General features: G+C 38.6%; 1 protein-coding gene across 1 annotated transcript; it reads left to right on the forward strand.

The window, feature by feature from the left end:
* Window positions 1-3,523: 3,523 nt before the first annotated feature.
* vipr1b (vasoactive intestinal peptide receptor 1b) lies at window positions 3,524-58,682 on the forward strand. The gene is made up of 13 exons (XM_023266283.3): window positions 3,524-3,856; window positions 11,856-11,946; window positions 16,720-16,830; window positions 35,314-35,414; window positions 37,787-37,884; window positions 41,569-41,701; window positions 49,469-49,622; window positions 49,766-49,826; window positions 49,908-49,980; window positions 52,264-52,355; window positions 52,986-53,115; window positions 53,598-53,639; window positions 55,264-58,682. The coding sequence occupies exons 1-13, from the start codon at window positions 3,803-3,805 to the stop codon at window positions 55,453-55,455; spliced, it is 1,332 nt and encodes a 443-aa protein (XP_023122051.1). The 5' UTR covers window positions 3,524-3,802; the 3' UTR covers window positions 55,456-58,682.
* The last annotated feature ends 13,407 nt before the right edge of the window (window positions 58,683-72,089 follow it).

Raw genomic sequence — 72,089 nt, forward strand, 5'->3', positions numbered from 1 at the left:
GTGTCCGTGGGAGGGAAACGGCTGGCAGGGTGGCTGTCTCAGAGACTGAAGAGGATGCAGCACTTTGAGGTCCAGTCAGCTGTGAGCGGAGGTCGATCCGAAGTGACACAGACGGCAGGAGCGTGGGACTGCAGCTCAAGCAGACGGAGGAGATGGACGTCTAATGTTGCAGCCGGGATTCATGATGAGTTCGTTTGTGTGACAGCAGGGGAGTGGTGCAGGGAGAGGCAGGGGGATTTTAAAGCCGCAAGAGCAATAAAGACAACTTTGTATCACTCACTTTGACCCAAAAAGCTGAAGCGTTGTCGCCACAGTAACCACCTTTCTCCGAGTCAAAAAATGACATTCACGCCTGAGCAAAGGAGTTGATGCAAAGTCTGTTTTCTCCTCACTTCTTTACTGCCATGCTTTAGTGTTTTATTGATGACTGATAAAGGTTGGCATGGCATCTTGTTTCTTAGTACACTTCTCTCATGTTTATGCATTAGCAATTACATAAGGATGCACCCGTGCAATTTGCGTAATGGACTTTTTGTCATGGAAAGGAAGCAGCTGTTCAGTGGATTGCTCTTTCTCTATTTCTTGGCCTTGCATCACATCAGGATGCTTTATTCCCACATTAGGGTAATGAGCTATTGTTAAACTACAACACATGATCTCTGACCTAATTATACTAGAATTGTTGCTTTCAAGACATTTTCAAGACACTCTTGTTCATCTACCATGATGCCTTCATATATGTAGTATAAGGTTGTAAGAGTGACCATAAGATGATATGTATTTCCCAGCTAAGCGTATGATGCCTTCAGGGCTGTGGTTACATGATTATAGCAGGTATATGTCATGTTAAACTAAATTATTGTGAGCGATTCTAAAAGCTCACAATGGCTCTTTTGATGCTTATCATCATTGTGAGAAATTTATTGTTATCTCATGTGGCAGATGTTGGTGAGGTTCATGTTGTCTGTAATTTTTTTCTGGGAAACAGGCGGTTTTTATAACAACCTGGACAACCTGTTCCCATTCCCACAGCGTCAAATACAGATTTTGTTTTTGTCAAAGCTGCAGGGGTCTCACAGATGCACACAAGGTGTCCTTTGGTGTTGCTGCCACCTGCGTCACATGTGACGTTGATACAGATATACACTACCAGTCATAAGCTTGGACACCTTCTCATTTAATGGTTTTTTACATTGTAGATTCACACTGATTCTTCAGAATTGTGAATGAACACCTATGGAATTATGTCGTAAACAAAAAAGTGGGAAATCAGTCAAAACGTGTTTTGTATTTAAGATTCTTCAAAACAGCCACCCTATGATTTGATTGCTTCTTTGCACACTCTTGGTATTCTCTCGATGCAGTTCATGAGGTAGTCACCTGAAATGGTTTTCCAAATGTCTTGAAGGAGTTCACAGAAATACTGAGTGCTTGTTGGCCCTTTTGCCTTTAGTCTGCGATTCATCTCATCCCAAACCGTCTGGATTGGGTTTAGGTCAGGTGACTGTGGAGGCCAGGTCATCTGACGCAGCACTCCATCACTCTCCTTCTTGGTCAAATAGCCCTTACACAGCCTGGAGGTGTGTTTGGGGTCACTGTCTTGTTGAACAATAAATATTGGTCCAACTAAATGCAAACCGGATGGGATGGCATGTCACTGCAGGATGCTGTGGTAGCCGTGCTGGTTCAGTGTGCCTTCAATTTGGAATAAATCCCCAACAGTGTCACCAGAAAAGCACCCTCACACCATCACACCTCTTTCTCCATGCTTCACGGTGGGAACCATGCATGTAGAGACCATCCATTCAGTCAAGACATGGTGGTTGGAGCCAAAGATCTCAAATTTGGACTCATTAGACCAAAGCACAGATTTCCACTGGTCTAATGTCCATTCCTTGTGTTTCTTGGCCCAAATAAATCTCTTCTGCTTGTTGCTTTTCCTTTGTAGTGGTTTCTTAGCAGCTATTTGACCATGAAGGCCTGATTGGTTCAGTCTCCTCTGAACAGATGATGTAGAGATGTGTCTGCTACTAAAACTCTGTGGCATTTATCTGGGCTCTAATCTGAGCTGCTGTTAACTTGTGATTTCTGAGGCTGGTGCCTCGGATGAACTTTTCCTCAGCAGCAGAGGTGACTCTTGGTCTTCTTCTCCTCATGTGAACCAGTTTCGTTGTAGCACTTGATGGTTTTTGTGATTGTACTTGGGGATACATTCAAAGCTTTTCCAATTTTCTGGACTGACTGACTTTCAATTGTTAAAGTAATGATGGACTGTTGTTTCTCTTTACTTAGCTGATTGGTTCTTGCCATAGTATGGATTCTAACAGTTGTCAAATAGGGCTGTCAACTGTGTACCAACCTGACTTCTGCACAACACAACTGATGGTCCCAACCCCATTAAGAAGGCAAGAAATTCCACTAAAGTTAACGTTATTAAAGTTATTTCACAATTGTTTGTTTGTCCAGCTTCAACAGACAGTGTTTTCTTCCTGAAGCAGCAGCTCATTGGTTTTCAGAGCAACACAGCCCATTTCTAACAGCCTTAACACCAGTGGTTATACAGTCACGGTGAAATGAACCGTCTTTGCAGTATTTTGAGCAACAACAAAAAAACAAATACCCTAAACAACACACTTTGGGGACATGTGAGACTTAAAAGAGGAACAATATGGGACCCTTAAAGTTTAAAGTGCAATATGGTGTTCATGCCAGTAGTGGTGCTACTGAGTAATACGAGCCCATTTTGTTGTTGCTGTGCATGTATATGAAAATACACATTAATTCAATTCGATTTATTTATTAATTATTTAATTAATTAATTATCACTGTTTCAATTGACATTTGGTGGCAATCATAGAGAAGGTATACATCAACCAAAGCAGTGAAGAAGAAAAGTGAAAAGGAGCAAACATATCTACAATATGCACAATTAAGAGTATTCACAAAATCAGTATGGTGGATGTTTTTTGACCAAACAAAAGTGTTACACACGTTGCTTCTAACCTGTATTTAAGGGGAACTTAACTTCACTGCACCTTTAAAGCTTGCACATGTTTATTCCTGATTCTAGACTCCGACCCTCTTTAATACATTTTATTTCTGGCGGCATAAAGAAAGATTTATGTTACGTGGTACTAAATAAAAGGAAACATGGTCTTTTTTTTACTTCTATGTTTTTTGCAGCGTTTTAATTATTAGAGTGTGCGCACAGTAATATATTTACAGTAGATTCTCCTTAAAAGGAATGCTCCATTTAAATTCAACATAACACGAAATACAGCAACTCCATAAACAATATGAAAAATCCAATAAGTTGGACTTACAGGTTTATTCCATGTGTCAGATCAGATCTATAACCTTCATGGATGTTTGTTCCACAAACAGAATCACCACCTGACTCTGGTGTTGCTAACCTCATTAAAGAGGATTGGAAGGGGGTTGCACAAGAATTAATTAGGGGTCTTCTGCTTCCCACCGCCCTCCTCTGACAGCCTGGTTAACAAACAGCCTCCTGGGACAGGCGGTGTGGAGTTGTGAATGGACGAAGGGGCGGGTTCAGTCCGACAGACGTAGTTCTCCATGCGGAGGAGCGAGCAGAGCAGAGCGCAGACGGATGGAGCGGCTGCTGCGCTTCACTTCACACATCTGAACACACTTTAAGCAAAGAGCCTCGTTTTCTTCACAAGTGACACCTTAAGAGATTGTCAAGGGATTTTTATTATTATTTATTGATTTTTTTTTTTTTTTTTTTTTTCCAAGATCAGGGAGTCGTGAATAGGAAAAGTCCAAGACTGAGGACAGGATGGATTCTTCACATCTGCTGTGTCTGCTGCTGCTGTACAGGTACCTGCCAGAAGTAAGTTTCTTTTTTAAAATCATTTTTTAAGAGTAAAATTATATCATGGTTTGAACTTTAATAATCAGTTTACAAAAAGTAAATACATAAGATGTCACCTCAGCTTCAGCCACATTAGATCTGATCATCTCACTTATTGTATTTGCAGAAGCACGTAAACTTGGGAAAAAAGGCAAAATTGAATGTAAATGCTCTGTTTAAAACCTTTCAAACCGTTCAAACATGTTCTCTATTCATCTCCTCCCCACACATCTGGTGTTTAAACACATTTTCACCCATGAGAAGGTGAATGTCTTTTAATCCCACCCAGTGATTTACACACAAATTCAAATGGAGTTATATAAAAACTCAAATTAATTCAACTAGACTGCTCAAGTCGAGGTCACATCAGCAGCAGTTGCGATTCAATGTGACTCTCAGTTAACACTCTCTTCCAAAACAGATTCTTGTAAATGAAATGTGGCTGCTTTTAGCTCCAGTCGCTTCTCTGTTCCAGTTTGATTTGTTGTACTATGTGATTAAAAAGCCTGTATAGACATTCAATTATCGGACTACTGGCTCTCCATTGTGCTTATTTTATAATTACTGGTGATAAGTCTGATGCAAATTAACATCTGGTAAACACATGTCTATACGTCTGGTACAGCGCTCACAGTGTTGGGAAGTGTTCTCTCCCTGTCGATAAGCACAGTAATTTACCAGGACTTTGCTCTCACTGTACTTCAGTAAATACTTGTTCTCTCTGCAGGTTTATGTAATTGGCTGGAAAACCTTTGAGCATTGCCACATGGTAATATGTCACCTTTCAGTGGCACTGTGTGCTGCTGCAGGGAGCTGTAGGACTGTGGTTTGTGCACTGTGGGTGATAAATGTGCAGACGTTCCTGCACCTTTTTTTAAATGACACACAAGCCTATAGATGTTTCTTGAAGTTAATGAAACAGCAGCAGTTTACCTTAAATGCACCTACTAGTGAGATAAGAACATCTGTGTGGTTTTGTGTTTGCACAAAGCCCAAGACTCATGTGCACATATCTCTTATTTTTAGAATTATTTGTTTGTCACATATCACTGTGAGTTTATACTTTGAGAATAAAGACGCTTTTTGTCACAGTTTTAGAAAATCAACAAGAAGCCTGGATCTAAGAAGCTTAAGATTTCTGATTATGGTAATGGCTGCATGTTGGTGGATTTGAGTCATGCAGCACTTTGCAATGTTTTCTTTAAATGCCTCCTTGAGAAGTTCTTTCCAGGCACAATAGGCTGAGAACATCTGAGTGACTGTGTGAAAATTTCCTTCTCCTCACCGCTGACAACTCTCAGATGCGTGGCCCACCCTGACACTTTAGATCAACCAGATACGTCATGTGTTGACATACTTTAGTGGCTCTTATACGGTTTGCTGGTGTGTCTTTTCCCAGGTCCTCGGTGGCTTCTTCACAATAACACAGCCTGACATGTTTCATCAATACATCCAGTGAGAAAACGTGGCGTTGAGGGGAGAGCAGAAAATCCCATAAGTGGATAAAGAGTGCATGTCAGTGGCCGGATGTCACCGTTATTGATTTGACGCGATGTAGATGGAGGCGGAAAGAGCAGCCAGGGTTAGCGATAATGACTTTTCCTCGCCATCACCTACTAAAGTAGCTGATGGGAAGCAAGAGGAAATTTTTGAACAGATAATCATAGTGCTGTGAAATAGCGTGGTGTGTGGGAATGCAGCTTGCCCTCATTTTACTTCTTTAAACAGATTCTCTTCAAGTGCTTGTGGACAATTTTCTGCTGAGGTTCAAGTCTGAAAATCGGACAAATTTGCAGGATAAATATACATTGTTGTATGACAGTATGGAAGTTTAGAGAACCAGCTGAATGCAACAGGTCATAACGGATTAATGTCACCAAAATCAACACATATCAGGCTATTTGTCCACTTTAAACAGTCTAAAAGCAACTGATATGTGATGTTTGGGCTAAAGGGAAAGTGTTCATTGTTGAAAATGAGGTGGTGTGTCCACAGGTGCATTCATATTCTGCAGCATTTCTCCTGTTGCTCCAGTCTTTTTCTATTTTCTTCACGCTGCCCACTTGCTTGCTAAGCAGCAACTAAGCCATCAAGCACTTGACATAAAGGGTATAAATACAAACTGTATGCACATAGAAAGGAGAGACAGATGAGACAGTAAAGATGGACTTCAATCAGAAACATAATAACGTGTTAAATGCATCTCACCACCACACAGTAAGTGGTAATCAGTGTGCACACTAAGCCTTTTGTTTTTATCTGTTCAGTTTTGCAGTTTAGAGGGAGATAAATATCTTCAATTATATATCTGCTGTCTATCCTTTAGATGTAACTATAGGAAAGGTGTTACACATCTGTCAGTTGTTTGTTCTACACATTGAAATGCATGTCCATGTATTTCCCCACTGGACTATACAGCCTTGTGTTTTTCCCAGGGGTTAGAGGAGAAGATCAATATGACTTTCATGTCTCTGTATTAAAAATGAAGCCAAATGACTGACTCACAGTAGGTTAACAATGGCCGGAAGCAGAGGAAAGAGGTAGCTGGTCTGAGTCCAAAGTTAAAAAGTAAATACCTGCACCTCCAGCTCATGATGGATCACGTCGTATCCAGTTTGTTTCATTTGTGCACGACAAGAAATCTAAAAAGTGTGCATGCTCTTTATAACTATTAAATAGCTTCAGGCTATAAATACTAAATTAGGTTGCACCATTAACACCTAAACATTTTTAAGACCAGCTATGTAAAGTAAAGCCACTGCAGCTGCACAGGCTTTAGCATAACTTACAAGCAATCCAGTTAAAGGAGGTATTTTAATTCTCTGTGTCGCCATATACCGGTACTGGCAGTAACTGTCATACTGTCATACTGACAATAAAGCAAATTAATAATATACACATAAGATAAATAATCCTGGACCAGTAACTATCTGGCTGACACTCCAACAGAGGAACAACATACAATTATGGACAGATCTCCTCCAGATAATGATATTTTGAGTACAATTCCATTGCTAAAAAAGAGCTAAAACATGCAGTAGTCAAAATTATAGACAAACTTATGTTATTTTCCCCCAATTTTTCTATACACATCATGATAATATTATAATACATTGTAAATTTTTTAGGTCACAATAATCATGTTGCAAAACCCTGATATTGTGACAGTCCTCATTGTCCTCAATACACATGTAAGTATTATTTTGTTATTTATAAATCCATACATGAAGACATGTGTGTGCTTTGCAGGATGACTATCCAATTAGACAACTTATTTATCAAAACCCTTTATGCTATTTTTTGAAAAATATTACTTACTGACATTTTTAACAAGTATCAGGTCAGTTGTGTAAGATATATGCCATATAATCCTCATTTATAATCCTCATTTTGAAGCTGAGCTGACACCAGTTCTGCTGGCTGGTTCAGGCAGCCACTGGGTGCAAATATTTAGCACCAACTACTGTGTCAGCTCGTTTGTTAGCTTTAATTTAAATTTCATTATTAATTCTTCATTTAAATTGAGGGATGATTTAATTAAATTTGCACATAATTAACACTTATGAAAGCAACTGGAAATTACAGCTTTCAGACATAACCATATGTTAGTGTGCAGTTAAAACAAATCTGTTTATTTCTCAGCTTTATGAAGCTGGTATGCATATTTCTAAACACTAGCCAGAGCCACATCAGTTTTTTTTCCCAGCCTTCATTCTTTATACCCAGCTGAGCTTCAGCCTCTGACTGTAGTTTCTAATTTAATATTCAGACTTGAGGATTGTACTGATTTTTTTCATATTTTTTGCTAAACACAAGTAAGCACATTTCCCAAAATGTCAAAGTATTTCTTTATGACATTTTAGGAAATATTCTTATTCAGAGTATCACTTTAACAGATTTGCTCTCAGTTTTTCAGCATCAGAAACTCTCCTGTGTTCATGCCTTTTTGGATCTAAAAGTGTTTAATCTTTAATTCGCTGTGCTCACTGGTTAATAAAGCCCTGAGTGTTGCAGCAGCAGAGGTATGATGTAGCTGCTGCTCTCCAGTGAAGTGTAGGATAGATATAAACACATTAGTCTATTGTCTGGCCACACACAGACACAAGCTTCTCCTTTTATTTTCCTGTCAGCTCTTCCTGCTTTTTGATTTGTTCGTTATCTCGCACTCAAACAAGGCCAAGCCTGCAGCCATTTCAAATGACAACAATCACTAAGAACCTGAAGCAGCACCCTGGCAGCCCTCGTGATGAGCTCTGCGCTAACAAACTATCAGAGCTGACAGGTATTTATGTGATGTTTTGCTCACTGAGACACTGTGTGTATATGTCTGTCCCTAAGGCTTTGCAGAGGTCCACTTATCATCTGCAAAGTTTGGGATTGACATTTTGATTCATTGACCAATACAGCAGTCTTTATGGCTGGGCTGTCCAAACTTTCTAGATACTATAGACACATTTTTAGCATCTCCAGTGGCAGCTGGTTAATGGCGCATTTTGAGCAGGAGCATAAATCACTGTCAGGACTACTCCTCTTGTTTCCTGTATATGTATAAGGAAATTCAGCCTTTCCCCAATATCCCATACTGTGAACTCTGATGACCGTTTTATGGTTGGTCTCTCTCTTTGTGTATTCTGGCTCTAGTCGCTGTATACAGAGTTATATGAACTAATAAACTACCTCCATGCAATGAAGAGGGCTTGATCCCCGCAGCCTACAGTTTAAGGCCATGCACAAATTCCATTGTCATATCTGCTTTCCTCCCCGATGAGGGACTTTGTTTCACTTTTCAACTGTTTATGCAGCATTAATGGTTTTTGGGAAACTTCAGGTTGAAACTGGGTTGCATTTCCCTCAAGCGAAATGAAACAAAACAATGTCCTAGTTTCTTATTTCACAATTAAAGTGAAAATCTGGGTTGTTAACTACGTTTGTTTTTAGCTTGGAGATATCCCACATTATGTGCTATAATTTTCAGATTTCAGTATTCAGATGTTTCACTGAAAGCTTGTCAGGGCTGAATTAAAATACCCATTTAATGTGATGGCTTGATTATGATATACTCAAGTGGCTCAGTAATGAATGAGTCGGCATAATAGCCGGGGCCTGAAACTGAAGCAGGTAGAATGTAATTATTTACGCCAGTGCTCTGTCCTGCTGTGACATGTGAAAATGTCCTCAATGAAAACAGTTTTCAGTCACGGTGTCTGAGCAGAACAAGCTGAAAATAACACATATGTGTAATAAATTAGCAAACAATTGCCAATTTTCACATTTGCATTTATTTGGCACTGTGCTTCTACAAATGTGATGAATGTAAGTGATATTTTTAGCCTCTTTTTAGCTCCAATTTTGGTCCCCACCGGTTAGCTCCTAAATTCTCCACCATATCTTCGCTACTTAGTTTGGTTTCTTTTAATGTACAGAGTTTATTTGGTGCAATTAGCTTTAAACAGAAAATATATAGCTAGACAGATTGGTTTGGTTGGTGCATTTATGAGGGTTGGGTAATATTTCATAATTCATCGTTTATCAACTTTCAGCAGAATCAACACGTTTGTAATAAATCATATTACCAGGAGGCAACCTGGGGCCAATTGTCCTTTTGACCAGTTAGAATAATCCAGCCTCAGATGATATGATTGTGTCGTTTAGTGTAATAAAATCAGTTTTGTGACATATAATGCAGAATAAACGCTCACAATTCAATGCACTGGACTTAACTTTGATTATACTCTCCTCAGGTTGGCATATGTTTGACACTGTGGTATACACTAATAAAATATTCCTAATAGTGTGATTTTCAACACAAACTTCTTTTCAAAAATACCTTCTAACTGTACTTGAATAATGTTACAATAGCTCTACTAGCCATTAGGATTACAGCAGTGATGGTAAATCAGCTCCACACAAGATGTAACTCAGTGATAGACCAGGTTTCACAATATTGCATTCTCTAATTTTTGCGATGATAATATCTTCCCCTAAGAGGGGCTTTTGGAACCAAATCCTCTCTAAAGTGCTCCATTGTTACATTGCCCTCCTATCAGTTCCATGCTAATCAAAAATAAGGTTACCTAAAGGTCTGACCAACATGAGATTTCCTCCTGTGTCCGAGTTTCTCTGCACAGATGAAGTTAGCAGATTAATCTGCTGCCTCCCAGCCAGTTCTGCTGCTATTACTCCAGGATACGTTAGAGTTGCAATCAGCCGCAGGCAAAGACTCCCGTGTACAAAGTTGTGTGGCTTATGATAGTGTCAGGACGACCTCATTCACAGGAGGAGGAGAGAGCGAGTGAGGCAATGAGTTAAGCCCAGAGAAGGCAGAGTAGAGAGGTGGAGGTAAATAACACGGAGGTATTACAAAGATGTACTGTTGGGATCATATTTCCACAAGTTGCACAGCAAAACATGATTGGTTTCCAGTCCAGATACGATGTCACAAAATCCTGCTTGTGCCATAAACTTAGATTTAGGGTGAGCTCAGAGAAACCTTCTCACTTCGTAGGACTGACTTTAAGACACCTTTAAGTGTTCAACTCTGCACCTTCTGCACAGTGAAGCAAACAAACATCCAAGTGAAGCAACAACATGAAGAAATGACAGTTTTGAGAAGCTAAACATTTCTGACATTGGTGATACTTAATGGTAGCACTGAGAAGGAGGAAGAGACTGCTTCTACCTGAATAAATCAAGATTTGTCTGCAGGAATAAAGGGCTCAACCTGTTTTCTGTCTGACTTGATGAAGTTATAACCACAGCGGCTTGGCAAATAGCTTTGAATGATTATATTTATCATTCATTTCACTGTATTTTATGTTAGAATTGGAATCACAAACTCCAACATAAACTTTCATTCTGCTCATTTAAAATCCAATCAAAAACTGCTATACAATTTAGCTTCCTCTTACCCATTTGTAAGCTTATAAACTGCACCACTTGTGACCAGAAATCCAATAATCACACCGATTTGTTGACTGTGTTGTAATTTTGTAACTGACTCCCTCATATTCGATGTTTGCCAGCTGCTAAATATTCCTGCACCAGGTAAGACAAAGTATAGCAGGTCAACTGAATTTTTTGTCCTTACTACTTGATTTAATGATGAACCTCTGACTTTACTGTGCCTCATTATGCTTCTGTGGAGATGCTCATGAGGTGTCCTCTTTCAATAATGACATTTTGCATAGTTTGTCTCATCTGCCGTGAGTTTTGCATCTTTTCGGAAGCTCAATCTCGGACTAAATATTCCCGGTTGATTGATGAGGATCATTTTCACGTCTGACGGCTCCAAGGTGCCGGGAGCTCATTAAAGAGACTACAAAGACATCTACGGGAATCAATTAGAGGACATGAGTCATTCTAATTGTAAATGCATCGTGTGCTTTGTGCCGCGGAGCTTATCTCGCCGTGACCTTTACTGGTTTCAGTCCTGCAGCATGTGCAGGGTGAAGCTCTTCTCTGGGAGTTCATGAATACTCTCGGCCTCACGCTGAATTCCCTTCATCTCCACTGACCTTCTCAAGCTCCCCGCTGCTCGTCTTACACATTTTCATTGACCCACCGGCTCTCCGCCAGCGGCTGTCAGCCCGCATTTTTCAGCCCTTGTTGACACAGATGAACAATTGCAGTAGATTACTCAGTGGCTCCCTTCTCCACTTCCTAATCCATTTGCATGATAGCATCTATTTTCCCCGGCAAGACGGAGCTCTGTTTGGATTTCAGACTTAGAGAACATTTCTGTGTATTAACTGTATTATTAGCCAGGGGTTCTTTCTGATAGGAAAACACAACATGAAAGGCCACATTTGCAAGAAAGCGATAAAGGGAAAATGTTAGCTAAAATATTTATTGCCACATATTTTCTGGCAACTTTCTACTTGGCTCAGCCTCACAGAACATAAATGACTGCGATAACTAATTGCAGTGCTGTAATGGAAGCTTGTTTCTTTCCTAAACGAGCTTTCTGCCTCTTCCACAGGTGTCGTCGGTGCAGATGTGTGATGTGGTGAACGAGATCGAGCTGGAGAAGGAGCGCTGTGAAAATAGCACCTCCGGGAACGTCACTACAGGTGATTCTTAAAACCACGTTTTCATCTGTATTGCTGTTAAGGTGTGCAGGAGCTGTACAGAGGAAATGGGAGGCAGTAAGAACAAATAAATGGTGAGGTAAGGTCATACAGTGTGGGAGTTCTGGATAAAGCAGAAAAGCCGAGTACATATTTGTCAGAAACGTAATAGAATTATCTTGACTTTGCCTCAGCCAACTATTACAATAATATATCAGCCTTTAAAGACTATTTCAGCCACACTTTTGAAAAGAAACCAAAGCAGAGATTTGTATAAATCTGACTATTGTGAGACCATGAAAGATACTGAAGTGAAAACAGGTTAGCCTTCTAAACACAAAGCCAACCATTGCTAGAACTAAAAAAAAAAAAAAAAGTCTTTTGTGTAATGTGACAAGGTTATAATGCCATAGATCATAAAGAAGAAGAAAAATTAGAGTTTCTTTGATTATTTATTTGACAGTAATGTAAAACCACTTGGTCTCAGTATCTACAACATTTTTCCAAGAGTCCACGTGTTGGAAATACTTTAAAACATGGTGACTCTAGACAGATATAGATATTTTACTACTTAGATCTTGTTTCCTATGTGGAAACACAGCCTGCAGTTCAACTGAAAAGTCCCTCAATGTTTGTCATGTGACTGTTGGTTGCAGTTGGTTGAATTTCTTTGCTAATTTATTTTACAGAAAAGCAAAACTCCTTGAAACAACTTGTACAAAACTTTCCTCACAGTTCCCATAAGTGTTACCAATACTAAAAAAAAATCTATACTTACAGCCCAGTTCAGCTGAAAAGTCCTGGAATTTTTTATCACATAACTATTGGTTGCAGCTAACTTACTAATAGTTTCGAAATTGTGCTGGGAAACACATAGTTTTTTGTTTTTTTTATCAAATCTTGCTTGAGAAAATGCTTTACTTTTGTTAGTTTTTTTAATGAATTGTGTAAAATGTAGTGATTTTAATGAAACATGACGATTTTTAGCTTAATTTTTTAGACGAAACCGCAAGTCTCGCATGATTTGTTCAAGGATGGCCAGAAAGTTGAAAGCCTGATGATTCTTTCTGTTTTTACAGTTTCTGACCTTTAAATAAATATCGTGATTTCGGCATTTAAAAAAAATATAACATGCCTTTCAGACCCACTGATGGATTTTGGAGTTCAAAGGGTACCTCTAAAATATTCCTTCTCAGCATCATAACTCAAATAGATCTGAACACACCGACACAATTTACAAGTTTTTAGATTCACTGACACGTCTTGACAATAGCATTGATCCCTGTGTCCATTAACGTCCATACATCCATTAGAAATCCAGTATCAGTGTTGTGTGTAGGGTGACCAGGTGTCCCATTTTCCGTTTCACATGGTGGGGAATACGACGTAAAGCGACACAGTACATGGGAGACCCTCCTCTCAGCTTTGGTAAGGTGTCCCACATTGTCCCACACAAATATGCTCTTTGTCCCACAACTGGTTTATTGAGATCTGGTCACCCTAGTTGTGTGTACATCCACAGCTACATTACTAGCTGGAACTGCTAATACCTTAAATTACACAAAGTTGTGTTCATGCCTTGAACGCTACCTTTTGTGGTTTTAAATGCACCACACAGTGTAAAAGTTCATCATCAGAATTCCAACATTTAAAAAAATACGGACAGAAAACGTTTCACTATTCATCGAGTCGGAAATGATTTCACACTGAACCAACAAATCTCCACCTGACCTCAACCTGAAGTCTTATCAAAATGATTAAAAACACAACTTTGTGGGTGTCCGCTGCCATTAAAGCCAACAAGGTCAGGTCTTTTTTATCTAAAGGTTACAGCATAAACATAATCATGAAAGTCGATTACGTTTCCATGTCTCACTTGTTTGATGTTATTTTTTCCTTCATACTCAGCTGAGTGTTAGGTATGTTCAAAAAACATGGGAAAAGGAGGCCAGAATTCAAGTATTTTTCAGCCACTTTTTTTGTGTGTTTACTGCAAATTATGTTTTTCACGGTTTTTCTAATTTACTGAGCTCATGTTTAATCATGTTCTGAGTAATGATTTTTGGATTTATTGTAATTATTCAGATGATGAGCAGGGGATCAGTCCAGTCTTTGTTGTCATGTTAGACCTCAAATTAGAACTAGAAATGTTTTGTTATTTAGTTTTGAGAGAGAATAAATCAGCCAAATGAAGGCAGCAGAATCAGCAGCTGCAGTGTTGAGAATTGGACTTTGAAATATGTGAGTCGAGAAATGAAACCCTATTATGGTGGCACAGTGGAAAATAAATAAAAAGAGCAGGCTGTGACAGGTATAATGGGGGTTTTTATTCAACACTGCCACTCAAATTTAAGCAAATACACAATGATTAGATTGTTGTCTGACACTGTGATGAGGTGTATATACACAGTCTGGCCTCTATTGAATAAAGGTGTCTCTGTAATATGCTTTTACCCAGCAAAAATGACTAAAACGCTAAGCCCTTCAACATGTGCACCAAAGAAGTTTTTAAACTGTGGCATCCAGTTTGTTCTCTTTCCTGTGACTTTAAGAACACAGTGAGAAACTCATCCATATTAAACTGCGCCCGCATCGTCTCCATTTGCTCCCATTTTAATAAAAAATGATGACACACACTGTACATACTGAATGCTGCATTACGTGAAAATACAAGGACGGCTCGCGTGGAAACAGTTTTTCTTATCTCTGCAATGACCCTCATTTCTCTGCTTCCCTATCTGCTTCCTCAACAGGAAGGTAGTGGAAGTCGCACTCAGAGGTCACGTCCCGAATAAATGAATTAGCAGCTTGTGTGAGAAACCATACGCTCACAGCCTATGGTTGTGCAACATCTTAGATATACAATGAGGATTTTTCAGCTATGCCTTATTTTTTTTTTGGAACAGAACAGACATAAAAATAAGTATGTTTTGACAGTTTCTGTATTCTGGCATGTAACTAACAACAAGCATGTTACAAAATGACTTTTGGACAGACTTAAATATATCCTGAAAAAGACAGGAGCTGTCTGATTTCTGAGCTTTAGAAATCTCAGAATTATTTCCTTGCTTGTGTTTTTGTTTTTGACACCTTCCTAAGCTTCACTCTGGTGTTACAGGTCTGTAGAAGGTGTTGTTGACTGACACTTTCAGGTTGTGACTTTTATTTAAAATACAGAAAAAAGTTCAAAAAAGATTTTGACGAAAGCTCACAGAGAAGCTGGTGCTTTTTGATGCCTCAATTAGACGCTATGTCACATATCAAAAAGTCGGTTTCACTGTTTAGGTGAATGTTAGTGGAGTTAAAGGAAGGAAGATTAAGAATCAAGAGGACCACAAGCTTAACAAAAGCAAGAATAAGATGAAACTGAAGTGTTAAAATGAAGGTTTCAGTAGTAAATAAATGGATGGAAATACATGTCTATAAAAACATATTATACAATATGGTTTTCTTGGGCTACTGTTGTATTTACCATGTTTTAAAGAGAATACACAGACATGTAGCACTCACATGTACCACATTAAACTATTGCTAACACAAAATTATAGTTAAGCAACATGTTTGTGTGACTGAATATTGCACAACTTGAACAATATTGCAAGAATTTAAAATGTATTTTATAACTTAATATGAATACAATAAGAATATTGCACAAATTGGAATATATTTCACGATTTATTTTTATTATCAAAAGAACAAAATTGAAGTTTCTCTCTTTACATGTACACTTAAATAGTAGTAGTAGTTAGTAATAATAATTGGTTTATGTTACTAAATGTCTAGAAGTTAACCAACAAGCTACTGCAAGCACCTGGACACCATTTCCAACGCTCCCTATAGTAAGTTAAGTTTTTATTTCAACTATTCAAGATGTGAAATTCAGATTATGAGAATCACATCCAACGTTCAGATGGAGAATTTAAAGTACAACAATGATATTCAAATAGATTTATTTAGTTAAGTTGAGGTTATCATTCAGAATTAGACAAAAAGAAACAGTTTGCAGAAACCAACCATCTGTTATGTATACACCGCTTAGGGTTGCGGGGGGCTGGAGTCTATCCCAGCTGACTACCTGGACAGGTCACCAGCCTATCACAGGGCCACACATAGAGACAAACAATCACACTCACATTCACACCTACGGACTATTTAGAGTTATCAATCAACCTCAGCATGTTTGGGAGGAAGCCAGAGCTCCTGGAATAAAAAACCCATGTTTGCACAGGGAGAACATGCAAACTCCATGCAGAAAGATCTTGAGATGTTGTGAAGTGAGAGGAGTACCTAAGATGACTAGCTGAGTACATGTACTCAGCTACTTTGTGTAACCATTTTTGCTGAGAGTCATCTGTTTGTCCGAACTGCAGATAATTCAAGAATAAACTTCCTCCACTCTGTCTGCACTCAAATCTCTCATCCAAACACTGCAGTTCTTCTCTCCTTCACTTCCCTCCTTACCCCTGTCCTTTCTTCCCTCAGTGTTACCTTCTTTCTCTCCTTCTTTCCTTCTCCTTAAATAAAATCTCTGAAGGAATTTTAAGTGTTCTAATGCACCTTCCGTTTGCAGCATTTTAATAACTTGCATTCAGTAAGCAGCCTGGGAATAAGTTTCTGATGTAAATCACTGACAGAACGAAGTCGCTGCACACCATTGATTGTGTCAGTAGTGTCCTTTTAAACACATGATATAATTTTGTCGGTGTGGTCTGTGTGTGGTTGTGTGAGTCATAATATAAGTAATGTCCTTTTAATGTTATTGTCTTGTCCTGGCAGGTTGCCAAGGCATGTGGGACATCGTGGCCTGTTGGCCTTCAGCCAGGGTTGGAGAGGTGGTTACAATAACCTGCCCCATGTACTTCAGTTACTTCAGTGACCAACAGAGAGGTAAAACCATCTATATTCATTTGATACTCTGGACCCCAAGCAGTTTCTGGGTGTTTGTTTGCTCTGGGTTGGCTGTATTTTTACTTACTGTGGCCTCATTTTTCACTGCAATATAAAGTCCTGCACCTAAATGGAAACAACACAACCTGATATAAAAGTAGAGAAAACTCAATCATGTTTTCTGTGCAGTGCAGCAACTTTATAATACAATGAATCATAACAAAAAGAAAAAATGGATGTTGAATTTCTTTAAATAATGAATTAAATTTAAAAAATTATTAAAAAATAAAAAAATAGACTCAGTGTTTACAGCATTTTTCCAAGGACCCCAAACTATAAGCAATACTATATACTCTAGATGTTCTACTGCTTACATTTTTCTGTTATTTACATACTTATCTCCTATCTGCTCTGTATAAACACAGTTTGCAGTTCAATCCAGTTAGGCCAAAAACTACCTGAATATTTGTGTTGTGACCGCTTGTCGCAGCTGAGTCAGTTTTACAGAATTTGGTAAAAGCAAACAATTTATTTAAGGCAATTTTTAAAATGAGATGTGTATAATAAAGTGATTTTGATTAAATCTGTAAAATTTAAGCTTAGATTTGGTTAATTTCTGGAATGGAATGGAAACATTACAGATGAGTAGAAATGTTTTTTTTCAGTTTTTGCAGTTTCTCTCTATGACAAATTATGTAAATTTGGCAATTTAAAAAAAGAAAAAATGTTTTTTATACCCACTGGAAGGTTTTAGAGTTTACGGCGTTAATGTACATACACAATGCAGAGAAATGAATATTTTCTTTGTAACATGTTTGATTATTTGAGCATACAAAGCTGTTTTGTTCCCATAAAAATATAAAAAATTAAGATTTTCCACTTGAGAACAGCAGAATGTAGAATCATTTAAAGGTATGGTCAGTAAGTCTAATCCAATACAGATTTTCATTCACAGTCCTGGTTCTGTAAAGTGGCTCGGATTAATTCACACAACACTGTCAGAGTGAGGTTGTTCACAGTGAATATCAACAGTCTTTCTTCAGAAATCACAGACCTCACCTTTAAAGGAATAATTTATTTTACCCAGCGCCTGTTTTAGTGCAAACAGGTCTACAGGTGCCCTAACAAGACATTTATGTAATTTTGCTATGAATTAACACATTTACATATTCATTGACTGATTCATGTTTTTCTAGCTGTGAGTGTTTTGACATTTTAAGGTCGTTTGCATACGAGGAATGTTGAAATAACGACTATCCTGCCTTTTAGTAATAAAGATCCATGATATTGGTTGACAGTTGCAGAGGAAGCTGCACCACTCTGACAGTCATCATTTTTTCATCTCTTCTTGGCCGTTGGCTCTATTGTTGAAGAACACCTGGCCGTGTTTTGTTCATTTTATTCTACCCTCATGGTCTTGACCCAATGCAGCACTACCAATTTTTTCTTGATCATTAATGTATTTGGATACAGTGAAGCCTTTGGGTGGACACTGGAAATGAAACAACTTGCATGCATGCAAATGGACATTTAAAATATTGATTGAATACCTGACCACTGGCAGCTCCATAAACGTTTAATAGGGTGGCCAAATAGAGTCACCAAAAATGTTGGGGCGGCACACAAAAAACAAAAATGTGAATGACAGAATTTCAAGAGTTCTATTATGCTGCTGTAGTATAGATACCAGTTGAAAAATATTTCAATATGAGACTTAGGAGACCACATGGTTTCTTATTTTACAGTTAATGGAGCTGATTATCTGATGTGCATAGACTAATAGAGGTTACTTAAGTTAATGCAGTTAGTTGTTGCAGTTATTTGGAGGACCACTGCTCAAAATAGTCCAGGAGAAAAGACGCTGCAGAGTGTTTGATTTATTTATGATTCCCTAAACACTGGAAACTCTTTCCCTGTGTGATGATAATTTATTTGACTTCAGGTACCTGTTGCCATATTTTGATAGCTTGTACAACAGTCAGGTCCTGTTCTATAACACATCCACTGACACAATCATTTTATTGCTGCTAAAATCTCCCTATATACTAAAACTTGATATGACAGAAAAGTATTATGACTTTCGTAAATGGATCAGACTTTTATAGAAAAATAATATTCAGCTTAGATGAGTTTGAGGTTTATTTGTGTAGCAAATGATTAAAATGTAGCTGATAAACTGTGCGCACACTGTTTTTTACCACTAAATCATGACCAATCCTGTCTCTATCTCAGGTTAAGTTATGATTGTAATTATTGGAGTTACCACAGTGTTGTGAGGTGTTGTGCATAAAGGTGTGCAGGTCTTCTTTGGAGGCACTCATAAGGATTCTGTTGCTGTTTGAGGCTGCAGATATCTAATAAACTGAGAGGAAAAACTCCTACAAACAGCTGGAGGCAACTAAACTTCGGCTGTTAACGTTTTAAAGTCTATGTGCACCTCTATCATTTTAAAGGCATGCAAACTTTGCCTTTAGTGCCTTCTGTAAACAGTAGATTGCTACACATCGCCGTTTTAGTCATCAAATGCTGCTTTCACTTGAACTCAGACATCACAGTTGTATTCACTGAAACTTGGATGTCGGCATTTCAGTGAATGACCTATCAGACCTAGGATGGCCACATGGCTCACTAATGAGACATCAGTTGTTGCTGTGGTTTCCCCTATATCCACCTTAGAAGTGTCTCTGCACCCACAGGGAGCTAAAAAGGCAAGAAACTCAAAGGAATGTGGATTTCATCTTTTTATAAGCCTCATAATGAGCATCAGTTCATCACTGTTAGTTATAGCACTAGTCTGTAAGATTTCAGAACTTTTACTTTTATGCAATGATCCCGTCAAAGGCTGAGAAGAATGGGCTGCTGTACTTTGCAGACAAAGCCCTGGAAAAACAGAAAAACAACATTGCTGACCCTGTGAATTAGTGCTGTGCATTAAAAAAAACAGATGACATGTCTCTAATAGATTTCACGGTACCTGAAACTTGGGATAAAAGTTCATCCAGGTTACTGTAAACACTATGTAGTGTTTACAGGAGCCAAATAAAAGAGCAGATTTAAAGTCTCCATGTAAACTCAGTCACAGATTACACTCTGGGTTTAAGAAAACAAGGAGGAATCCAGCTCATCCTTTAACCTTTATGTTGGAAGAAGCACAGACACAAAGAGAGGATTCACGGGCTGCAGATAAGAAAAAGAAACATTGTCTTAGTTCTCAACAACTTTCCTCTCAGCCCAGCTCTCTTTATGCAGTAAATATTACTTCATTGACCTGTCTTAGATCATTATTGATCTTATTGATGGTTGTTGTCAAAAACTAGATTTATTTATTTATTTTACATACACTACCAGTCAAAAGTTTGGACACACCTTCGCATTCAATGGTTTTTATTTCATTATTTCATGAATGGAGAAAAGTGTATTAATCTACAATGTAGAAAATAATGCAAAAAAACTAACAAAAAAGCATTGAATGAGACATTGAATTTTGACTGGCAGTGTAGATTTTTTATTTTATTTTTTGCAATTTTGTCTTGCTTGTCTGATTGTGAGTACTTTCTGGCATTTCTTCCTTTTCTTTTAAAACCTTCATGTGTCTTTGTTTGCTGCTCTCATGACATCAGCTCCTCCACTGCTTGAAAATTTGTCCGAGACCTTCAGATTTGCTCTTAATACTTGCACTGACACAGCTTCACATTCCTGGCTAAACAGGAGCTTATTTCCTGACTCTGTGAGTGTTCGATGAAAAAAAAACACGACAAAATGACTTTAAGATCGTCACCACTGCTCTGTTTAAATGGTGAGTCAGGTACATCTCTCTCTCTGTAGGTTGAAACTCAGGACATGACGACTGCTTTTCAACACATTTGTGACGAAAAGTTACCGTCTTTATTACTTATTTTACAAAAAATAAAAATGTAATGCATTTTTCAAAGTTAGCAATACTGAACAAAGTGGTGGCTCTAGATGCTATAGACATTTTGCTACTTAGATTCCAGGCTCGTCACTTGTCTGTTCAATGCAAACACAGCCTGCAGTTCAGCCAAGTTCAGCCAAAAAGTCCCTGAACTATTGTCATGCAACTGCGTGTCACAGCCGACTCACTGATGACTGACGAGTGCAGAATTTTTCATTCGTTACAGAATGAGGTTGATCTAAATGTGCTGTTTTATGGCAATTTTTTCAATGAGACATGTCCAATAAAGTGGTTTTCATTTAAAAAGGCTTAGATTTGAGTAAGGTCTGCACAGTGACTCGGTGGTCAGCACTGTCGCCTTGCAGCTAGAAGATCTCCGGTTTGCGTCCAGGCCTGGGTCTGGGATCTTTCTGCATGGAGTTTGCGTGTTCTTCCTATGCATGTGTGGGTTTTTCTTAGGGTGAAGGCAGGGGACACCCTGGACAGGTTGCCAGTCTATCACAGGGCTACAGACAAACATACACACTCACATTCACACCTACAGACAATTTAGAGTTACTAATTAACCTGAGCAGGTTTTTGGACTGTGGAGGAAGCCAGAGTACCCAGAGAAAACACACACATGCACAGGAAGAACACGCAAACTCCATGCAGAAAGATCGCAGGAAGGCCGGGACGTGAACCATAGATCTTATAGCTGTAAGGCAAAAGTGCTGACCACCAAGCCACTGATTTTCTTTGTATTTACAATTTCTGCCTCGGATAAATGGTGCAATTATTTAGACTTTTCAAAAAGATAACATGCTTTTCAAACCATGGAGTGGGTTTTGGGGTTCTCAGACTTCCCAGCTGTGCCAGTGGCACAGGATTTTTATTTTTTTACAAGACCTGAGTAGACCAAATTATTTATTCATGATGACTTTTTAAATGAGTCTTCAAACACATTGCAAATATCAATCTCTCCAACAGCAGAGCACATGTACTCACTCCCTTCTCTTCTTTCAGTGCTCTGCAACAAAAAAATACCAAACCAATCAAAAATTGTGCTCATTCTCAAAGTCGATCACTTTCTTTTTTAGACTGTCATCCTTCCTCTGAATGCACGGTTAGTTTTTTTTATCTGGAGCATCGGAAACTTGTCTTGAATGCCTTCTAAGTTTTTCTGTCATAAGCGTCACTGGAGCCCTCTGATGTTGCCAAAGATACAAGATTTTAAACGGGTATAATGATAAACCGTCACTGTAATCAGATTTATTAAAAAAAACAAAAAGTTCTTCGCTTCTCAGCTCAGCCATAAAGCCATTCACGACTAAGCTGCAACCGTCACAGGACAAAAATTCAGGGACTAATCAGCTAAACGGCTGGCTGTGTTTATACGGAGCAGAGAGGAGACAAGTATGGAAACAAATTAAAAAGATAAGTCGTAAAACATCTGTAGTACGTAGAGTCACCATTCTTCCCCAATATTGGTAATACCTGTGGGTACTTGAAAAAATGTTGTACATGTTGAGCCCGGGTTTTTAGCCCAAGTAATTTCTGGGAGATGAGGTACAGCACCCATGTGAAGGTGTCATCTGACAGAGTTTTAGTGAGGTTTAAAACAAAAAAGTGAGCCATCGATCAAAACGGTTTGAATGAATTTTTGTCCATCTGTTGACCTTGTGCTGCTGAACCGGGTCTGACTGTGGGCCTCATGATGCCTTCAGATACATGGACTATAAAACATGAACAGTTTTATACATGTATGTATATCAAATGTTAGAGGGCACAGCATTTTGTTTCAAAAATTGACAGAAAACTATTTTTGATAGAGATTTCTTCATTTTAGTGGGGTTTCTTCTTACAATCATTTTCATAAAATCCTAACAGTTCAGTACTGTCATATCATCAGTTATCCATGCTTTGAGGATAAAGAGGCCATATTTTGCCCTCTTTCCAGTGGATTATGGAGTGTTTTATCTGTTTCTTACCACCTCAGCTTCATATATGAGTCCTGTAATGCCTCTATATGACCTCCAGACCTCTCTGTCCTTCATTATTAGACACCAGACTGTGCTCACTTCTTGTCCAATTTAAGGGCTGATCATGCTTTTGACCTTGTGGACAGCTTCACAAACAGATCATCTCGATTCCTTAATTCTCCTGCTTTTCCATTTTGCACTAGCTGGTGTTGTATTTTGAGCTGTTTTTTTCATGGGGGGCATATGATGATCTCCTTCGATCAGTTCTTTTAATTTGTATAGTTAAATGAGACCTAATCTGCAGTGTTCTTTTGTCAAATGAAGCAGAGGTAGGTGCCACAGAGGTGATGCAGCAGTTTAGATAATGTTTCCTGACCCAAACCTCTACAAAACCTTTTTCCTCTCCTTTCTGAGAGTCATTTTCAAATTGGTGCAGATGGATATCCATTTCTTTTTCAGCACCTATGAGCTTTTTCCCTGCTCCGCTTGAGCTCCTGCCTCTGCAACAGAACAAGTCGATGCTCATTTTTGCTCCCTGACTGACAGAAGGGCTAATATCCAACTGTCGACAGCACCGTTAAATATAAAATGACGGGGCCTTTATCTACTCCCAGCAGCAGATGTTACCTCATTTTAAAATATATAATGTAGATATAGATCATATACAGACCCTACAACGAGATGAGTAAGATAGTAACTTGGAAATATTTTTGTAGCTGAAATGGATTGCAGCAGGTTTTCACAGGGAAAAGATCACCTTTGCAAAAAGACCAAATTATCACACTGCATTCCTTCAGACTTCAATGGAAATGGAAATGTGTAATTCCCAGGCCAGTGTCCATCCTTCCCTCCCTTTGTACTGCACATCCCCACCCTATTAGCTACTGGTTATCATATAAATAATTTATGTCCTTGTATTCACCTCAAAATATAACAAAAATGGTTCACTTTCACTCATTCATCTTCCACCAGAGAAATAAGCATAGATTTCTCTGAATCTTGGTCACAACTATTTCTATGGTACATTTGCATATTTTCGGTCTTGCCAGGAGTTACATGAGAAGGTTAATACCATTCTCGCTACGCTAAATCTAAACCCACAGGTGGTGGATGGTTTTCTATACCAGTCAGAAATTGCTCAACAACTAAAGACTAAAAGAAATACTGCAAGTCAGTGCAGAGGTTAAAAAAACGACTTCCTATCACCTGAAACAGAACCAGGGTCACTGTTTTGACCTGTTTCCAGGCTTCAGGCTAAGCTAAGTTAATGGGCTTCATGTTCAATGGACCTTAGAGTCATAAAGAAAGTGAATAAGTGCAGTTCTCGAGATGTTTAACTAATCCTTCAAACTGTGTTGAGCTTGTGATGAAGTGTCTTACTACCACTGAACCAATTACAATAGTACTTTCTATTTTTGTCTGTCAATCTGCCACTTTTGATTCTCAGCATTTGTCACAGTTTTGAGCATTTTCACTGCAATACCTTTTCATATGCATTCGTCAGTTTGTATCCAAAATATACCGTTAGCATATTTCCAGCCCTTAAACAGCCAACTGCTCAACTTTTGAGGATGCACACTTTCAAGCATGAGCACTTCAGAGACTCAAAAAGCATATTAGAGACTCGGGGAAATGTGACACCTAAGAGATGAAAGATGCACTTTCAACCTCGTACGTGTTGATGCCAGCGTGAAAGAGGATGAATTAACTGAAAATGACAAAATAAATAAATAAATAAATAATTCCTGTAATGCTTTAAATGGACTTGTAAGTTTAAGATCACCACAGATTATGTCACTGATCCTGCACGGAGAAATCCTTCTTTCTTTTTTTTTTTTTTTTTTTTTTTGCAAATCCCAGCTTGTTCAGATGCTGGGGTCAAAGTGTAGCATCAGACAGACAGACTTAAGGGTCTTACTCAAGGACCCAACAGTGGCAGCTTGGCACTGGTGGGGCTTGAACTCTCAATCTTCTGATCAGCAGCCCAAAGCCTTAACCTCTGATGTACCAAAGTGCCAAATAAGTGTAAAGGATGTTAGAAAAGGCCCTTAAATATCCTTTAAATGTGCATTATTTCTTCTAGCACACTCATTTTCATCTTGATAATCAGGGTTTGACTTTTAATTAAACTGTAATATACCACTTGACTACCTGTTGGATTGTATGTAGCTCCCTCTATTGATGTCCTAACAGCTCTGAAGCTTTGGGCCATTGACCTTTGGGGTATCCTCTGGAGTCAGGCACTGGGATGTGGTTGGAGTTTGGATTCCAGGTCTACATCTTGGGCTCTTTGTCATGTTTCCCAAGTGTGGCAAGGGGATTTTTTTGTCCTGTAGAGGCCACTGGCATTTGAAAATGTCTTACTACAATGGGGATATGTTTGGCCCGGAACAAGGTTTCATAGCAGAACATTGCACTGTAACAAGATGATTAATGTTACAGGTTTTATTGTGTTGGTTGATCGATGCATATTAGCATCAGAAATTGCTGCAGTGTGGAAATAAAATGCATTTACTATTTTAAAATATATTGTCTATTATATGAAATGCAGTTCTGGCATCAAAGGTCTTTGTGTAACGTTCAGGAAACCCTCGTTATTCACAAGCAAGGTGCACACAATCAATCCACTCACACATTTACGATAAAAAAAGCGATCAATACATTTAGATTGCTTCACATTCTTACAAATGGTAACTCTAATAAGAACAAAGTGTTTTCTTTGTGAGGTGGAGACTTTCTGGTAATTTTCATGAAACTGGGAACAATGACAGCTTTGAAACATTGTGCTGGACAAAGAAATAAACATCCAGTTTTCCTATGATTAAAATTATTTGTTTTTTGATGCAGAAATGAATACATAAGATTAGTATTCATAGTCGGCTGCACAGTGGCGTAGTGGTTAGCACGTTCGCCTTGCAGCAAGAAGATCCCTGGTTCGTGTCCCGGCTTTCCCGGGATCTTTCTGCATGGAGTTTGCATGTTCTCCCTGTGCATGTGTGGGTTCTCTCCGGGTACTCCGGCTTCCTCCCACAGTCCAAAAATATGCTGAGGTTAATTGATTATTCTAAATTGCCCGTAGGTGTGAATGTGTGAGTGCTTGTTTGTCTTTGTATGTAGCCCTGTGACAGACTGGTGACCTGTCTAGGGTGTCCCCTGCCTTCGCCCGAGTCAGCTGGGATAGGCTCCAGCCGCCCCCCCCCGCGACCCTAGTGAGGATTAAGCGGTGTATAGATAATGGATGGATGGATGGATAGTATTCATAGTCCTGAAAGCTTTGTTTACAGAACTTAACTGCAGGTGACAACTGCCTTGTTTGTCAAGTAAAATTGTCTGTGATCCAGGACAGTTTGCTTATTTTGCGTGTTTGGTTTGGCTTTGCATTTATAGTTCAACTTTACGTTACTGGAGCAGCGGCTGAGTTGAATTTATGCAAATAGAACATTTTGACTTTTTCTTGCATTTACTTGCTGAATTATTCAAACCAGTAATGAAATGGCAAAAATAATAAAAGAATACTGATAGTTTTGTTTTTCACATGTATCTACTTACATAATATGTCATTGTTGTTTAGGAACCAAGAAAAGACATATTTATAAGTGACTTGGTGGCTACCAGAATGAAAAAATGTTTTGCTTTTGGTGTTTCATTCTAGTTGCAATAAATGTAAGCTGTCCCCCAGCTAATATTGGTAAACATGCTTAACTTATATTATTAAAAAGAAGTTTTTTTGGTCCTTTTTAGGTCAGTATACTGTAAAAACAGCTACTTAAATTCTTTTACCAAAATAACAATGGCAATTTATTTGAAAATGTAAGATTATCATCATTTCAAGCAAAAATTAAGCTACAAATCAAGGCAGTCTCACAAATATAAGTCCCAGTTAGATAAAGTGTTCACATGGGATTCATTGTTGCCTTGAGTTTTCTCTGGTTCCACAGTTTTACAGTGTAGTTTTAGTTTGAAGAAAAGGTTTAGGGTTCAAATACTCACTCAGATCTCCTAAGATGAGGCTGTATGGAAAGAGATAAAGTACTTTGTTAGATTTTGTTCAGATTCTGCAGCAGAGTTTGGTTCATTTTCAAATTTGTGTGGTTTGCTTGTACATTTCAAATTGAGTGTCATGCACAAATGAATCATCCTCAATTATAAATCTGCAATTAATAATTAATTTATTTTGTTTACTTGCTTCTGAAAACGTCATCAAATAATGTGTCAGTAGTGTGTTTATTAAAGCAAAATTATAGTACACATGAATATTACTTTTTTTTTTTATCAGACAGGTGGATCTGGTGCTGCAAATTGAGGCAAATCTCATTTTTTAAGAAGGAAAATCTCCACATATTCTTTCCTCTATACTCTCATATGCACAGAAAGTCCAAAATTTTTTATGATCTCTTCCTGATATTGAGCTTGACGCGTTTTTGCTCATCTCATATGTCTCTTAGATTAAAAACACAAGTTGAATTTCATCTACATCTCATCCTGTGTGAACTGCTTCACTTTCAATAGGAAATATGAAAAAAAATTATCAGCTTTAACTGTCATTTAACTCATATCCTTTCCTCTAAAAGTTAATTTCCTCACTTGGTCAGTTTTTTTTACTTATCACAGCAGCTTGGTCATAGTTGACTCTACTGTTGGGGGTCGGGAATAGAGCTGCTGCCCATTTTAATTATCAAAGCTGCTCAGGAGGCCTGTTCCACACTCCTGAGTTAACCAACCATCCTCCCACATCCAGGGACAAGCATGTTTCTGTCAATTCAGTGGCCATTACACTGATTTACATTCATTTATGCACCCTAATTTCTACTCGCCCAACTTCTCTGACCTAGAAGTCTTCACCTACTTGCTGAAGTATTGCTTAAAATTACAGGGACTTGCTTTTTGTTTCCAAAGGGGAGCGTGAAAAAAACAAATCAACGTCCCCACAGCATCAGTAAACACACAAACATGCTGCAGATAAGTGAGAAAAATATCAGCAGGGAGGATGAACACCTACTAGATTCCCATCCAGTTCTGAAACTGTCACCTAACACAGTGTTTTTTCTGTTTTACCTCCTGTGACTGTCAGTGTTCTGACATTTTGAGTCACTCTTGTCTATGAGTCTTACATGATCATAGCAATTTATTACTTTCCAGTAATTTTTCCCTGAACTCTGCTGGACTTTAGCTCTAATTTAAAAAGTATTCGATACATTTATCACAGATTTAACTTGTACAGATGTGTCTGCAACATGTTGTGCTATTGATTATAAAGGGCCAGTACATTAAACCTCAGATACAACAGAATTTTCAGCAAACAAAAGAACAAACTGCTGTTCACTATTTTTATGGCTGCTAAACCGAGCAATTAATCTTTCTTTATGAGAGCTAAATATGACTGCTTATCTGTGTGAATAATCATATTCACAGTCATAATACAATCACAAATTTTTGCTTTACTGTTTTTTTTTAAACTTCAAATATTGTCTGCTCCATCTGCATTTTTGTATTGGAGGGCAGGTAATCATAGTAATCCAGCTTCAGACTGACCAGACTGACACCGTCCTCACCAGAAAAAAATGTCATTTTTTAAAACGCTCAAAGCCAACAAATCGTGTGACTCACCTCCAAAAAACTGCTGGAGTGATTGTGTTGTATCACAACATTCATTTCCTGACCTTAACCAACCTCATCCATGGAGGCGCCAGGTCAGAAAATGAGTCATTATTGCAGCACGACTGATCCTGCTCCTCTGTGGCAAAGACCACAGGCACCAAATCACTACATGTAACCTCAGAAAATGATTCTACTTCTGGCTGTGTTACGGCAAGAGAGCTTGACAGAGTGCACCTGATAAAAAGCTGTAAAAGAAGCATGAGATTTGGTTTGAAAGCCTGTTTACTGACAAGCCTGCAGGACAGATCGCCAGCTTTGGGTGCGCTGAGCTTCCCGAGCTGTCAGAGTTTTTCACCTGGACTGCGGTTGATTTCTGAGCAGCAGGCTTAGTTAAAACTGACATTTGAAGCTGTGAAATTCATTTAAAATCAAATACTTGTTGGAAGCTCTGGGAAGATCCGTCTTAGCTACTTCACCGCACTGACATGGAAAATGAAAATGAGTTTCTCTGAGTGTAGGGAACATTCACATATTAAAATTCTACTTAAAGAAGTGTCAACATTTCCAGTGTTTGTTGAGCTTCTTAAAAAGATGATGATTCAACTTTATGTTTATTATTGAGGCCATGGTGGGTGGCAGTATTGGTACACTGGACTTCATTACATTTAAAAGGTTTCCTAATATGTTGCTCCCCTCATTAACATGTATGAGATGGGACTTTTAAATCCAGGTATTGGATTGGATTAGGCTTCACAGATGCTAAGGAAGTAGCCAGCAGAATGTATTTAATATTTTTGAGATGCCATACAATAACAGTGAAGTCATGAGGAGCTTTGTGGCCAGTAATTGAATGTGGGACTATTTGGAAAGACAAACAGCTTCATAAAATACAATTCAATAATGGAGCAGCAGGCTCAGTAAAAGTTTGATGGTATTATCACCCATGAATCCAGCAGCGCCACTAACAAGAAAAACAAACAGCCCATGCAAATGGTGCAGAAATTCACCTTCAAACTCAAGACAAATAAGCTGAGATGGAAACAGCTTGAAGTAAACTCTTCTGGAGGGATACAAAGACATGGACTGAGGCTGCAGCTCTGTGACAAATCTCTCTAAATCCACAACTTGAGAAACAAACGTCTTAGAAAACTTTCTCCACACACACAATGTGGCACGAATGACAGGTTGATATGTCAGCTGGGCTTTCACCATTTTGACGCTTCCAGGTTTAGAGGGCGCCGGTAAAGTGTGACTGAATGGCCTCTGGGAGCAGATGATGATCTAGATAGATATCTATCTGTCTGTCTGTCTGTCCGTCCGTCCGTCCGTCCGTCCGTCCGTCCGTCCATCTATCTATCTATCTATCTATCTATCTATCTATCTATCTGTATCTACACATACTCTGCAGTTCTGCTTCATGCGTACTTTACAGTCAAATACATTCTTAATCAAATACAAAAGAAATGTTTTTCCTCCTCCAGCAGTCCACCTGCATGGACCATGTTGTTCCACTAATTTGGTGAAAACTCAGAAATCGAAACCACTATAGCAGTGAAAAATGGAGTAAATTTGTGCTCTGTACTTTGATTTATGATATTTCCATCATTTATACTTTGTGTTTAGTGCTTTTCCTATTACATTTTCCACCACTTTTTTATGTTAAAGAGTTGTGTGGAGGTTTGGTGTGTTTTTGCTTTTCCAAGTCCAGGGTTTTAGGACAGAGCGTGTATAGTTGCAATGCAAGATTGTCTTCTCTTGTGTTAATTTTGGCAAGTTCCACTCATAATAGCAAACATACTTTTGCACGAGCATGGGAAAGGACGGTAGAACTTGTTTAACAAATTACTTTAGTAAAACAGGCCCCAGACTGTAAACCCCCTTGAGGAAAATTTGTAATTTGTGAAATATAATTTGACTTTCTAATTAGCGGATGAACTGTGAGGGTGAGCCCGGTGAACAACGTGCCTGCTGAATATCAGCATGTTAGTAGTGTGGGCATTTGAACGTGCTGATAAGCTCTGCCGTGCGTCGCCTTCACATGAAGAGCTTGCATGGCTGTAAACTAATAAATATGATTACATTTACTCTTGTTTTCCATCTAAATATAAATCTAGTGTCAAAATCACCATCAAACTTGGATACGTTGCTGCCAAGGAAAATGCCAAACCTAAGCTTAAAAGGAACTTGCCTGAATTTTTCTCTAGAAGTACAACAGCATGATTGCAAATCTTATGTGGGCGCAGAGGCAGACATTTATATTTCAGCAGCTTGTCAGAAAACATATTAGTAAAAATCGTATAGATCAAATGAGAGAAGGATTCTTTTGTATTCCAGCACTTAGTGAGTTTTCAGGAAGGCAGAGACAAATTCTCGATAAAGAAAAATCAATATCAAACAAAGCTCCAGTGAGCTGATGCTATCTGTCACAGTAAGAAACCACATCTGAATGCATGCTGTCATCGCTCAAGCTAGGCTGTCTGTGAACATATCTGATCAATCAATTCCATCACGTGAATCAGGAGAGATCTGGGGACAACATGTATCTCTGAGCGCTGAGAGATTGGCATCAGGCAATTTACCGACACAGAGATGACCACAGCGGTTAGGACTGATTACAAAAAATGCTATTTCTTGCAGCAGGAAGGAACAGAGTTTCACTTTCACTGCAAGTTTGTTCTTAAATCACTGCTGGGGATGCTCCCCATGTGAAAAGACACATTGTCTCAGGTGACCATGACCCAGTTCGGTGGAGTTGTCTCTTCCTCTCTGTAAATGGCTCAACGCTGCGGCCGATGATGGTGTTCCACTTATACAACCTGACAGCATCCTGACAAAACCTTCCTCCTGCATGAGAATTCACAGATTAAGCTGCTAGTGGCGGTAATGGGACTCTGGGAGGAGGCAGTCTGTGAGCTTCTCCTCCTCTCTGCTTCGTCTGTGCAAAGGAAAACAAACAGATTAGCAGATTATATTATACTTGTGAGTGTGGGCAGAAGAACAAACAGGGTCTGTTTATGCGATGACTTTACTGCACTGTTCATAATGAGAAACTCAACAAGAGGAAAAGTATCTTTGTAATGGTTTTCTGCCAATTTGTTTCTCAGAGAGTGTTGAAGATGATACTATTTGTTCTGCAAGCTTTGTCTGATTGCAGTGTTTATAGAGAAATATTGCTTTTCTTTTACTGACTTATTTGTTTTCAGGCTGTTGTGCAATATTACATCATATTTAACACTTCACCTTCTGAACCCCAAGCAGTTTCTGGGTATTTTGCTGCTCCTGTCACATTTCTACTTACTGTGGCCTCATTTTTCACTGCAATATAAAGTCTTGCACCTCAAAGAAAGCAGCACAGCAATGACTACAAATAGAAAAAAAAGTATTTTTGCAGTATCACAAAGTTATAATGATATAAATCATGATAAAGGAAATAACAAAAGTTGAACTACTTTGATTATTCATCTTCCAAAAACTTAAAAAGGAAACAATATGTATAATATTTTTGAAGTACTCACAGCTGTTACCAATACAACAAATAGATAGATATTATGGTACATTTTTTGTCGTTTCCATACTTGTTGCTCATTTGATCTGTGTAAATGAAGTCTGCAGTTCAGCCAAATACTTGAATATAGTGATTTTTTTTTTGTAAAATGACTGTTTGTCACAGAGGAGTCACAATTAGTTTCTCAATTGTATCAAGGAGTGTAGAATTTTTTGTCTTTTACAGAATGTGGTAATTGAAAATGCTTTACTTTTAGTAATTTTTTAAAAACGAGACCTGTAGAATCAAATGATTTGGATTAAATATTATGATTTTATGCTTAGATTTGGTTGCGTTTCTTGATGAAACAGTACATGCTAAATGATTAGTTCAAAGACTGTTGGAAAGTTAAAAATCTAGCAATTCTCTCAGTTTTTTGGCTCCGATAAATGGTATGATTTTTCACGATTTATAAAATGATAACAATTGGAGTGTGCTTGGACAAATGTAAGCCTATATTGATTTCATGACTCTACAAGGATACAGAATCAAGTATCTCTCTCTGTTGTTTGCACATGAAAATATCTAACACATCAGAAACTCCCGACAGATTCATATCAGTGTTTTATTCCCTGAAAAGGCCTTGAGTCCAGGTGACGTCACTCAGCTCTGAGGTGCTTTTCTTTCCTCCCCCTTTCTACCATTCCGCAATATTTTGCAGTGCAGCAATAAATCTAAAGTTTACCACTGAGACTACAAATGCACAAAGATTACCTCACGTCAACTTTAGTCAGTGTTTTCATTCGGGATCCTCAGGAGGATTCAGCCCACTCCTTCCTGCAGCAGCATTTCAAAAACCCTCTGAAAAGTTCTCTGCTGACGGGAGAGAAAAGCGGAGGATGTTGGTTTAATGAGACTGATGCTCCGCATGGTTAATTATGTATCCATGAACGTGTGATTCACAAACAGAGAAACTGATTTATGATAAACTAGGAGAAGGTAAGGGAGAATTTGCAAGCTTCAAGTGAGCGTGATGCTCAGACACAGCCACAGCAGAAACAGACAACCTTACATCACAATCACATGACCTCTATCTACCAGAGCATGATGCTTCACCAACCTGCTGCTGCACAGTCTCTCCTCCACAGCTCATTGCCTGCATATGGTAACATTTAGTCACAATTGGTGAACACACTCAGAGCCACTTGGCTGTTAGTCCGCCTTGTGGTTAAGGCCTCATTTGGATTTAAGCTGTTTACATGAACCTTTGATGCCCCAGAAATGAATAAACCATGAATAAATTCCATGAATAAACCAGATCACAGACTATTTCTGGAGTTCCTTTCACGGGGCATTTCAACCGCAGTTAACTACAGAATTGGTTTCTTTAACTGAGCAAAAGGAGGTTGATGTTATTACAATAGTTTGCTGGCAGTCGTGTCTTTCCAGGAACTTTTGATTAATTGCAGTGCTAAAGTAATGACACGCAGAGGTGAGGTGACTACAGAAGCCCATGAAGGAAATCTGCAAAAGAAGAAAAAAAATAACTCCACTAAATTAGAAACAAACATAAGAGCACAGTTCCAAACACAATCTAATAATGGAGAATCAATACAAATCAAGTAATGGGAAGTAGATTACATCACAACCATGGCGGTTACAGCTTCAGATAACCTTATTTTCTCATCTTTTTATAGAGTCGGGATTTAAAAAGAAAAAAACAGAAAGAAAATTAAACAATTCATTTGTTCAGAAAACAAACCAAACAACCATTCTTTTAGTCAGCCGCAGCTCCATAACATTACCAAAGTATAGTTTCTGATGATCTCTATCTGTCCCTCCAGCATGAGAAGATTAATATGTTTGGTTTTAGTTTTCTGTATCATCATTATGGTTTTTAACTAACCTTGTCCACCTGCAAATGAGTTATTAAAGAAATGTAACGCTGCATAGATATCATTTTATACTGACATAATGTGGAGTTGTTGGTAATAAATGTAATTTGCTGAGACTAAATTTATCAATGAAATGTTCACAGACAATTTATTTCTTTTCTTCTTTTGTCATATCAGATCTTAAAATACACCATCAGCTCATATTCACCAGTGGTGGAATGTAAGTAAGTTCATTTGCTCAAGTACTGTACTGAAGTACAAATTTAGAAGATACTTGCATTGTCCTTAAGAGTTCAGTACAACTTTATACTTCTACTTCACCACATCTCAGAGGTAAATCATCAGTCTTCAAAACCTAAACTTCAACTTTACTGATAAACTAAAAGATTCGATGTTCCGTATTGGGATGAGGATATTCTCTTAAGATATAGAAACTATCTAATAAAAAAAAAATAAAAAATACTCTTAGACTAGCTGGAAAATGTCACAAAGATAAAAACAGGGCTGTTTTTCTGAGCTCATGAAAAGCTGACTTTTTAAATATATGCATTTCTCACAAGGCTGTGACTCTACAAACATGATTATCATCTAGAATATGATGCATCATTGCAGATTAAACTATCCAATAATATATAGAGTAGAAGAGATTAGCTCAGCCCTAAACATCTACAGCAGTAAAACACAACATACACATTAATCCAACAGTAATATTAATCACAAATAATAGAAACAAAATTGACACAGAACATTTTCTGTAATATAAACGCAGTTATTTTTAATACTTTTAGTGAATTTTGTTGATAATGGTTGCGTGCTTTTACTTAAATGCGGCTTAGAACGCAGGACTTTTATTTGCAGTGCCATTTTTATCAAAGTAAATGTTCTGAACAGTTCCTCCACCACTGGTAGTAACCCAGGCAGGATTTGACATTTTAATGGTAATGTTGAGACACTCATGGCACTTGGTTATCATTGTCTGGCTGTTACTTGTGCTTTAGCTGCCTGAAATGCACTCAGGATTCAAGTCTTTGTCTCCATAGTCACAGTACTGCTACTGCTTTGTACAACTACCTTCCTGTGACTCTTTTGTAGCACCTAAATATAGCACTGCATTCAGCTAAAAAATGTGTTTGAACATAATCCAGAAGGTGACACATTTCTCACCACAAGGCACTGTGGAAAATGAATAAGCACTGTGTAAACTGTGATGTTTTAACTATGTCAACACTGATAATTCTATTTTACTAGCATTATTCCATCCTTCTTCTTACGTCATGCATACCATTTCTTGGCTGTAGCACATTAACCATTATTTGGGGTTGGATGAGTGACAAGATAAGCATCAGTTTGTCAATATGTGTAACAACCGAGTGCCCTTCTGCAGATCCAGATAATGCACGAGTCAATAACGCCTCACATTAACGGGAGAGAGTCACCCGGCACTTTGTGAAGTTTGAAGTTTTCTTGTTGTTCGCAGCGACCTAACAAACCCACTATCGGGTCACTGGCAGTGTCACAGTGTGTCTCACGCAGTCACAGTCGGACCAATTTTGAACTAACTTGGTGAGCTGATAAAAGAGGAATCTTAATGCTTGGGTGGCTGTGACCTCTTTATGTCGTCTCCATCTCCAGGGAACCTCTCCAAAACCTGCACGGCAGACGGCTGGACCGAGATGCATCCTATTGACATCGCTCTGAACTGTGGGTACAATCTCAACAGCACAAGCGATGATGTGAGTAAACCGCTGCAGTCTGTAAGCGCTACAGTGAATGAAAACAGCAGCACAGCAGGAACCCATGTCAAGAGTCAGTGGGTAGGAAGAACTGAATGAGAACATCTCCTCTTTGCTCCATGGGTGGGTGTTGTTGGGTCCATCAGGAAAATAGCTGTATTGATCACTGGCTTCACGGCTCCAACACTTGCCTCATGTTTCTTCTATTCAATCCTTTGTGTTACGTAGCCTTAAATGGATCTTTCACAGCTAACATGAATGAAGGTACGGTACAGCATAATGCTCTCAGTATATACTATTTGTATGTACATGTCAGAGCTTTGCAATGGAGGTAATTCCGATTATTATTATAACGGCATTACTGTGGGTGGAAGAAACATCACATTTACATGAATATCTCTTTAGAAATTCCAGGAAACAATCAAATGAGGAAAATTCAAGACATGCTTTCTCAGAGTCTTATTAGAGAAATATATGTTAGGAATTTCACTTATTGGCTTTCTTGGCACAAATTAGGTAATATTGATGGAGCTAGTTGGTGATTAGCTTAGCCTAGCCTAATATAAAGGCTTGAAGAAAGAAGTCAGCTCACCAGCCTGAAGCTGAAAAGTGCAGTAAAACTCATAAATTTACACATATTCTATTTTATACATCCATGTGTCAATTCTCAGTTATCCAGGTCATGGTCATCTTTTTGGTTATTGAAGAACCTTTCATTCAAGAGGCTTTCCTTACTTTTTAATAACCTGAGACTCAGGGTTGGATGGTAGTAAAACTCCCCAGAAAGGGACATCAAGACTGCACCATAAGTACATGATAAATACTCCTCACCTGTAAAGAGACGACCATTCATGTCTGAAGCCATGTGAGCTGATGGTGATTATAAATTCCTGGAGCTATTTCAGCTGCCTTCTAGTGAAACACTTAGGAGTTTATATTGTGCTTTTAAAAATTGTCAGTCAATTTTTGGTTTCAATAGTTACTGGTTGTTCACCGCATAAACATTAATGTGTGGACTGTAATGTAGCAAATTATTGTTTTTGCCTTTCTGCTTGTACTAATTCAAGAACGTGTTGGTAGATGTATATTTGAACCACAAAGACAGCCAGGCTAAATGTTCCCTGACTGTTTACAAAGCTAAATACCAGCTAGCTCAAGTTACATACTGAAAAGTAGCACATTTTTTGGCCACTTTTAGCAAAGTGAAAACATGATCAGCCCCTTCTTAAAAGTGCATCACAATAACCCTTATTACACTTAGCAATATGTCAATAAAACCAATTTCTCATTTTACACAGGTTACGTTTATGCTTTGTTATTACAAGAAAGTTCAAATATGACGTTAAAATGACAAAATATGGCGCATCATTACCTGTAGAGTTCATCAACACTGTAGTAATCACACAACATGGCTGGTGATTTTTCAGTAGTATTTCTATGGGTTGCTTTTGTTTTGTTTGCATTCTTGAAAAATGTGTATTCCTTTAAAGAATTCATGACTTGAAAGCAAGAACATTCTGACCCCATTATAAATGAATATACCAACAAGTCAACATTCTTCACTGTTTTTGAAGCAGGGGCATGTCTTTGAAGCACAGCGCGCTTGATTTTCATTGACAAGGCCAGGTTAGTTGATAACTCCTGCCTGTGTTATCAGGCATTATGAGTCATTAGAGGTTATTCATGGTGCCTCCAGGGGAAGGAAGAGAATAAATACGTCAAATGTTGGCCTTATTTAGTTTAGCTATACAGCAGGGAGGGCTAATCTTGTCTGTGTAGACGAAGGTGGAACAGGGTGAAGAGTGGATGAGCACTACAGGGTGGTAAAAGCTTTCTTGGTGGGCACTCTGCTCTCTGAGTCACATTATTTCTCATTAGTATGCCACATAGGAAGTCAAGAGGGACCCGGCTAGTGAAGTACTCTAAAAGGAATTTGATGTCCATCTTTCTGCATACTTGATATCTCCGTGTGCCACAGGATACACAGCTCTTAATCTCATTTTCATCAAGCACATAACATACAGTGTCATGGCAGTAACATGGTTTAGCTGCTCTGGAAGGATTTCAGAGTTCACATGCTAACACCAGCACTTTCTAAAACCCAGCATGCTATTAAAATTGTTTTAGTTTGGAGTGTGTCAGTAAGTCAGTTTATACTGATTCTTAATCTTTACTTAAACGCTTTAGGGTCATTGGGGTTGAGAACAAACACTTTCGATAGCTGTAGTGAAGGGCAACTTTCAACTAACAATGTTGAGATCATATATATATAAAAAAAATCTGGGTTCAAAATAATCAGACTTTTTCAACATTTTGTGTATCTGTTTCCTTCACTTTGATTTGTTTTGATGTTTGTTTAAATCTTTCTACAGGGCAAGTTTTTCTGGCAGGTGAAGATTGGCTACACCATTGGCCACAGTGTTTCACTCATCTCTCTCACTACAGCTATTGTGATCCTCTGCATCTTCAGGTGCGTAGAAATGAAAAGGTCGGCTAATTTTATAGCAGGACCTGTCAGAATTCTGAAAAGAAACGCATGTTTTCTTACAAAATTGTTGGGTGTCTCGCATTTTTGTCACAAGCACGTCTACAGCCTGGATTGGCATTAAAATTCCTGGTTAAAATATGAATTAAATAACAACTGCATTACTTTTTAAGAGGCAAAGCTTGAGTGGATTAAAGTTTAACTTCCCAGAAAGAACCATCCAGTCGCTGAGCTTAAAATTTGTCATGTGAGATGCTTACAGAAAAATGTTTAATATAATGCTGTCAAAAAGGCTTAAAACTGTTGAGTTTTTTAAAATCTTTGTCAGATTTTATAGCACACATTTGGTAAAATAACTGCAACTCCCTACCTTTCTGTGTCTATACCATAGCCAGAGTGCAAGCTATGAGTATTGCGCTACTTAACCCCATCTGCCATGGTGAAATAACTGACAAAACCTAATTTTTCAGATACAGATTTGACATAGTAAAAACAAGTTGCAACATAAACTTACAGAACCGATGTGTCGTCCAGCAGATTTTAAAGAGAGCATGTAAAGAAAAAATTTAAGATGGAAATGCTGATTGAGATCGAACACTTGTGGAGCCACGACTCCTCCTACTCCATGATATTTCTTTATAGATCAATGTTTTCTAGCTTGTTGCTGTTGGTTGTTTAGAAAAAGACAAAAAAAAAATAACCCTGTAAAATGTGAGCATTTTACCATAAAGCACAGGGATCTGGCCATCTCTAATCCATGCAGCTTCACAACCAAGTATAAATAGCAGGCTTATTATAAACTGTGAAAGACAAGAAAAAAAGACACAAATGCTTTCTAAATTGAATAAATTGTCACTTGAACTGAATGGTGATTCATCCTTTGATGGTGCAAATCTGCAACAGTTTGGTATGGCAGTGACACATCTGAAGAATTGAAGATGAGAAGAGACTCGTGTTTGCTTTTTGACAGGTCACGGATTTATTGTATGATCCTCAAGAGCAATTATAGTTTGATATAAAGAAAACAACTGAGATTGCAGCTTTAGATTGATGCATCTTAACCCTGAGGTCAATGAATAGACAACGCATGTAGTGACTCACATAATATCAGCTTTTTTTGCACATTCTGATCTGTAATTCTCTTCGCCCTCAGTTGTATGAGAGGTGAACTTTTGACCCTCACTTACCTTTTCATGTATAAAAGTGAATGGACTTTTGTGCACAGTACTATTCTTAAATACAACATTTTCTTACTAAGCAGACTGCAAATAAGCCATTTGCTCTGCTGCAAAATCCCCACGAGTACCTTAACTGTGAAATAATTCTTCAGTAGTACTTTGTGTCCATGTCCTCTCCTTCCATTCTTAGAAAAAGTAATGTAGTGCAACTAGTACATACTTTCCTCTTCCAAGTGCCCACTCTAAGCCCCCAGGGCCACAGCGGTGCACTTATTTTGCAGGAAGTGGCCTTTTCGTCCCATTTTTCATGTGTCTTGTATAATTTGTCCCTTCCTCTGCCGCTGCTGTAGTGAGTTACTTACCGATCAGAAGTGCTTTTCATGCTTTCCACAAACTCTAGGTGTGAAAGTGTGTCCACCTGAGAGGTTTATTCACCCTCACGCACTCAGAGCCACAAAGCAGTGCCAAGGTCAAAAGGATAAAATAAAGGTGTGAAGGTGTGAAATCAAAACAGCCCACAGATTAGAGCCAGAAGGAGACTTACGACGGGGCAATGGGATGTGGGTAGAGGGAGCAGTGAGGGGTATCAATGGGGGATAATAGAACAGGCAGCATCACACCTGTTCCTCAGATGACACCAAAGGGCGAAAAATATGCCCACAATGTCTTATAATATAGGCTTTACCAAAAAGTGTGTCGGGCAACTGTTGACCATTTGATAATATTTCATGCAAGTATCCTCAAGCATGAAATAGAGTGATGTTTTATCACCAACATTATTTTCTGTCATATCAGAGAGGCAAAGTGCCTGTAAGGAATGATGTTTTCTCTGGAAATTTACTTGTAAATATCATTTTTTATGCAGATAATGTTATTTTAATACTGACAGTTGTCACAGGCTTACATTCAGTGATGACATGATGCCAGTTTTTCAGCTATTTGTCTTCAGTTATATTTATTACACCAATAAAACTGACCAAACCGTGCCTTGAACAGGTTTTTAACCCTAGATTTTGTCTGTCAGGCTACACATATGCTGTCCTACCTTATTGGTAAAAGTTACAGACGCATTTTCCACAATGTAAATTTGAATATGTACTACCAGGACAAGCACAGGCATTTTTAATTACATTCACTATTTTGGACCTGAACTGATTTAAAAAAAAAAAAAAAAAAAAAGCCAGTGGTATTAATTTCATCCATGTTAGAATCAAACTATATATATATATATATATATATATATATATATATATATATATATATGTGTGTATAGTTAAAATTGTGTCAGAGAGGTAATCAGTGGTAATTTTGAGAGATGCAGTTTCCTATTGAATTGTATTTAATTATAGAGATTTAAATTCTTTTATGACTATGTTTTGGGAGTTTGAGGGCATAGAAGGCAATAAGAGAAAATTATTTTTGATGGAAAGAAAACCAATTTTTTTATGTGGACCACAGAATTATTCATTTATGAGCTGCTGCTAGATGTTGATAAGTTACAAATAATAGTGTTTGCTTTGTTGTAGATTTATGTTTGTGAATGTGAGGCATGAAAACGAAGTTGTTTGTTCATTCATTGTGCTTTCAGCAGTGCTTCCTTAGCAGAAAATGTTTCCTTATGGGCAACAGCATGCTTTTTCTTTCAACAGGAAATTATACTTATAAGCCAAAATGGGAAATAAATTGTTGTGGAAAATTGCAGTCTTTGGTCACAAATATTGTTGAGTATTCATGGTTCCAGTAAAGTGGCATTAGCCCCTCAAATACAAGAAACAAATAAATGTTCATGTTGCATTTTAAAGCTGTCATTCATTCGCAGGTTTTTGCTCTCGGTATGTGTTTAAAAATTAAATAAATGTATAAACGCAGTCAGGAAAACAAGCTTTTAATGAAATAACAGCAACAATTTGCAGTGAGCACAAAACCTGGCTAACAGAAAACAACAACAGTCATTTTATCCAGCTGTGACAGGATGTGAGAAAGCTCTCCTGGGTTGATGAAGTTAAATGAAACCGTAATGACTCCCGAGGGGACTTTAAGTGATTGGGCTTGTATTGTATCACAGCTGAACAGTTCCACACCCGGTGAACGAGCATAAAATAATGATCAGAGCTATTGTCTCTCTCTGCAGCCATTTAATCTTATGTATGATAATGTAATCAGGAAGCGATAAAGTATTCAAAATTTGATGCCTTAGGATTCGAAAATGTTTCTAATCAGCTATTTGGAAATCCATCGCTCTTGTCTCTATTGTCGAGGCATGTGAAGGACCATAAAAGACATTCATTGTGTTCTAAAGCAGATCCACCCACACAGCGACAAAAGGAACCAAGGAGCTTAATTATGATTTAATCCACTCTGTCATTTTAAGCTATTAACTCCAAGGACATTGGATAATTAGTATGAAGGCCCTCTTTATCGGATTGTACGCGTGTTTTGTCTCTTTGTCTTGATCTGTATTCTTGTATCTCCTTTTTTGTTTGTGTCCCAGGAAGCTCCACTGCACAAGGAACTACATCCACATGCATCTCTTTGTCTCATTCATCCTGAAGGCCATCGCTGTGTTCATCAAAGATGTGGTTCTCTATGAGGTCGGCGAGGTAGACAACTGCTCCTCAGGCTCTGTGAGTTAATTATCTGAGACGCCGCTGTTTGATGTTTTGAGCTGGTGCTCGTTGTCCTTGAACCTCAAAGAAGTCAGTAAGGGCCAGCAGCTCATTTTGCCCAGCAGCCCGTTAATAGGTTAATCTGGCCGTGCAAATTGGATATTCATATCTTTAATCATCATTTTTAAAACGTCTCATCACAACATGTTTATTTGCAGCTGCTGGAAGGCTTTATCATCTTTACATTGGATCTCTTTCTATTTTGAAATCAATTATGCATGTTTATTAGTATTTGATAAGGCTCTGAATTGTTTTCCATCTCCATATTTATAGCTACAGTCTCTGTCTCACTCTGCAGTATGTAGAGGCAGCCTGTCCTTATCAAGATTCAGTACTCAGGAGTTCTTATTAGTCACATGCTCAGACAGTTTGCGCAGTAGAATGCAAAGGGACAGTTCTCAAGGCTGTGCAATAACAATAAGACATTATGAAAAGGATAACTTTACAAAAATATATATATATAAAGTTAGAAAAAAGTAGCAATATCATAAATAAGGAGGTAGAGATCTTAATGCCAAAGTGTGTAAGAATACAGTTGTTATATTATGCATCAGGGCGTGGGTGTGAGTCTGTGTGTACATACACCTATATGTTACATATTACTGTCGACCCATTGTGCTTTAGCAGACAGATGAGGTGTTGTTTAGATTTAGACTCAAGGATCAGAATTCACAGTCCTGACAGCAGGAGGACAGAGTCTCTCTGTGTTCCCCTTGATGTTGGGCTGTCTGTTACTGGGGTTGTGGGGGTCCTCCATAATCCTGTTTGCCCCGACCACGCTCCTCCTGGTGTAGATGTCCTCCAAGGTGGGGAGTGCTGTGTCCATGGTACGCTCTGTTGACCTCATCACCCTCCGCAGGGCTCTTGGGTCGGGGTTCTCGTACCGCTGGGTGATGTTCCCCGTCAGAGCGCTCTCATGGGCAACAACTGTGAAACACTCTATAATCACATGACATGAAACTGAAGTACTCATCTTACATTTAAATAATTTATTTTACTAAATCTATCTGATTAAATCATTCATTTTTTCTAAGGTATTATTAGATTTTAAATTGAATTTTGCATCTGTTTGAAAATTGGTATCTATTTTATGTGTAAGAGGTGTTTTGTTACTAATTAAAAGAGGACATTTTATCCTATACTGGAGAGGGATGATGGCTCTGCATAGAATAGACATTTTACTGCTTGTATTTCTAGTTTGTTCCAGTACTGGTCTCGTATTTGCTCATGTGATCTGCGGTTCAGTCCAGTTCAGCTGGGAGGGTCCCTGGATTTTTGTCATGGAATTGTTGTTCACAGTTCATTCTCTAATGCTATGCTGTTACACTGAGAAGTGTGCAATTTTCAGTTTTTTGCAGGGTCTGGTTTGTGCAAGTTGGGTGTTTTTGGCAGTTTGTTTGGATGAGACATGTAGAATAAAAGTGAGCTGTATGAAATGTCACAATTTTCAGCTTGGATTTGGTTAAACTTGGATCTTGAATCTTTCTAAATCTATGGATTTCTGGATTTATAAAGTTACGGTGGCAGATCTTTGTATTAGTTATGGCTACATTTTCATATAATAAGGTAAATATATGTAAAGGTAACCCCTGTGAGTCAAAAACACAACTTCAGAAGGATCTGAATGCTCAGTTTCCAACCTTTTTTTCTACTTCTGCTGCTGGCATAGCACAGCCTTTTTTACAGTGAGACACTAGTCATTTTAATATTTTACTAGCAGTATTACCGTTGATATTTCATGATAGGGTGCTTTCAACTTCTTTCTATATCTTCTACATTGTTTCATACATCTTTTTTCTGCTTGCGGTTGAAAGATTAAAAAAATTTAAACTAATGAGTGTAATATTTACCAAGCAAAGATGTTCTGCTGTAATCTTTGATGCTGCAGACATTCATGCTATCTGTTCTTGTATTTCGGATTTAAGACAAGAAATTATGTTATTTAACATATTTACAATGTCCTCTCAGAGCTCACAAGCAAAAGTTTCTGCAAAGCCTCCCAATCAAAAAAAAAAAACAAAAAAAAACTGTGCTTTTAGGGAGAGAGGTGTTAAACAGCCTGCAGCTGATATTTAACTGTTTTCAGAAAGAGGCTCAACTGAGCGGCTGTATTACAGGCAGCATAGGATGATAAATAGGGATTTTTCTGAATTGTGAATCATACAAAGCTACTCTTGAGATATCTTAGAGTATCATAATATGTCCAATTTATTTATTTATGATAAAACAAAACATAAACATTGTTATCAAAGGGTGGCCTACTGAGTGGGACATTTTACAGTTAAAGAAATAAACTCTTCAGTCTTCCCTTATGGACAAACTGTTTTATGTTGATGCTGTTTGAAATGACTTTGGAAAGAAAACAATCAACTGATAACATTGGCAGTGCCGATGTATTTGCCAGACTCAAGTGTTTATTCAGATGTCCGAGAATTACTTACATATCCAGACACTTGTGTATGTGAAGACTTTAGTTTGATAAAGACTTAAGTCTGAAGCCAAATTCGCATTCGCTGTAATGACTTGGCCAGAAAGGACAAAAACTGAATACATATCAAAAATGTTAGCTAAATATGTAACAGATGACCTGATCTTCACTGTTCCTATAGTCAGAGAATTTATGACAAGAAAAACAAAATAATTTCTGGTTGTGAAATTATTCAGATCCTAACTGTCAAAATAAGTCATACATATAGCAGAAAGATACATATAGATTTTTTAAAGGGGCAATTTTTCCTCCAAGAAAGTCCCTCAGACTGTACATAAATGCAGACCCGGAGTAAATGTACTCAGTTACAGTCAGCCACTGATAATTGCAGAAATATACATTTTATTTATAACATTCTGCCTGACCAGTATTGTAAAAAGCTTTGATTTAATTTTACTTTTGATCTTACATTAAACAGAAAAATTCCACACAGTAGCTAAACATGGTAACATGAGGTGTACAAGCCACATCCTTGGATTTATGTCAGCCAGTGATATCTGGTTGTCGTCCTTCAGCTCTCTACTCCACCACATGACACTGATCCACAGACCAGAGGCCCCCGAGGCCACAGTCAGGCTGCTGAGATGAGGTTTATGTTACACAATGTGGCCACACGACGAGTGGAGCCTCACAGTGTATTTATTAGTGAGCTCTCTGCTTGGCTCCACTGTGCTAATGGAGCTATTTGGTTGACAGGAGCCAGCCGCTGTCATGGGTCGACTGAAAAAGTCATTATAGAGACAGGTTTGGTGCTACAGCGCTCACTGCGACATGGACTACTTCCATTACAACTGTTGGCTCAGTGTTTTGTGTGTGTGTGTATGTGGGTGGGTGTTCTGTGTGCCTGCTTCATTACCCCTCTTCTACAGTTGGATGTTTGCTGTAGTTACCCATTAGATTAATTCATGGTATAACCGCTCTAGCAAAGCATATAACAAAGGCATTATTTAAGGTACATGTGTTTATTCAGTACCATCTTTTTCCTGGTGTTTTTCCAGCAGCAGAATATCTCATCATTCATCCATATGCCACTGATGGCAGGCTTTTAAATTTGAGGTTCAGCGAACAATTTGGACTGATTTGCACACATTAAACTAGCAGGAAGGTTGAGACAGCCCATCTGGGTCCATTTTCTTCCCCTCAACGTACCAAGTCCCTGTCATCTGTTTTAATGAGCTATCCCAAACTCTCCCTCCATGATGAAGATAGAGCCAACACAAGGTTTATTTGTCTGTTTTTCCTAGTCATCCTTCATTGACCAAAAGTGTAATATCCACAGTTTCAGCTTGTCAGTGTCTTCTTGCTGTTCAGCCAGATAAATCCTGATGCTCTGAGTTGTAAGTATGTCACATTCGGTCATCACTGTGTGATCAACTATATGAGCTGTGGCAGGTGATTTGCAACTATGTTCCTCCAAGGTTCATCTACACACTACGTCAACGCTAAACTTTACTCTTCAAGGCAAACTGTTTGGGCCATATTCTCTATGAGGAAGTCTGAGAAAGACTGTAAACAACAACTAAAAAAAAAGACTTCATTCATGTCTTCAGCATTATTAAAGTTAACTCAATTTGTTTGTATTTATAGTTAATTCTCTTGAAAAGTCTCAAGAACTGATCATCAGTTGAATGCAACTTGAAATTTGTTTTTTGCCCCCCCCAAAAATAACAATTTTGTCATGAATCCACTTTCCATCTGTCTGTTTTTTTCCCCACTCGTGCGAGATAGCAACAGTATAAGCAAGGCTTTCCAGATTTCCGTTCCCCAGCTCCATCTTCCAGTTCCACCTGGGGGATCCTGAGGCCTGCCCAAGCCTGATATGTAATGCCTCCAGAGAGTTCTGGGTCCACCCCTGGGTCTCCTCCCAGTTCAGTACGACCAGAAAAACCTCCAACAGAAGGCACCCAGAAGGCATCTTTATCAGATGCCCAAACCACCTCAGCTGGCTCTTTTTGACAAGAAGGAGCAGTGACTCTACTCCAAACTCCCTGTGGATGTCCAAGCTTCTTGCCTTATCGCCAAGCACCTTATGGAGAAAACCCATTTTGGCTGCTTGTATTCACGATCTCTTTTTTTCTGTAACCATCCAGAGCTCATGTTCATATGTGAGGGGTGAAACACAGATTGACTAAATTCTTCGCCTTCTGCAGCATCAATCCGTCTGTCAATGTTATGCTCCAATTTTTCTGTTACATGTGAACAACATCCCTAGATTCTTAAACTCCTTTTCCTGCAGAGATAATTGTCAGGGTTGGGTGCACTGCAAGGCAGGCTGCAGATAAGGGTTTGCGTTGGTGGGTTAAATAGTGCCATGTTAACTACTATCCACTTTTGTGTCACAATCAAAGACTCTGGGCCCAAAAGCAGATTCAGAGACAGATGGCAGTCTAACACGGTTGGATAATGAAGTTGAAATGTGACTAAGAAGGTTGAAAATGGCGGAACGGTGCTGGGGCTGATGAAGGAGGAAACCAGGGTGAGTTGGTGTCTGGCTGGGTAAGCGCACTGTTACCCCATGAACCTGACTCACTCGATATCTAAACTTCTAGAAGTCCTCTACTGTGTGGATGGGTTGTCTTGGAGCAACAGCAGCCAGCTCCAAGCTTTCCGCTTCCTTTTTTTCTTTGACCGCTTCAAACATTTGAGTTTTTGTGGCACAAAGGACAAATCACACCCAGACAGTGGACCAGCAACAAGAAACAGAGGGAGGGGATGGACAGCACAAACCCTTGCAGTGTCAGATAAGGTATCATAATATTTTGTCTCATTATCATATTTTACGCTCAGATTCAACTGCTTAAAGTAGCAAAAACATCACATTTACTGTACTGGCTCTGGTTTCATTGTGTCTCCTCACTTGGAAAACCTAAACTACACCCTTTGTCGTCTCCTGCTAGTTAGAAAATGCAATTTTAATTCAGGTAGTGAAAATACCTGTGTGGATGAATAGAGTGGCCCATTCCAAAGGTCTTTCCTGTAGGTTGATATGTAAATAAATCAAACTTAAATGCAACTAAATATAGTTTACATCTTGGTAGTTTAATATATCTTATAATATCCCCTGAAATATTGTAGATGAAATGCCCAATTCTCTATATTTGGATATATTAAAAACTACTACAGAAGATATCAGAGTTCCAGTCATCAATTTACAGGTTTGGATAGGATAAGACAGATGGTCTGCAGTTTGACGTCCACTTCTTCAGTCTCCAGTGATGTTTAATGATGCGTGAGTATAGCTCCTCTGCAGGGACTTGGGTATTACACTTGAGTTTGCTCTCCCTCACATTCATCATTGATAGCATTTGAGTTTGACAATAAGTGTGGTCTTTTGAGCTTTAGACCGCGACTTGCTAGTCCTTCTTTCTGCTTTACTTCCTGTTAGTTAAGCTGAGTCTCTGAGAGATGAATATTGTCCCGCTGTCTAGCAATAACTTGCTCCTGTCTATTCCTAATCACACAAAGTCCACGTAACCTTCCTCCCAGTTCACCCCGTGTCTCACATTTGGTACATCCGTTAAAGTGCTCAATGTATTCACTCTCATGGGGTCATTTTGAAAAGGGCACTTTCATTGATTTTCGTTATCTGTATGATGTCCTCCCTGGGTGGCTCAACCCAAAACAACTCGCATGTTGCTAATGGGGTGTGTGTGTGTCAGCCTCGGACCTGCAGAGTTAAAATGTGTTTCTCATGTGAGTTGATGAGGTTGTGAAAGAACAACATGTATCAGCTCAGTCTACCCTTGTGTAAAAAGTTCACTAGCAGCCTCCCTGCCCGGCGTTCAGCAGGAGCAAAGTGAATTTTGAAAGAATTCACCCATCCTGACGGAAGTGTTATCATCCAACCAGAAGAGAGCTAATTGTGTTATCCCGCATGGTTGTTTCAGTGTTCCTCTCTTGTCCCTCACTCGCTAAAATATGTTGGAACATTTCTGCACTTTGGTGGCTTTGCGGCTTCTGGATGGCGAGAGATACAGCTCACATTTTGCTTTTTGACTTTTATCGCTCAGGTGCCTACTACCAGTGCAAAATGCATGTTGTGCCTGAAAAAGATTGCAAGGAACCATTAATAAGAGAAGAATTTTACTAGAACAAGAGTCGCAATACTGCACAAAAAGACAGCAATAAAGAATGTATACAGGTGTGTTTCAGTATGTTTGACCAAATCTCAAAGAAAATGCATTTTCTTATTCCAAAGCTGGAATATACACCGGTCAGCGACAACAATAAAACCTCTGACAGGTGAAGTGAATAACATGGATTATCTTGCAACACTGGCACCTGTCAAGAGATGAGATATAGTCGGCAGCAAGTGAACAGTCAGTTCTTGAAGTTGATGTGTTAGAAGAAGGAAAAAAATGGCAATCTAAGGATCTGAGTGACTTTAATAAGACCTAGACTGTGATGGCTAGACAATTGTATCACAGCATCTCCAGAATAGCAGGTCTTATTAAGTGTTCCCAGTATCCAGTGGGTACTAAAAACTGTACAAGAAAGGACAACTGGTGAGCCAGCAACAGAGTTCTGGGTGCTCAAGACTCACTGATGTCTGTGGAGGGTATGATCCCTCAGAAAAGCTACTGTAGCACAAACTACCAAGACATTAATGCTGGCTATGACAGGAAGGTAGCACTACGGAAAGAGGACAACTGTTATGCTCTTGACATTATCCTGCTGAGAAACATTGGATCCTGCAGTCATGTGGAAGTTACTTCGACATGTATCACCTATCTAAACATTATTGTAGACCATGTAATCCCTGATGGCAGTGACCTCTTTCAGCATGATAATAAGGGCTTAAAGGATCTGCTGTTAACATCTTGTTGCCTGATACCACAAGACACCTTCAGAGGTCTTCTTGAGTCCAGGCCTCGATAGGTCAGAGCTGTTTTAGCAGCATGAGAGGATTTAACACAATATGGAAACACAAACTGACCAACAGAGACACTGATGACAAAAGAGATTAGTTTGGTATCCTGCATCATAGGATATGAACACATTGGATATCTGCACAGTATTAGGCAGGTAGTTTTAATGTTGTGGCTTATCCATGTAGGAATCAAAAGAAAAAAAAATCAATGTGCTATCTGTCTTTTCTAAAATGCAGTTTTTTGTCACAGCAGGCAAATAAATGACATTTTATCATCCTTATTGTAATCCTGTCCCTGTTCAATATATATCCCGATACGTAGTTTAGAAGATCATTACATAATTTATGCTTTTGTGTCCATTTCCAGGTTGGCTGCAAAGCTGTGATTGTGTTCTTCCAGTACTGTATAATGGCCAGTTTCTTCTGGCTGCTAGTGGAAGGCCTTTATCTTCATGCACTGCTGGCCGTCTCTTTCTTCTCTGAGAGGAAATACTTCTGGGCCTACATTCTGATCGGCTGGGGTAAGAAGGCCTTATTTTTTATGCCGTAATGGAGAACTTGCCAAATGTCAGCAAAAGATGAGCTACAGGCTGGGAGACTTGCTATCGGGAGGCAATGATAACTTTCTCTCTTATATTTCTCTCTATACATTTAATGCCTCCAGGAGGTCCAACTATTTTCATCACAGCCTGGAGCATCGCTAAAGCCTACTACAATGATGTGGGGTGAGAGAAGCACCAGGGAACTGCTGCACCTCTTTTGACTGACTACATCTTGTACATTAACATCGCTTCATCTCTTACCAGGTGCTGGGATATAATTGAGAACACTGATATGTTCTGGTGGATCATTAAAACACCAATACTGGCATCAATCCTGGTAAGTTTCCAAGCCTCAAGCATCATTTTATCACCCACATCAACTTTGATGCACCTTGAGCTCTCAAACCCGACTTATCCAAAGTAGCTGCCACTATGAGCATCTGTCAGTCTAATTCCTCTTGTACTGTATGTTAACACAACTGAGACGTTAATATGACCTCAAAGTTCTCATTTCACTTTGAAAAGTTGGCAGGACAATCACCATCAGTGTGTTTTTCTTGAATGACATGTCATCATCTACTTTCAGAACATTTCATCAGCCAAAATTTTGTAGACAGATTGAACTTGTAGACAGAAATGATCAAGGATTCACTGTGTCTGATCTACCAAAATAAAGTGAGACTTTGGATGTATTTCAGGTATAAGTCTACATGTGAATGGATTAAACAAGTGATAATGTGTTAATTTGTGAGATTCAGACATAATAATGGTAGATACAGAATTTCTGTGTTCTCTCTTTTCTCACAAGTCATGCAAAGAGTGATACCATCCTTTTTTTCTGTACTGTAAATATGAAGCTACAGCTAGCATCAGGTCAGCTTAGCTTAGCATACAGACTGGAAGCAAGGGTTAGCGCTCAGTCTGGTGATAAATTATGATTCTTACAGCATGCTTTTGCACTGAACAAGTAATAATATATTTATTAGTGAGGTTTAGAGATGGCACTTGCTGATTTGTTGCCTCCATACAGAAGGAAACTGCTTTCCCCTGTTTCAAGTCTTTGCACAGAGCCACACTAACATCTGGCTGCTGTCTATAGCTTCATACTTGGAAATATGACAGCCAAAAGGTCAAACTACATTTTAAAAAATGAGTATCTCTCCAGGGTGCCGATCAAAACCCAATATTTACAAAAAGCCAAGGCATGACAGCTCACACATAGATTGAACCACTTAAGAAAAACAGACGGTAATCTCCACTGGCAGCGTGTGTGTGTTTCAGACAAACACATTTGTGAGTGTATGAGTGAGAGATGAAAACACTTTCAGAGAGGTGTGAAAAGGAGGGTAAAGATGAGTTCAACAACTGTGATTTGAGGAACCACAACAGTGTGAAATATTCCTTTTAGTAAAGGGACTGTATATATGGAGTAGTGTTTTTCTTTTCAGTGTAGATAAGATATGGTAAAAATAACATAACAAAGCATTGAACTTTATTAATCCCAAATGACGTGCAGAGTTTATGCTAATCTCATTGGATCTCAACATTTTGGCTCCACGTTTGAATGAGCACCCAGGTTGCTTTTGCATAATGCACAAACTGCAAACTGCTGTCTAATCTCATGCATGTCTTGTGCACTGAGCGTGGCTCTTGTTAACATAAAACATTAACTTAACATTAAAATAAACATGACCTATGTTTAAATGACAGAATGTCGTTACTTAAACAGATTGATGAACCTGACAGTATTATGTATCTAATGTCTGGAAAGAGCTTAAGACTCCCTAGGCTATCATGGAATTTATTTAGAATTAATTATTTGCAGTATTTGAATTTTCTGTCAGTTCAGGAACACCAGTATAAATTTACTGTTGTGTAAAGGAAATAAGAAGAAACCACAAGACCCCTAAGAAGCATTATCGTGTCTCTAAAGGAAAGCAAATGCCAGCCTGTTATATACACATCGATAATGGAACAAAGTGCATTTATTAGTGAGCTTTGGAACTGTTTTTTCTATTTCAAGTCTTTGTGCTGCGTTAACGATTGCTCTGCAGCTTGTGCAGTGGTATTGGTCTTTTATATAGAGCTTTGTGAGAAAGCAAAAATCATTACTTTAACAAAACTAATGAAAACCAGCATGTTGGTGTGCACAAATTGTCATCCTTTACTGATGCATATTGATGTCCTTTGTCTGTTTAGTTACATCAGCTGTTCCCAGCAGGTTCTCTTGTGTTATTTCACATAAGGATCAGGATCAGCAGCCCGGCTGTCAGTTCACTCTGTCTCTGTCTGTCTGCAGCACCTGAGTGATGGTGCGCATCATGATGTGGGATGTGTTGCCAGTTCAGAGGTCCAACCCAAATTAACAATTTAGAGACGCTCATTTTCCCACAGGGCAGCACCACAATCCAATCAGAACCAGATGAAATTAAGGCTTAGGGTGATGAGCTGTGTTTTGGCTGCATTCCTCCATGTCTGTTGCATAGTATATGAAAAACATGAAGAAGCCATGACTTTCTCTAGAATCATGTTGGAGAAAGCAAGTATTTCATTAGCTCCTAGCACTAAATCCCATTTACACTGTAGAACGCATTAATCAAATGAATAATATTCTCCACAGATGAACTTTATTCTCTTCATCTGCATCATTCGAATACTTCGCCAGAAGATCAACTGCCCAGATATTGGAAGAAATGAGTCTAATCAGTACTCGTGAGTGTACTTTCATGTCTTTTTCATGTCGTAAATTTGTATTATTTATATACTAATATGAGATGAAATGTCACTGATCCATATGAGGATGTTGGGAAGAATCTTCGCCGTTTCAGTGGTTTGTGTCTTGGGCTGAATTTGGTCCACATTCTGTGAATGTTAGTTGTTTTTATGAGGGTAAACAGATTATCTCGTATAAACTCACATAGCTGAGAGGAAGATAAACACGTGTCCTGTGAGTACAAATTTTTGCTGTAAACGTGTCTCTTTCATGCTCGGGCGATGCTGGGATAATCAATCCTTAATCCTTTAGGACTTCAGAGAAGAAACTTATTGCTTTAGCATGTGGTGCTCAGCTCACTGTATTCTGGCAGCTGCTTTACACACAGATGTAGCACTTCATGTATTTAAGGGATTTTTTTTACAGTGACAGAGAGAATCTCATAATGCTCCGGCTATTTTCCCACTGGCAACTTAAATGGTGTGCTTTTTTCCATCTATGGTCCACTGAGCTGAAGCATAAATTGTACTCGAGAGTTGCATGCCATTACTGTTGTATACTGAGACAGACTGAAAATTGGTTTCAGTGGAAGGGGAAATTTTGAATCTGTCTTTACCTTGTCGTTTCAGGAGGCTGGCAAAATCAACACTGCTTCTAATTCCTCTGTTTGGGATCAATTTTCTAGTGTTTGCATTCATCCCAGAGCAAGTGAAGACTGAGCTAAGGCTAGTTTTTGACTTGATTCTGGGATCGTTTCAGGTATGATATAAACTTTGAAGGAAGAAGTGACTGTAAAAAAAATACTTATTACTTTTTGCAAATGTCACCTTGAACTCTATTTTTGGATTTAATTTACATAAAATAGTTTTCCACAGACTAGAGGCAATAATTGGGAAATTTATCATCTCTGACCTGCAAGTGCTTCTATTGTATAAACTGGTCTTCACACACTTTGTGGTTTGATACAGTAGCAGTGTTACTGTTTGGAGTTTTTTCAGTTCATCACATAATGAGGAATGACAGACAACCAGGCAGCACAGCATTTCAGCACATTCCTGTCCTCATTAACGCTAAAAATCTTCAAATTAGGCGTTGTTCTTGTCACTGTAGCCCATTTACATGCCTCATGAATGCCACATATGTGATTTTTACATTAGCAAATAGTTGTAAAGACAATACACTCATTTAATGAGACGCTTCACCATGACCGTTATTTCTCTCTGTGCTTTTCATCCCTTTAGGGCTTTGTGGTCGCCGTTCTCTACTGCTTCCTCAATGGAGAGGTAGGTACCTTAATCACAGACATGTAAACATTATAAATGCACTGTTTAAACCCTAAGATTTCCATGCAGAGATGGTTCTGAGAAATAGTTTATCAGTAGCTTGCTCCCTCAGTGCATTATTTACATTCACACACGGTCCTGAAAGGTATATGAGTTACCAGCGCTGTTCGCTCCTGCCGTCTCTCCTCCCTCGGACCTCCTCGGGGTATATTTTCTGCCTGCAGGGTGGAGGAATGGTGGTGGGAGGCTGTAAAAAGCTCAGCCTTTTTGGCAGGGAGCTGCTCAGTAATGTCTGCCGAGACTCTCTGTGGGCAGATTAGTAATGTTCTCAGTGCTGGGCCAGATTGAATCACAGTGATGGGCCTGATGGCAAGGCTTGACTGTATGCCGCCTGAATTTTAATGATGCAATTTTCAGGTGTCCTTTGTTAAGTGCGAAACCTTGGCAGTGTAATGTTATTAAGTTTTCAAACTGCCGAACCTTCAAGAATGGAATATTGTACTGGACTCATTTGTTATATTAAAGGCATATCAAGTCACAGCACAACAAATGAAATGTAATATTGACTAAAGGTAGAAATGATAGAAGTAATACAGTTTGAAAGCCAAATTAAATGAAGGGGAAGAAAGAAACAGTGGAAAATAATGTGCTAGGAAGCAAATACATGCTTTGTCCATTATTTCTACCTAAATATCATAAAACAGTATTCACATCAAAGATATACACATTTATTAGGTACACCTATTGTAGATAAATGTAATTTTAGTTCAATGCATCAGTCATGCCATGAAACAGAAAGAGAAACAGAACAAAGACGTGTCACTGCTGTAATCTGTAAAATTCTTATATATAAGTTGTTTGTGAAAATTGCTGTGCAAAACTTTCCAGATCAGAGGGTTTCAACTTTGCAAGAGATGTGAAAAGCTGCAACAGATCCTAGACGTTAATCCAACATAAGAAAATGTCCGCAAAAACATATTCTACTTTCATCCTGCAGAAGGTCCTTTGAGTTTTTAGTTCACTTCCCTTCCTGTGACTTTGGTTTAAATGAAAAATAATCTCAGTGTTGGGGCTTATTTTTCAAAGTTCCACGTCCGCATTGGTAATCTGTTATTTTTTCTCCGGATGCTTTTAATGTTTCCTTTCTGTCCTTCAGCTTCAGTTGCTGTTGGTGGTCATGCCAACCACCTTGGTTTAATGTAAAATGCCGTGTGCCCACTGCACAGCTTCTCTAAACGACAAATTACAAAGCTTTTATCAACATCGTATGAGCTGTGTGGTCATTATAGTCCAATGTAAGCCAGTAGAGATGGGTAAGCGAGCGGTAAATCTGTTTTACTGTCTAATTTTACCCTATGAATTAGACAGCAATAAAATACTTGACAGGATTGACGAGGGAGTAACAAGTGGGCATTTTCAAGGAAAGTTGAATTAAATTATACGTCTGGGAAATAAAACTGAAGTGAAACCTTGACGAGCTTTTACGTCTGGTCACAAATTGGCTTCAGTAAACAGAATTGTTATTGTGCTCACTAAATGACTGACATCATCATTCCGAGGTATGTTCGTCAATCTGTCTTCGTAGCAGCAGGGATTCATACAACACCACTTATTTCCATTTTAGGTCCAAGGGGAGATCAAGAGGAAGTGGCGGCGGTGGCACTTGCAGAGATACATGGGCTCAGACACTAAGTACCAACACCCGTCTATCGGCAGCAGCAACAACTTCAGCACCCAGATCACCATGTTGACGCGATGTAGCCCGAAAACACGCCGAGGTTCATCGTCCTGTCACGACGACCTGTCAAGCATATGACTCTGAAAAACACACAAACATGCCATGCGAATGCTCTCGCGCCAAACATTAGGCAGGAAGGTGCAGCGTGAAGAATACACACTCCTTCATTAGCACATGTAGGTGTAGACGGTAATGTTTGAGTGTAGCGAGGACCAAGAAACGTAACGAGAGGACAGAAAAGGGAAGAAAACATTGTGAGCAGCTCTGAATCTTCACATTTCTTTCATACAAATAAGCTTATGTGACAAGGTTACGAGCTTCACAAGCACAGCTTTTGCACATTTCAATCAGAAATCATCACTTTTTGTATTTCACAGGTCAGCATACGTGTACAGGTGAATTTGTGGGTCACATCATTACATTCAGTCAATCAGTATCCAATTCCCTGTGTGCTCTGACACCACACAAAGTGAAATGTCACATATTTATGTGGCGTGGTGATTGATCCAGACTTGAACCGTGCCAATCGACACACAATCTGATGTAATTATGAACCGATAACAGGATTCCTGCAGCTCCAAATGAACAAAGCTGGTTTGCAGCCATTAGCGGACAAAGATCTGATTTTTTTTTTTTTAACAGGGAATCTTATTATTTTTATATTCTTGCAGTGTGCAGTGAGATCACAAAGGCAAAGACAAAAAGTTGAAGAAATGCGTTATGGGGGTGTGTTTGAGGGATAAATGTGAGCCGTGATGGAAAATATGCTTTAAGTGTAATTTTAGGCAACCAAAAGAAACAAAATACTTGCAGGAAGACTGAAAAAGAAAGTCTGGCTGATAAACAACAGGAAACCTGTTTTCCATAAATGCTGACCAGATGAGGCTTCAGACCGACTGACCAGTGACACTGATTCTCGATGTTGTGTTTGGAGCACAAATGCCCTTCTCTGCACTGTCATTGTCACATGAGACTGATTTGCCCTTCGTCTACCCTTTTATCAGCACAGCCTTTTCCTCTTGTTTTGTGTGATTCGGAGCCTGTGATTGTGTTGATGCTCTTTCATTATTCGTGGCACCGTGGCAATTTTGTGCTGATGCCCGACGAATGCCAGTGTTTTGAAGTGACAGTGTAAGTTTTACCGAGTTCTGGGCTGCACAGCAACCCTGGACAGCAAAATGCCTTTGCGCCATTCAGTCCATGAATGTTTACATTTACTGCGGATGAGTCCTGAAAGATTCTATAGACAAGTGTACAGTGAAAAGAAAATCAGTTACAATGGAATTCTGTGCCATTGAATTGTGGCTGCAATGCCAGTCATGAGTCACTGACTGTTGTTTGTCAGCGTGATAGAAAAGAGTGGAATTTAAAGCCTCGCCAACAATTTAAAACTGTCTTGTACAAGCTTGTGTATGTAGCAATCTGTGGTTTGTTGCCAAGAATAACAGCTAAATAGAAGCTACTGCATTACACAGAACTTTACAATCCATAACACATACAGGGAAGCTCTTATAATGATGCTCATGGCAGACTGAAGCACATCCGGACTCTTGGAATTGTATTATAAGAAATATTTCTTGAGTTCTCCATTGACTTGTCCGGTTCAAATGTCTCTGTCTGAGGAATTTGAACCGGACACGTCTGCAGAGACCTTGACAAAGATGACTGACAGTGTCACAACTGTGCTGTCATTCTGCTCATCGACTTACTGAGGTCAAAGTTACCCACATGTTCATGCCAGAGGTACCATCCAGGAGCTTTACTTGGAACACAAAAGCCATCATCTCAACTCACAGCCAATTAATGAGCCAAACCATGAAGTATTGTGGGTCAATCCATCTTAATTCGCCAAAATTTTTTTAAAAAGTTCACGCCTGACCGTCTCATATGTGTCTGTGTTTGTAAGTGAAATGTGTGCAGTTTTTGTTGTAACTTTTTGAGGTAAAAATTCCTAAAGAGGGTGAGGTCATGCAATTTTTGTGTCATTTTCCTCATCCAGTCTGTGAATCAGTGTTTGAAGTGTCACAGCTTGAGAAATAGTGTAGCTCGAGTCCTGAAATTGCTTTGATAGAACAATACAAACCACTTATACGATGGTGCAAATTTGGTCCAAAAATGTTCATGTTCCTGTCTGATATTCCACCAACCCTAAACCTTTATTTTTCATCCTAACAGGCAGATTTTTTTTCACAAATATAAGCTTTAAAAATATAGAGTATGGTGCCAATTGGTGGCAAATTTTATGAGAAAAAAATTATTGAAATTACGTTTTTTGTATTTATAGCCAATAAAGGCAGTCACTTAGCAGATGTGCAGATGAAACCACTCCAATGGTTTCAACTACAAGAGTTATATAATATTGTTATTGGGCTGTAAGAAAAATCATGGGTTTTCCAACTCATACTGCTTTGAATAATTTTATGAATTACGAAAATTTAAGAATTTTTAACCCTGCAAATTGAAGATGGTCATATGTGGGGTATCTGGTGAAATGAGGCGGAATGACCCAAATGTAAAATCTGAAAAACAACACATTTTTATTTTGAGACCAAAAACAGTAAAGACCTTCATTTGAGATGTTTTGTTGGTGACAGAAGCTCAAAAGTCTACATTTTAGGAGACAAAAACAGATTCACATCGCGTAGCTTCTTCTCCATTCCCATAAAAGGAAACGGCTCAGAATAACTAACCAGCTACTTTGCATTTAACAACTTCAGATCAATCAATCTTCATGTCAAGAAGGCAAATAAAAAGTGTGTTTTACACAATTCCATTAAAGCTGCAACATCCTACATTGTTTAGTGCCTGTCTTCTGTTGTCAGTAATGTTCGATGTGATTGTGTGAATTTGCCAACATACCTCTCATAATGGTGAATGTAAATAGATCTGTACATAAGCAGTTACAGTGTTTTAAAATTCAGTTACAGATAATCTTTCAGTGTTTCGGTAACCTGGCATGGCTGTTAAATAATAGCGAGGCAACATTTAAAGGGAAACTGAATCGGCAAATATTCTAATGTGCACTTACAGTATAGTGTATTATAGATTTGTTTATTTGCAAACTGGATATTGTGTTGTGTATATTTAAGATACAGGAGTTGATATGTTGTTAGTGAAATGCTTGTAACACTGGTGCATTGCCTACCATTGTGAAGCTACAAATGTACTGTATGTATTTATTTGCTTGAGTTCACAACAGTGTACAAATAAAGACACTTTTTCCATTTTAAAATAATAATTATTGTTGTTCATTATTATTAATATTATTAGTTGTCATTTTAATGCACACATTTAAATGTAAACTGGCGGAGATTAAACTTGCCAAAAAAAATTGTCTTTGCTCCACTCTTACTATTTGAAAATAAATCATTCGGAAATGTACAAAAAGATGGACATTCAGTCTTCTTATGTCAAACTTCAAGGTTTTTGCTAAGGTCTGGATCTTTAAGGTGAAGTGAAATAAAATGTTCTGTAGCGTGAACAACTGTACCTCTTTCCACGACACCTTTTGTTGCCTAATCGAGGCTTATTTTCATAAGTGCTGCTACTTGACAGGGGCATGGCCTCAAGTTGACTCATCTGACTCTCATTTAAAGCCTCAAATTCAAATTGTGCATGCAATTATGCTCATGCCTGCAACTAAAACAAAAAATATGGTCCTGTTTGTACTTATTTGTACATGTAAATAATCATATTTCACAACCAGTGGATCTCTAGCTAGAATTCTGTCACCCTTTAACTTAAAAAACAGATGAAAACATTATCAGATGTCTCGTTTTAATATGCAAGCACACAGCTGGATGTGTCAGCTGATACGAATGTGCGTCAGAGAGCAGAACATCAGGTTCTTTATTTGACAGTGTGTTTGTGGCAGACAGCACAAAGAGTCGCAAAATCACTCTGTAGCTCACTGAAAGGAATTATCTCCGTAAATGACTATTTCTTTGCTTTATTGTGTGCAGCTACAGGTCACAGTGCCCTTGAAAGACAATAATATCTGAAAATCAAGAAAAATACTTCTTTGTGGCATTGGATTGTCAGCATAACAATGAAGTGCATCCAATTTAACGTGATTTTCATACAATCAGACAGTGATAAAAAGTCAATAAAGACATTCATTCACTCACTTTGATGTAGGTTATGTGTACTTCATTGAAAATATGCTTTTTGTGCTGCTTTCACATTGACTCCACTACACAGAGTGACAAATAGCATGTTTTACTATTCATATAAAGATTGTATATGGTGTCTATTATATGTCTGTTCCTGTACAGCATAAATTAAATCAGAAAAAATAACTTTAGCCTGACTTTCGCACCCCCCGAGGGAAGAACGACAACATTTAAACACCACTGACACAATGATTTAAAAGCACAATGTTGTAAGGCAAAACAAACAGCATCTATGTTGTCCACTCACATTCACACAGGATTTTAGCTTCTTGTTGAGGACACATTGTGTGGGTCAGCAGTAAAACCGATCTAATCCCATCTGACAAAAGTTACTTTTTATGAACCTCAAACTGTTCAGTCATATATGTGAACATATCTCTGATTTATCATTTAAATTACTGACTGAACCATTCTTTAAGTTATTCCCAATGTCTTTTACTACTGTACTACATTCAATTAAGCAAACTGTTAGACTTACATTGCAGTATTTAGCCAATTACCCTTAATCAAGTTCATCACTGTACTTAAAGGTGCCACATGGAGGTTTTAAAACACTTTAAGAGCTACAGAGGACTGTTTTGATAAGTGGCGTGTACGTGGGTTTGTCATTCACACCAAAAAGGCTGTATTCTGAGATGTTTATGTCTTTTAGGAGCTTATTATTTATGATAGTGTTTCTTCAGTTCCTTAGTCCAGATTATATCAATTCCTGCAGCTGTGGGGTGGGTAGAAGGTTATTTTTGTTCTGTAAAGCACTTTGTGTTCCAGTCTATTTGTAAGAAAAGTACGACACACATTAAACCTGACTGATTGGTTGATATTCTCGTAGCGAGACCCATCGCCATAGCAACCTACACAACAGCTGGAGTTTTGAAGTTACCATTTGTTCGGGTGTATTTTAACCCTTAGCATGATGAGTGATTAAAAGACAAAAGTAAATGCCCCTGAAAGAGCAAAAAAAGGTAAAAATAATTCATAAAAGACTGGTGCCACACAAGACCTGAATTCCAGTCTCCTGAATTAAAGTCTTGTGTTTCAAGTACAAAGTCAAAAAAACTCACAAGTGATGGGATGTGTGAGTCACGCGACATAGATGCAGGCAAAACAAAAGAACAGGCAGAAAAATGATTTTAGGCATCTCATATTTTTACAGCTTTTATTGTCAAATTAATATGATTTGCCCTGTGGACCAAAGTTGCTATTCCACATTTTCGTTTATTTTGTTTCTGCCATTGTTTTGGCCGAAAGACTCAAAGCAAACAGGTAAACATTGCAGGTTCAAGAACAGAAAAAAAAAACAAACAAACAAAAAGAAAACATCAACTGTAAATGTTTTATGGGGAAGGAGATGCATTCGTCAAGTTTGTTAGACCTCAAGAATCCACACAGAGTGTTTTGAAGAGTAAACAGAACATCTAATGTAAACAGAAACATGTTTTGTTTACATGAGAAGTCTAAAGGGCATCTTTAGGTTCAGCTCTTAGGAATGTTTTGCTAATTCATACATACACTGCCTGTCCAAAAAAAAAGTCGCCACTTGGATTTAACTAAGCAAACAGGTAAGATCCTTCCATTGGATAATTACTGCAGTGATGAATATGTTTCAGCTGCAACAACTTATTTAATCCTAGCTGCAGTGAGGAGCTTCTCATTTCTTTAACAACCATGTTGGAAGACATATCCTGTGGTCCTGGAAAGGACGTTAATCTGTTTCAGAAGGGTCACATTATCAAGCAAAGAAAACAACTAAGGAGATGTCTAAAACTATTAAAATCAGATTAAGAACCACCCAACGCATTATTACAACCTGAAGGATAGTGGTGAACCATCTTCTTCGAGGAAGAAATGTGGTCGGAACAAACTCTTGGATGATCTTGATCGGAAATCACTTAAACGTTTGGTGAAATCATATCATAAGAAATCAACAGTAGAACTCACGGCTATGTTCAATAGTGAAAGAAAGTAAGAGCATTTCCACACGCACAGTATGAAAGGACCTCAAGGGATTGGGACTAAACAGCTGTGTAGCTCTAAGAAAACCACTGATTAGTGAGGCTAATCAAGAAAAAACACTTCAATTTGCTATGGAGCATAAAGATTGGACTCTGGAGCAATGAAAGAAGGTCATGTTGTCTGATGAGTCCAGATTTACACTGCTCCGAAGTGATGGGTGCATCAGGGTAAGAAATGATGCACTCATCATGACTAGTGTCTACCAGCCTGTGGGGGTTAGGGTTATGATCTGGGATTGGTCAGATTCAGCAACGTTATGTTCCCAAAGAATGAGGTCAGCTGACTACCTGAAGATACTGAGTGATCAGGTCTTTCTATCAATTGAGTTTTTCTTCTCTGATGGCATGGACATGTTCCAAGATGACAATGCCATGATTCATGGGTCTCACACGGTGAATGAGTGATTCAGGGATCATGATGTGCTGTAGAAGACTTTGTGCAGCAGTCTGACTCTCCCATCATCAATACAAGATCTCGGCAGAAAATTAATGCAACTCTGGAATGAAATAAATGCTGTGATATTGCAGAAGCTTATGGAAATAAAGCTACAGTGAATGTTTGCCATACTCAAAGCTAAAGGTAGTCCAATAAAAGATTAGAGTGTGGGGCTTTTTTTGGACGGTCAGTGTATATTACAGCACAATTTAGGGACATTTTACTTTTTACTGCACTGTATTAAAGTGACATGCTTATATTTTTAAAATATAAAATAATGCAAATGAAACTAAGGGTGGCGGACTTCAACCATCTACTGCATTAAAACAAAGTGGTAATAAAATGGGATCTACATGGCCCCATTTTTATGATAAATCACTTCTCCATTTACATTGCATTTTGCTGCTTAAAAAGGCATTTTACACTGTGTTATTTTTCAGGAACTCAGCATTTCTTCATCCACTGAGTTAAAGATCTGGTCTGAAATCCAGGCAGCTCTCGCTCCAGTTCCTCTCTGTGCCGGCTGCACTTCAGTTACAATATTTGACAGGTATGACTGACCCGCTGAGCTTGCTTTGGTGTAATGAAGCTTTGGCTACTTGAGTTCATCCATATGTTGTCCCTGAGCTTTATTGCTTCACTCGCTGCCTTTGAGCGTGGCGGATCTCTTGCTGTGCTCAGCACCATGAAGAAAGACGAAGTCAGCCAAGGCAAGACTCTGTGTGCCGTAAAAAGATTAACAAACACACCCCGCCATGCTCGGTTCCTCACATCAGCTGCTCTGGGGTTGAATGTTTCATTAGCTCTATACATGAAGTGGAAATGAGCATTCATATAATACAATTAACTATTCATAGGAATTATAATGATTGTAAATAAAGGGATTATGAGGGCTGAAGTTGCTGTATGAAATTTCATGCATATATCTCCAAGGCCCATGTGTTGTAATATACTGATCAAATATATACAAAATTACTTTGCTGTTGTATATTCTACAATAAGATGATATATTTTGTTACTTAGTTTTGATTTGTACAGAGTGAGCATTTCACAAAGCTTACAAATGTGTCTTTCCAAAGCGTCTCATGTACCAGCTGTCAGATTTCGTGCAGACAGAAGATGGATTGAGTTATTTTCAGATTCCCTGTGACTCCCAAATTGTGAGACAGGTGTCCTGCCTTTCAGCGTCTTTTAATATTTATGATACTGGTAAAATATTCATGTGACAAAAAAGGTGAAGTTTGGGATGGAGAGTGATTGAGCAAACCAGCAAGTTCTGTCTGAACTGCTAAGAGGCTGCTTTGATCGGCCGCCGCTGCCGTCTTCACACTCGCTTTGAGAAGCTGTCTCCTGATTTAAGGAGACGTCATCTGCCAAATCCAATCTGCTCTGTGGCTGGGAGTCATACCGACGAGCATCAAAGGTTTGGGTACCTTTTTTTCAAGGCACAGCTGTACATCACTGATTTCATGAACTCTGTGGTTGGGACCTGCTCCAATAGCCGGGTGTAACTCAGTTCACAGCAGTTCACACTTAATGATGACAAATGTTTGACTTTCTGTTCTACACAAAGAATCAGAGAGAGAATGGTTTTACCTGGATCTGATCTTGAAATGTGCATATCAAAAATAACATAAAACAACCATTTTACCTTGAACTTTAAGAGTATTTCACACATTACCTTGCCAACCACTGTTTCCAAAACCACTGCCAGCTGGTAATAAAGAACAAAATGGACCAAAGACTGTACATAAAGATGGACGAACCCTCCAGGATGTTGTCCACAGGGTTCCTGAACAGCAGCTAAGAAGCTCAGTCAGGGATCAGTGAGGTTTATCTGAGCTGGGATCTCAGGGGGGTGTAGTTTCCTCTGAAAGAGACTCTGAGGCTCAAGATCAAAACCGGAGCTTTTCCTAGGAGGCTGATTAAAGAGATTACTCAGTCAGCACACTTTTGTTGCGTTACGAGCCAGATTAAAAGGCCTTGCACTGTGAACATTCCAAGATGCATTACTGATAGCCTTTCGACACGCAAATGAAGTCAGCACAGCTCTGACTCTTTTATAGGATGGAGGAAGATTTTAAAAACTTACCATATCTGTGAATATGTATATGTCTGACTCTTATAAACTCTAAGAGTTTCCCTGAAGGCAAACCTGTTCTTACAAGTAATCTCTTGATTCATGTTTTTTAATTATCAAATGTACAATCACAGACAGTTTTGTTACCTTAACCCTAACCCTGGCTCAGACAAGACTACCTTAAATGGTGCTGGTCTCATACAATATAGATCCAATGTACTTAACACACTGCATCTAGAAAGAGAGCAAGACACTCAACAAAAACATACTCTACTGAAGACAAACAATTAAATGAAGTTATTTGCCCACAGTCTTGTAAATTTGAAGTTCTTGGTCCACTGTGCAGCCTCAGTATTTTAGTCAGATACACTGTCACTATCACATTCAGGTTACAAAAAGGTGTTTGAAACTTCCGTAATGTCATCTATGGGTTTCCTGTACAGTGGTTTCGATTTCTGATTCCTCTTAACTTTCAAATTATTTAAAAAAAAAAAAAAAAAAAAAAAAAATACACAGTGGATGGAGTGGTGCTGTGGCGGGCCTTCACACATCTCTGGACCATGGACTGTCTTATGATGGCTCCTAAGTGTCACTCAAAGCAGCCAAATCCTTAATTATGCAAAATTTTAATCCTTATTGCAATTTAAATGAGTGAGTTACATAAAAATTCTGCTCTTTACAGTTGTCATGAAGGAAATTAGCTATAGAGACCAAAATTGTTTATTTTGCCAGGTTCTAAACATGTTTATTTCTACTGCAAAGTTAGATATTTTAACATTGAAGTCTCACTTTTGGGGCCAGCTTCAAGTGGTCATTCAAAGTATTGCAATTTTGAGCACCTCAACATTTTTTAGGTTCCAAAGTTTGCAACTTGTCCTGGACTGACCAACCAGGACTCACCCAAAGATATTTTGCTCAGTAGACTGTGTCATGGTTGATAGACATACAGTATACAGCAGTGGTAACCAACACGGTGCCCGCGGGTGCCTGGTTGCCCACAGAGACCATGTGAGTTGCCCCCAACACATGTTCTAAAAATAACACTAATCACCATGAAATTCCTTATAAAAAATTATAGTTGCTGTTCTTTTTAAATCAAAAATACTTAAATTAATTCAGATTTTAAATTACCATATTTATTATAATTTTTTTTTTTTTTTAAAACAAAAATGTCTTCGGTGTAAATGAACTTTGACCTTGTCCGAGTCAAAGTTCACTGCGCATGTCCAACCACCACGTCATTCTGCTGCAGCGTCCAGGCGCAGAGACTCTGGGAAGTTAGATGTGGTTGTTACCCCCAAAACATGACAGAGAAGCGAAAGAGAAAACACTATTTTCACGATGATTGGGTGGAAGAGTTCTTTTTCACGACAGTGAAAGATAAATGTATGTGTCCTATTTGCGGGCTGCACAGTGGCATAGTGGTTAGCACTTTCGCCTTGCAGCAAGAAGGTCCCTGGTTCGCGTCCCGGCTTTCCCGGGATCTTTCTGCATGGAGTTTGCATGTTCTCCCTGTGCATGCGTGGGTTTTCTCCGGGTACTCCGGCTTCCTCCCACCGTCCAAAAATATGCTGAGGTTAATTGATTACTCTAAATTGCCCGTAGGTGTGAATGTGAGAGTGCTTGTTTGTCTTTGTATGTGGCCCTGCGACAGACTGGCGACCTGTCTAGGGTGTCCCCTGCCTTCGCCCGAGTCAGCTGGGATAGGCTCCAGCACCCCCCGCGACCCTAGTGAGGATTAAGCGGTGTATAGATAATGGATGGATGGATGTCCTATTTGCGGGGCGCCTATTGCGTCGGCAAAGCGAACACAATGTGGAGAGACGCTACTGTAGCCGCTACAAAGCTTCCATGCTAACTACCCATCTGCTAGCACACATAGACTGTATGCGCACTACGGACAGGAAAAGCATGCAGGCTTCATTGTACGATGCAGAGGTGAGCCAGACTTCCCAACATTCCTACATTACCACTGCATCATTCACCAGCAGGACATATGTATGTACAAAAGTGGCCGGATTTGATCATGTGATGACTCGTGTCGTGAAGATCATAAATGGCTCCAAAGCCAAACAACCAGGACATTGAAGGTGCTGCTGGAGGAGCTGTCAGCTAAACATGGTGACCTGTTACTACACACAGAAACCCCATGGATCAGCAGGGGAACAGTTTTGCAGCGTTTTTTGTCACTGTTGGCTGAAATCAGAGAGTTCATGCAATCCAAAGGGGAAGACACCTTGCTGCTTGAGGACACTGAGTGGATTCTTGACCTTGCATTTTTAACGGACATCACTGGGAAACTGAACCATCTGAACTGTGAGCTGCAAGGTAAAGGTAAGACATGATGAGCTCCGGAATGCCAGGCTTCCCACTAACACACATTTACAGACAAAGAAAGAGGTAACATATGTTGTCATTCAGAACACCGTGCCATTACATAAAAATGTGAAAAATAATTTGTTGAAAACATGTAATGATTTATTGTTATGATCTGTTAAAAGTGTTGCAATGTTGGTGAAAAATGCTGGTGATTAATACTAATGTGATAGGATTCATTTCAAAATGTGAAAGAGTTGATTTTTTTCCTTACATAACTGATAATTTGTACAAACATGGGACAGAGTTCATGAATTGTTCAAAAATGTTACAAAGGTAGTGGTTTGCACAAATGAAGCATGATTTGATGACAGTTAATGATTTCCTAAAAATGTTAGAAGTGACAATTTGCACAGAAATGTAACTGGTGTGATTTTGAACAAAATGCTGCAAATATGCTGATTCATACAAAACTGCCAAGAAATATATTTACCAAAGTTTCAGAGATGGGATACCTCTGACTTTTAAATATTGGAACACATTTCCATATGTGTGTGTGTGTGTGTTTCCTACCCTCATTGTTGTGGAAATCATTGTTAATAATTATTGTAAGGAATAATTAACATAAATGTGATCAGACAGTCCTTTTACATATTATTTTCATTATTATTATTATTGTTTAAAGATGATGACGCAAGTTTGCTATTGAGGAAGTTTGTATCAAACAAGGTGCCCTTCATACTACTCAGTACCCTTGAAGTTGCTCTCAGGTTCAAAAAGGTTGGTGACCCCTGGTATACAGAACAATAGGGGGTTATTGTAGCTTGTTTTTTTAAAATGGGTAGAGACAAAACATATGTTCCTTCCTCCATATGTAATTTCCTTTCAGAGTTCAACACATTTGGGGGTGAAAAAAACCCTGAACTTCCCTTATATATTTCATTGATTTCTGTGATTGATAAGTGAAGCAGTGCAAAAGCATGAGAGTATATGCAGTAGAGATATACATCATGTAGACATTTACTGAGCTGATGTCTGTGACAGACATTGAAATCAGTTCATTTGTTGTAATCCTGTTAACTGTAATCTGCTGTCCCAGTGCCACCAAATGAGGGGGGAAAAAGCATCAATCAATTTCGGCAGCTTACAAGAGATGTAATTTTTTCCTGTATTTCTTTGGCCCTAATGGTGCATTGTTGTTGCGCTGCACTTTCATCTTGATTGCACTCAGTTTTGATTAATGCGCACTACAGTTTATTAGAGAGCCATTCTTCTAACATATGCCCATGCATTGAGTTCATGAAGCAATCTGTCACTGCCAACACAAACTATAGGAGAAACCATTTTAAAGCTGCGCTCTTTGATTCATGTTTAACCAAAGTGTAAACAAGCTTGGGAACTTGTTCCACACATTTGTACAAAGACAGGAACTCACTTTTGACATAAATACATAATTCATTTGGGAAAATATGACTCATGCAGTATTTAAAGTCTTGTCTGGGTGAAGTGATTGCATTGTATTTCAGTGACGGCTGGTTGAGCTAGCTGAGTTCAGAAGCCGTATTGTATAGAACCGGGTTTTGAACCTCAACATGGGATTTTTCTGTCGCAGCTAGATGTCAAAAATCTAATTGATTCCCACAGCACAGATCAAACACCCCTCACAAGCCTTTAATATACTGTAACAGATTCTAATTCAGTGGTGTTTTTAGTCTCACAGTTATTGTCACAGTCAAATTTAAGTCCACCAAACTTCTGGTAAAATTGCATTCAACCAAAAAAACATGTTTGAAACTAGTTTGGCTGTGAAAATAACATTTTTTTTTCATCAGATTGTCTTTCTAATATTCTTCTGCAGCTGCTTTATAGATAGCTCTCATGTGGTTCGTGTTGGACTGATAGCAGAGTCAATTTCAGCCTATCTCTGTGTTCTCTGAATTTCATAAGAGGGCATGACTTGGATGAAAGCAAGAAGAATAAATGAGCTGAATTATGGACATATTTTCTTAAAACTATATTAAGGCTTGACTGCAATATCAGAAGAAGCATATGAAATAGCACAGCTCAACAGAATGTGATCTGGGCGTAGATGAAAAGAACTAAATCGAAGTTTAGCAGAGTTTATATCCTTTAGACACAGAACAGAGTGAAAAGAATAGAGGACATACAGTATATTCTACAGGTCTGTGTTTGACTTTGCAAAGAGCAAATGATCTTCATCGGTTACTGAATTGCAGCTTAAATTTCTGATAAAGATCAAGTGATATAAACAAAAGCTCATGAGCAGCGTGCAAATGAATCTTGTGATGGGATTATCTTATAAGTATTTTAATGGAGAATATTTGATTAAACCCTGCCATGGATCTGATACATCTAGAACAACAACATTGATACTGTTTTTAACCGCTGTTTCAAAATGTCCAGAATGAACTTTGACACCAAACGTAGAAAGTTGAACATCTAAACTTTAACACCACCAGGTGCAACTTCTAATCCAGGTGAAAATCATGTGATATGATCACTACTAAGCCAAGACAGAAATAGTTTCTCAGTGGATCAGTTGTTTTTAACCCAAATCCTCATGGCAGAGGAGGAGTCTTGTTTGTGTACATTGTGATGTTGAGACATGGTTTAGTTGAACCCCTGAGCGGCGAATATCAAAGGTCCTGATTTTATGAATTGTTGAGCCTCTTATTAAGCATAAGGCACATGCTGTATAGCCTTCAGGTCTGAAGCACCAGACTGGGAATTAACACATCACAGCTCACAGCTGGAACATGGTGTGAATGTTGAAGCTCAACCATTATTTTCTGCTCCAGCTGTGAAAGCGCTCAGTAAACACCTGAATAGTGCAGAATGCAGAAGTGCAGTGATTTATGGATTCAAATACAACTATCCAATCCATAAAGGCTGCTGTGATAGATTTTTGAAAGGTGATAGTAAGGTTGTTTTTGTTAAATCCAGTCAAATGACGTTCAAGCTCAAATTGTGAATATCCCATAGACTAACGATAGATCAAATGTGTGTACATACTGTAAGTTGCTGTGTTGACAAATTGAAATTCTTCTCAGCTTTTTTGTATCTCACAACTTTATTGCTTTGGTTCAGTCTTGCTGCCCTCACCAGCTTTGTTTCCAGACTTAAACCGCTTTTAAACCCCCGTATGCTACCTGCCCACCACCAAACAGCAATTACTAACTAAGCGGTGAACACAGTGGAGCTGCGATATTTCCCTCATGAATCAGTGGAGAGTAAAACAGAGTTAAGAATACTGGATGGAAATGTGGCTCCAAATGTTCACCTAATGTTGCTCCATGTCTGTGAACAGGCTGCTTGCCAACATTACCACAAACTTTTTAAAGCCTACAAATATGTGAATATTTTGTTGATATTGTGTTGGTTATGGACAAAAAATGGCAAAAAGTCTGTTCTGTTGGCAGAATTCGAGCATCAAATGCAAAGTTTATCTGTGCCCAGTTCAACTGAAGCAAAGAGAGAAAAAGGTCATTATTCTCCAGGTCAGATATTGGACACCTCCACAGAGAGAGACCGCCACACTCCTGGAATGAGAGATGAATGATGCATTTGGAATTAATGGAAAACACCAAAGTGTGGGCTGGGCAGTGAACCTGAGACAAAGATTAAAAAGATCGGAGTGGGTGCCAGAGTGACTCACTTTTGATTAAATCTACCAAGGCTCAGAGTAATTTCATTTCATCCAACTGCAGAAGATTCCCTGGCTGCACATTAAACTATCAGACCAGGTTTGACCTTCTGAGAGAAGTTGTTTTGGGTGGATTTTTGCTGCCAGTGCGGTTAACCACAGAGCAGTGGTTTCCAACCTTTTAGACCCTCACAGCCTGAAAATGGATTCAAGTAACCCACCAGGCTCTTAATGTTCTTTTGAACTGGTTTTAATCTGGATGTTTTGATGAGAGTGGATACCACGTTTTTTTTTTTTAGTAATTGTTGTTTTTCAAGATTTCGGCCAACACTTAAAGGCAGCTATTAGCCGCTGTTTCCCCCTTTCCATTCATTTTGTGATGTCCATTTATCTATTATTTTTGGATAACCATTTCACCCATCCGCTGTTTTCAGCTCATTTTAGCCACTTATTCATTACGTTTAGGTTCCCACTTTAACAATTTTCTTCAACCATATTATTTTAGTCATGTATCATTTAGAATTTATGGTTTCATCCTAAAGGATATGTGTTTAAATTAACCATCCATACTTACTTGAACTGTCTATTATTAATTTTAGCTGCATATTCCAACCTTTTTACCTCATTTAGACCAATATAATGTTTATAAAGATGACTGCATGTCATCACCCATTGATTAACATCAGAGCCAAATTGAAGCCTAGAAAATGGCTTTATGGTCAGCGCCACCTTTTCCATTGTGAACCAGGATCCGATTGGTGGAGCAGGCAAAGAGCAAGGTGGATTGCACATATTCTACTTTATGCTAAAATTGCATTTAAGTCCATTAAAATTGGACACCTTTAGGAGAATAAGCAAATATTTACTTACTGAAAAAAATGAAACCCTTAGAGGCAATTTCCCAAAGAAGAAGCCATAATTACAGAGAATCAAAAACTGATTATGAGAAAATAACAGTCATCATATCATAACTGGATTAAAACAACAAGCATTTAACTCCTGGCTCTTTGTTAATATCTCCAGACCAGGCCTGCCACGCCAGCCTGTCTTGACCCCAAACGTACCTCTCTTTGAGGCCTAATATCTACCTAATTGTGGAATTATTGTCAAAATTACTTGAGCACAATGAACAGAAGAAATGAATTTAACTGACAGAGTAGGTACCTCCAGATTGCTGCTTGTTCAAACTGCTGCTCCATGCGTTTTCCAACACTTTACACACAATCGCAGCATTTTACCTGCTACTGCTACCATGGTACTTCAAAATCACACCAGAACTATTCTTGGGAACAAGTACTCCAAATTGTGAATCATGAATCTAGATCTAGTCTTATTCTACTGTCAATCTACAGCTTGATTTTCTTACTCTGTAATTCTTCAACAGGTAAAAAATTGTCAAATGTTTAAGTGGCATGAATGCAGATTTCATGCCTGCCAGCAACTGTCAGTCAGAGACAAAGGCAGGAAACAGCTCAGAGTACGTGTGGGTAACAGCCATCATGCTACTATTACAACACAATAAAAACAGAAATGGTCATAAAGGCTGCCTTAAATGACCCGTGAAATTCATTTGCTCTGTATTTTGTTGTTAACCACAGCTGATAAGACAAACATTTATGAAGCACGAGTGTTGCTGTTCGACAAACATGTGGGGGGAGAGGAGGCACTTGTTTGTGAGCGAAAGAAATGTGAGCCATAAACAGTTCAGCAAGACCACCCATGCAGTTGAGTCTATTTGTTAAGGGAGAGAGGGCAGCTTCTCAACATCAAAAGCTTCTGCCAATTAGGATAAAAGCCGTTAGTCCCTGCAAATGAGGATCACATCTAAGCTGATCTTTTAATTTAGATGCAGTGTAGCTGGACTGATGGCACTGCGGATTTATAACACCACAATGAGCCCCGAGAGACACGTTCCATTTGTTTCTAGTTGCAACCTCAAGTTTTCCCTCCTTAATATGCATGAAAATGCTGACAAGCACTCAATGCTTTGCAGCTAATGGTACAAATATGTCAATATCTGTAAACTAGCACC

This window comes from Amphiprion ocellaris, chromosome 22 (genome assembly GCF_022539595.1).
Source record: "Amphiprion ocellaris isolate individual 3 ecotype Okinawa chromosome 22, ASM2253959v1, whole genome shotgun sequence".
Taxonomy (NCBI): Eukaryota; Metazoa; Chordata; class Actinopteri; family Pomacentridae; genus Amphiprion; species Amphiprion ocellaris.

What these genes read in the sequence shown, in the direction of transcription:
- vipr1b (XM_023266283.3), top strand. Translation starts at nt 3,803, where the DNA reads ATGGATTCTTCACATCTGCTGTGTCTGCTGCTGCTGTACAGGTACCTG. An exon ending in CTCCGGGAACGTCACTACAG is followed by an intron (nt 11,947 to 16,719) that starts GTGATTCTTAAA and finishes TTGTCCTGGCAG; the next exon opens with GTTGCCAAGGCATGTGGGAC. An exon ending in ACAACTGCTCCTCAGGCTCT is followed by an intron (nt 41,702 to 49,468) that starts GTGAGTTAATTA and finishes GTCCATTTCCAG; the next exon opens with GTTGGCTGCAAAGCTGTGAT.